A 58,002-nucleotide genomic window follows, 5' to 3' on the forward strand; every position below is an offset into this window, starting at 1 on the left:
TTTTCTTAAATAGGCTGGTGTCATACCTACCTACAAATACGAAAGAGAAGTTTGGGTGTGAGTTCTGCTGTATGAGGAGTACCAGTTGTAAAAACCAGCTCAGAGAAAAGGCGCTGGGTGCGAGGCCAGGTGGGGCGGGGGGGGGGGGGGGGGGGGCTTTGCTTTTTCTTTTTCTTCCTCTTTTGCTTTGGTCTTAAACAACCAAAACCTGGGGGCGCTGGGAGTTTATCGCTGCCCCGTGGCTCGTACTGCTAAAGCAGCGAGGTCGGGGAGCGGCGGAGGACGAGGGCCGGGGATGCTGTAGGCGGCGGCGGCGGCGGCGGCGGCGGCGGCGGCCGAGCGGGACGGGCGCGCCTCCCACCGCCCCGGGGCGCGGCCTCGCCGGCGCAGCCGCCCCGCGCAGCGCCCGCGCCCCGCGCAGCGCCCGCGCCCCGCGCAGCATGGAGCGCCGGGTCGCCCGCGAGTTCCGGCACAAGGTAAGAGAGCGGGGAAGTGGGGCCCACGGAGACCCGGCGTCGCTTCCCGGGGCGAGCGCAGGCTGTGGGTAGAGCTGCTCCCCCGCGGCCCGGAGGGAGACGCAGCGCCGGGCTGGGGTACGGCTCCTGGCGCCCCGAGGGCCTGGGGTGGTGCTGCCGGCGCTGCCCGAGGCCGAACGCTGCCTCTGGGCCAGAGTGAGCGACGGGGAAGGGAGAAGCTCGGGCAACTTGGTGCTGCCGTGCCAATGGCGCGGAAAAGCGGCTGGCAGCAGCCTCCCGTGAGAGGGTGGCTGTAAAACTTAAAACCCTTAAAAAGGGAGGAAGAGAAGAGGAAGAACATTCCTCGATGCATGAACTTTTTCAGGGCTTGATACAACTTATTTTATTTTAATATTATGTAAAAAATGTTGCATCCGGCCAGGTTCAGGGAAAGATGAAGCGCAGGTGCTGAAGTCCAGGCCCCGGCAGTCCTGGGCGCTGCCAGGCGGCGCCCAGAAGGCGTCAGTTCCACCTTAACGTTCACGAGTGCAGCTGTGCATGTGCAGTCATGTGCAAATGCACTTGATAGACGGAGCGACTCTCCCTGCCTGGCAAGTCATTGTGTCATTTACCCAGTTAAATACGTGCTCAGCAGAGTTCAAAATTGTATGAGCAAAGTGAGCTCAAAAAGCTCTCTTTAAGGAAAGGAGGGGGAAAATAGTTTATGTGTTTAAGAGATGTTTTTGCATAGCCATTTAGGACTCGATCAGACTAAAGTTTTCAGTATTGTTTTGTGGGGTTTTTGTTTTGTTTTGTTTTTGTCATTTTTTATTTTTTTTTTTGCGGGGGAGGTTGTGATTGGTTTGGGGTTTTTTTGTTTGGTTTGGGTTTTGTTGTCAGCTAGGGAATGGAATTTCTTTGAAGCAGTGTAATGTGTTTTATGGAAGTATGTCCTGGTGATAAAGCCATTAACTGAAGATTTTTTAGAATGAAGTAGAGGGACTGCAGAAAAAAGCACCTGTATAACAAACTGAAGCTCAAAAACATTAAGGACCTGGATACCCCATGGTGATAACTATAGCCATCTAGCAGGTTATTTCTGCCTTGCTATCTATTACTGTATAACTCAACAGTGGTTGTGCAACATACATATAAAGACTCTGTTTCCTAGGCAGATGGTTACTGTCTTGAACTTTAAACCTTTTCCCTTTCATTGCTGCTATAATTCATAAATCATTCTCGTTCCACCCCGATACGTAAGATTTACTGTCAATGTTTGTTGATGCAAATGAGTAAGATGTGTGTCTGAGTGAAAACTTTTCCTGAGTTACAGGACACTGGAACAGGTCTTTTAAGTTATTTTGTATCATCATGCTTCTAGTGGCCTCTGTGTCAATGTTAATGTCTTGGGTACTTACTTTTTCAGTGTCAAAGTAGTGAAAATGCTCAGCCAGAGGATCTAAGTTTCCTCAATGATTTGCCACTTTCATACTATTTTTTTTCTTAGTATTTTTAATCAGTTCTCGCTATCAACCAAGCAGCAATGCAGAATATGTAATATATGCAACTATATTGGCCAGTTCTTCCATTTCCCTCAACAGTTTTTCAAAGGCTGTGTAGCTTAATTAAAACTTTATATTATTCTTTGAAAGCTGACGGTCTGGGCTAGTGCTACAGTAGTGCATTACTGTAATCTGAACTTTTTCCACACCAAAAAAGTGCTTCCCCCACCCCCAACTTCTGTTCTATTGAATAAACTTATATGGATGAGTTATTAGATTTTGTTTCTCTTTTGTGTGTAGGTGCAGGTTTTGTGATGACTCATTAATTTCTATGAAGAGCAGTGCAATTTATATAGTGAGAAATAGAGCGTAAGCAACTCTATTTGCGTTCTAGGATTGTAAATTACGCAACTACTATGAAGATACCCTTAAATAATCACAGAAAGGTTGAGGTTGGAAGCAACCTCTGGAGGCCATCTGCTCCAACCCCTCTGCTCAAGCAGGGCCACCTAGAACAGGATGTCCAGGACTCTGTACAGATGGGTTTTTAATATTCTTCGTTTAAAAGCTGTGAAATCGTCTATCCCATATCTCTACAATTATTTTATTGAGAAATAGATACTAAAATACTTCTGTGATCCAAGCTACTCCATGTCACCACTGATGTTTTTTTCTTTAACATGCAGAAGCATTATCTTTTAGGAATTTTATTAGAGTCAGCTCTTAGAAGCTGTTGATGAGCCTAGGTAAGGTGTATATCTACAGTAAGACTTTGTCCCAAGGAATTAATGAATAAGAAAAATGGCAAGATGTGGAGGTGGCTACAATGAAGTGATAATCAGTGGACTAGAAGGCAACACAATAATGACCTAATTAGAGAGATGGCCCAGGAAGGTTAACCCAGCTGTAGTATTCTGAATATCTAAGAAGTCATTTGGATGTTTGTTTTTGTCAGAGGATGAGGGAGTTGTTGGTGCAGGGTGAGAAGTGCAAGAATCGAACAGGAAGACTGAATGTTGTGTGAGAAGAAATGGTAGAATTTAGACTAGGTGTTAGATATTAATCATCAAATTAGATATGGCCCTCCAGTTCCTGGGAGGGAGTGTGGTTGTGTCCGTCAGCTAGTGTGTCAGAAGAAAAATGTCACGTTGCTACTAGTCACTTTCCTAATCAGAAGAGGTGGTGATGGTTTTGCTCTTTGCTGTGTAGGGTTGATGTGCTAAAACAATTAATATTCTTCATGAGATGCTGTTATACAGTACTTTAGTACTAGGGATTGAGTTCTGTACACCAGAACTGAAGCTGATTTATATGTTGTATTTTTCCCAATGGGGAAGGGAAAATGGGTGTTGGGCTTAGTTTTATATGTATCACCTTGCCTTGACTCTGTGTACAGTATTGGTGAAGCAGTCAGTTTTGATTGCAACCATTTTATTTCCTTTTAAGGCAGACTTTTTCTTCTCTGTTTTGAAATTCACTGTGAATGAGTTGGTTTACCCACTAGTATTGCTGTCAAACCATCTTGTCCGGCATGTAGCTTTTTTGCCTTTAGGTGTTTTTAAAGTATCTTTTTCCAGAGGATATAAGTAATAGAACACCACCTGTATGTGGAGTCCTGCTGGCTAAAAGAGAGCTAAAAGGACAAAAGGATTATGAAGCATGTACTTAATGTAGAGTATAATGCAAACCCAGAAAGAAAGGGCCTTTCTTTAAGTATGCAAATTGGTCCTCAGACTTCATGCTACAGTAATATTAGCCTTTAGGTCAGATGTAAATTGTTTTCCTAAACATTAAGCTTGTTCAAATGTAAAACTAATGTGATGTGACCTCTCATTGCAAGTAAGATCAGTGGGGGTCTCACTGCCACTGAATATAAATTGAACTCATATTTTGGGTTTTTTTTGTTAGTTTTGGGGTTTTTTTTCTCTATTTTACTGTAATTATTCAAGAGTAGGCATAGTAATATGACACGGGTTTAAGTAAATGCGCTATTAGTGGGGGAAGAAAGAATAACTAGCAAGTTCTATCAGTTAAGAGCTGGAGCAAAGAGGAACACAAGTGTAGCAGTTTGCATAATTTTAGAAGTGAGATCCTGAAATCAGTAGTTTGGATGACAGAATATAGGTTATAATCGTTTCAGTGTAGTGGTTTTATCTGTGACAGCATGTGCTATATTAATGAATGGCCAAAAAGGTTTCTGAAAACATTTATTCAACAGTACAGTAATTATCAGGTAAGGCAAATACGATATTATTGTAGTAATATTACTGCCAAGGGGAAATTTAGCACACAGAATATATCAGTATTTACCACCTTGTCCAACTGTTGTAATATTAATTTTAGAAAGTCTTGTTATAAATTTCACATTGTGAGGTAATTGCAAAAAGTGTTTATCTTTAAAAAAAAAACACCCACACCAAAAAAGGTCTTTCCCTATTGAAATCTTTGTTCTGTGGTATAAGAATTTGTGAAAGCCTTTTATGTTTAATATTTGTGGCTATTTAGTCAAAGACTTACAATAATGTCCTTGGGTTTTCAGGTTAATCTACTAATTGACAATGAAGCTGAGAAAGATTACCTTTATGATGTGCTGCGGATGTACCACCAGTAAGATCTAGCTTTATATATGTTTGTGTAGAATTTTACTGATGCTTTTAAATGTAAAGAGTGAATATTCAAGATTTTAAGTTGTCTGTCTTTATGCTACCAGAAAAGTAGTTGAAGTAATAGTTTTTATTCTGTTTAATGAAGTCTTATACTTTTACAACATAGCCTGCAGACAAGGAGGGAGCATGTTTCTAATAACCCATAATGTTACTTTGGTTATATGACTTTGCAGTTTTCTAAAAGCCTTTAGTGGATTTGTGTTGGGGGGCGGGAAAGCACCTGGATGATAAACCTGCTCTTAGGAAACAGGAAGAGTGTGTTAACCAAATTCATTACTATTTTGAGATAGTGCTTATTTATTTGCAACAAGGGTTTTCATTGAGTTTGCTCTCAAGACTTTTGCTAACTACTCAGGTAAAGATTTGCAACTGTTTGATCTGAAAGCTGAAAATATTTAATCTGGGAATCTGTTTGGCATGTTTAACAACTCTGGATTATTATGACATAATGGGAGAAAAATGGTAAGGTGATAGTCCTATTTTCAACCCTTTTTCTGAAGTGATTTAAACCACAGTTGCTTATGACCTATATAATTTCAAATGAGATCAGTGTCTGATCCATTGTTTTTCAAGGAAGATGAGAATGTATTTTCCACTCATCGTAGACAAGTGGCTCCGATAGACTTTGTTTCCATTCATATCTTAATTAATAGCGTCTCAGCTGAGTGAAATGTAGATGTTTCCATTTGATGTTTGCACTGAGCTATACTTATGGGTGTATTCAGCTGCATATCTGATTGTTTCACTCAGGTCTGTCTAATTGCTTTTCCATTCATAAAGCCTGTTGTTTGGAAAGCCTGTTGTTTGGTTGCTCTTAATTATTTAAAATCTTCTTGCAGCTGCAAAATTAACAATGTCTGTAGTACTTTCCTTCAGTTTCCAAAATAGCAATGACTTGAACAAAATTTCCAATATCTCTGTGAATATGTTGACGATGTATCACTTTTTTTAATACATTATTAAGTATACCAGGGCAAAAATATGTGCAGTTGCTCTTGGAGTTAACATTTAATGTCTGCTTCACTGTGAATAGTGTTTCCAAAAGTATTTGACCTCTAAATCCTATGTAATATGCATTCCTGATCTGTATTTTCTGTGTATATGCCTCAGAAATATTGTATGCCAGAAAATGTAAATTATAAGAGTGGGAACAGCAAATAATATAGACTAAGTTTAACTGGATGTTGTGTAGGAAAACTCCACTGAATCTTAGGGAGCTGTTACTCCACTCTTGCAGCTGGGCAATGAAGTAGCAGAAAATGTACTAGACTTACACCTATCTCAGTGCTGACAGTATCAGGGAGACTACTTTGCATAGCTCTCATGAAATAGATGTCCACAGCAGTTTAATTTCTGTAAATTTTGTTTATTGGTTCATGTCCCTTCAATTTTGATAGGAAAAAAACCCTTAAAACTTAAACTAAGTCTTTGCTCAAGCTACTAAGTGTCATGACTTTTTTTGTGGATCGAAACAGTTTATCAGTCCCCTAAGCTCGGGAGAGGAAGGAGCTCGTAGCCTAGATTCACTTAGAAGGGTTGCTAACTAGTAAGGAGATGTAAGTCTACTAGGCAGGTATATCTGTCTGGAAAGTTATTTCCAAAAGGTTCCATAAAACTTTTGGGAACTCTGAGAATGATATTAGAGATGTCATCTATAACAGTGATGTGCATGACCCTAAAAGATAAAGGCAATATATAGGAGATTTCAGTTATTTTGAAAGAGGTAGTTGTTATTCCTCTTTGCTTACAGAAGGCTTTCTTTCTCGGAGGCTATTTTGCTTTGGTTAAACCAATAGCTACATAACTTTTTTAGTCAGTTGAAGGGACATGAATTTTCAAGCCACAGGTACAGCAAGTTATTAAATGATGCTTTGTGTTGGTGTGTTGATTACCTGTGCCTGTTTTCTCACTGTGTTTTTTTAGATCTATGAATCTCCCAGTGCTTGTGGGGGACCTAAAACTGGTGATTAATGAACCAAGCAGGTTGCCTCTCTTTGATGCTATCCGCCCACTTATCCCATTAAAACACCAGGTGGAATATGATCAGCTTACACCCAAAAGATCACGGTAAGAGAATGCAGAGCAATGCAGCTAACTTAAATACAAGCAGGAAATACTGACTGAGTTCTCAGTTACATTCCAAGTAAAATATCGGTAACCTGAATGTAGAGCTGGGCATAATTTTTTTTTTTACTTTTACTGTATTTGCTAGAAGTACAGTCTTGAGTACCTGAAATGGTTTGACAAATAGTTTAATCTAGTAAAAGCAGTGTGAGTCAAAACCAATGCTTTCCAGGTGAAACAATCTTTTCTCATTTTTCCTGAATTTTGTAATAATAAAAGTAATTTCTTATAGCTGTAATCTTCTAGAAGCAGACAGCTTTGATGATTGCAGATGTCTTTTCTTATGAAAAATACTCAATGGGTTTAGCTAACACATAGCCATCCAAACTTCAGTCAACTTGCTTTTTTTCATGCCTAAATGTTTTAAGAGAAAAATAATGTGTAACTTTCATATAAAACATTATTGCCACAGTGTGTTATGCAGCTGAACAGTCAAGTATTGCCCATTTTTGCAGAAAGCTGAAAGAAGTGAGATTGGATCGTTTGCATCCTGAAGGGCTTGGAATAAGTGTGAGAGGTGGAGTGGAATTTGGCTGTGGCCTCTTCATCTCCCAGTTAGTTAAAGGAGGACAGGCAGACAATGTTGGACTTCAGGTAAGAAAATTATATTCATGGCTGCTACGCTGCAGAAAGCCTTTTGCTATAATGTTAGGGAAGCAATCAGTAAGAATTGTTCTTTAATATTTAGAGATAGCTATTGCTAAGGTGCTTTTTGTCTCTTGTAATAAAATTCATAAAATATGTAAGTCAATGCAATAGTAAATACCATTATACCAATGGTGAATCAAGTTATTAAATTTGGTCTTTTCTTTTCACCAATTCTAATGATATATAAACCTTTTTTTAATATTTGGGATATGATAATTTTTGAAGATAAAAGGGCTTTCTGGAGTGTCTGTAGTTCATAAGCAACAGTTAAATGTAAGCAGGTAGAAAGACAGATCTCGAACTAGACTGTAGGAGAGTGTTTAAGCTGCCAAATTTTGATTAAATGTAAAACAGAGCAATTCCATCTTGCACAGGTAAAACCTGTGTAATGAAGAGTTTATTTGAACTTCATACATCAATCGTGAGGGTTTTGGTTTATGGAATGGAAGTACATAAAAGAACATATTTTTAACCATTTCCAGCAATTCTTTGTACTGCATAGAATTGCACTTTCCGTGATTAAATTTTAGATAGATGAACTGTAACAAGATTGGCAAAAATAATCACTTTTTTTTTCTATATCAGTACTTACGCAGTTTGCATTAATGAAGTTTTGGGTGTTTGGTTTTTGTGAATATATATATCTTAGTCAAGAGAGAAGTGAACAATTACTATGGCAATTGTCTGCATCTTTGTATGCTTTTGCAGCTGGTGAGGTATATTAAAGGTCTGTGTTTCTGAGTAGAAATGCTGATGTGCCTGGCCAACTTCAGTTTGTCAAGCGTGACTAGTTGCCCAAGTATTGATGTTTAAGGATTATTCTTAATACTAGTCTAAAATGTATTAGACTGGCATGATTCATGCAGTGTTTAATGTAATGTGTTTTGTAGATATGCTTCAGTGTAATCCCACAACTCTCCTAGATAAAAAAAAGAAAAGCTTTGTCAACAAGGCAGTCAAAGTTAGGCTACCATATTTGTACAATTGATGCTAAGAGCCTGCTAAAATATAAATAAGTGTTCCTCTCTGTGTTTGCATGCATGTGCCCTTTTGTTTGTGTATTCATATCTATATATCCCATTCTCTAATTCAGAATCACTATTGAATTAGTCCCATCTTCAGGCAGCCTGCTCTGGACAGGCACATGACTGGCTCCCTGGATGCTTGTAGAAGCTCCCTCTTAGAGCAGAACCACAAATTCAGGGAATACACCCCCACAAAATCTGTATTTAGTTAGAATTGAGTGCGTGGCACAGGACACCATAAACACCATGCTGGATGTGGTGGTAGCCTACTTTTAACATGGGATTTGTCAGTGGGTAACTCCAGAAAAGGACTTTGATGCACCCTCCCTGAGTTTGCACTACAAAGGCTTGTGTGCCTTGTGCACTGCATTACTCAGTGAGAACAAGAAGTGTAGATAAAAGAGTTGTTCCTGGATTGTGATCAGCTCAGTAGTGAGATTCTGGCTGCATCCCTCCTCCACTGCTAGAAAACTGAGAAAAAGACAAAGACCAGCCACTCATGGCTTTTGAAAACATCTACTGGAAGATACTGGAAGGCATTAATGTTGCTGAGCAATAAAGGATTTAATAGCTACTGTCTTAAACTGTCATGCTAGTACATTCATCTTAATGCTGTGTTGCAGCTCTGCTTCTCTGGTTGTTTCAGAATAATGTTTTGACACAATCAGTAGATAAGGAGTTATGCACAAGTGTTGTAAGGATGTCAATTTTCATTTTTTTCTCAGTATGCAAAAAGGCCCTCCTGGCTTTCTGTGGCTGAGGCCATCGTACTACGTGTTGGTGACAGCGAATGGGATTGTAAAGGATCTTTTGGGCTGGGTTGTAAGAATTGTATTGCAGCTCTGAACATGGTCAGAGTTTGGCAGTCCAAGTAGGGACAATAAGGGGGGAAATATGGTTGAGATTGACTATGAATTTGTTAGAGTTAAATTATATGTATTAACAGGGACAGATGGTGCTTTGAAGCTCATGTAACTGCCTGACTTGTGTTTTTTTGATATGTGGTGTTAAAGCTCAGCATAAAGTGCTGTCATAATAGGTAGCACTAGGCACTTTCTGAACCCCACTGAATAACAAGACCTGACAGGCAGCCCGTTGTTCTAAATTGCTGTCTCACAGTAAAGCCAACTGCTTCTGAAATTTCACCCACCTGCTTTATTTAACTAAAACCCTACACATTTTCTATTCCAGAAATACTGTCTGAGAAAGGTATAATGATCTTGTATTATACCATCAGTTTTATATCCTGTTGCTTTTTTAAAAAATTCAGATTCATTTTGCATGATTTCTCTTTGAAGTAGTTACCAAGTTACGTTAAAATGATGGAATAATCATGAAGGCTTACTGAGGCATTTGTTGTTTTGACCCTTTTTTAACTACAGTTTCTCTAAAAGGCAAGTGTTTTGTCCTTTCATGAAGAAATGTACTTTTTTTTTTTTTGGTCTGCTTTCTGATAGTTATGTCTGTGGGGATTCTGCTGAATACAAAGAGATGGAGATTGATACAAGTGATGAGAGTAGAACTAGTATACAGAATGAGAAATTTGAAACAGTGATGATGCTGTGTAAAAACCTTCAATTTCCTGGAAGCACTAAATATTATATTTCTTACGTTAAGTTACAAATAATAGGCGTTTTACTTGGGAAAAGTTAGGTTTGCAGCTTTTCTTTTGAAAGTCCATCTCCCTGTTTCGTAGGGAAGGGGAAAATGATATATAACAAAATAATAGTTACTGTTTTACTCTGTCGTGCAGACTTTTATTTCTACTGCTTCTGATTCAGAAGGTTGGTGTACAGTGATACCAGTACAAAAGTAACAAAATATAGGAAAACAACTATTAATTATTTCAGGGTATGGACACTTTTAAGCAGGAAAAGCTGTTCAAGTGTCCTAAAGAGCAGCAGTTTGTTACATGCTTATGTCACCCATAGTTCAGCCTAGACTGGGGTATTTCTGAAGGACCATCAGTTGTGCATTGCCAATCAATAACAGGAATGTCATTAGGATGAGTGAAGAGTACTAGATTGTCATTTTGTTTCATTTCTAAAGTTCAGGCAAGAGGAGTATTAAAAACATCTATATGGGAAAAGCTCGTTCCCATCTGGGAGGAAAAAAAATGTTTTTGGCTGCATTTATAATTTTGTGTGTACCTCTTAGGGAGATGATATAATACTAACAGATATGACTTGCTTAGTGAATGATGACATCCTCAGAGCAACACTAGTTGTTATGATACAGAAACTGTATGGAGACTCACAAATGGCACTGCTATTTGCAGTCCTAAAACTGGGATGCTTCTATGTATTATGGCATTGCAGTTAATAACAATAGGTTAGGTTACCCTTTTAAAAAGCTGGGTTTGTGCAAATCCCAGGCTCCACTGTCTGGTTGTAGCCCACATGATGTGGAAGATGTGAGTAAAGGAGGAATCTTCAACTAAACTGAAAACAAAGAAAAAATCCCCACCACCAACAAATATGTAAGATCAACATAAAAGTCTGGGTAGATCAAATGAGGTCAACATTGCATACTTGAAGTTAAATAGTTATACACAAATTTCTGGTATTTTTACAAGTGAATAATCCAGAGAGTGGCCAGAGATGGGAACAGTGAAAGCTTTTTGAGCACTTTACTATTGAGGAACTCAACCTTTCTTTGAAAAGTGGAGGTAATTCGCTTTCCTACCATTTCCTAGAATAGGCAGCAGAAACCCAAATAAGCTGATTGTTCTTATGTTTTGTAGAGGATATTGAGTGTTTATGCACAGTACTGCAAGTCTGACTTATCTCTGAGCCATTTTGCTTCTCGGCAATAGAGTCACATTGCCAGTGCTAACCCCAGTCCTCAAAATGCATTAATTACAATGAATTTCCTGAAGCATCAAGAGCAATGGAACAGCTGTAGACTGAAGTCTTGGTTTGGGGGTGAGGAACTAGCTTAGAGTTTATCAGGGGAAAGAGGATTGCGATGGCATGGCTGCCAGGCCTGTGAGGTGGGTGAATGGATGTGGTTTTGAACGTTCGGAAGAAGTTGCTTAAGTGAGTTCTCTTAAGTGAGAACTATTACAGGTGTGACACTAAACTGCAGACCGCATGTGTTTTTCCTTGTCTGATTCTGCATTTTTTACCACAGGTTGTATGTTCAAAAGCCTTCAGCACTGAACTATTTCTGCTCTTATTAAAGATCATATTAAAAAACTGACTTAAGTGAAAACAATCAAGTTTTTAGGTGTCCGGCAAATTGCATGCAGGCCATTGCCCTGGGTGAGATTTTTGGATGTCCAGCAGGTGGAGCAGCAGTCCCACTGGTTGGGGCTGGGGACCGCAGTCCTTTTCTGCCTCTACAAATGTATTCTCTCCAGCAGGACGGTCATCTATTGCATTTGCTTTGCTTTTGTAGTATTCTGATGCTGTGTTGGGTCAGATAGAAATCTTTAGGTTCAGTGGAGAGGAAACTGCGCTACATGAGCTATGCCGGTACAGTACACGTGTTGTTAATGTTTTGTGTGCTTTTGTAGAGCGTAAAGCACTTCCCAGAGTAGAAAAGTTTGTGAGAGAAGAGAAAAAGATAAGCGGGTGGTTTGTTGGTTTGTTGTTTATTGGTTTGGGGTTTTTTTAGCTAAACGGATCACAGTAGGAAGATTCAATGATATTACGTGTGGAAAATGGCAGGAGATGGTGGCATGCCCAATGTACTGACACCCAAGGGTAGACCTGTCAGTGTGTGTTAATGTGACAGTGTCTAAGACATAGGCCATATTGAGGAATTTCCACTTCCACTCCCTCCTCTCACATAATTGTGGTGATGCAAATTTAGGCTTTTGGTGCTGATATGTGCAGTGCCAGAGGAGAAGACTCCAGCTGTGCTCATTTTTTCCCTTTGCTTGTCAGCAAGGTACAAGGAAGCTAGTCCTCAGTAAGCTAGACTGTGCCGCCTTGGCTTTTTTTCAGGCTTTTTTCAGGCTTTTTTTGGGCACTGCTTAGGGGTTGTAGTAGGGTGACAGTACCATATTCTCAACCATAGTGTATGATGAGTTACTGCTGTGAAACACTTGAAAAACCTGTCACACGAGTAGCACCCAATTTTGCAACTAATGTATATGTTCCAAGAAGACTTAAGCTACTGCGCCTCAGAATAAGCATTCATTATGCTAGTACATGATTATTGTAATTAATCAGATGTTGCACCTGAAATGGAGGTAAATTCCATTAAACTAATGCATTCCTCTGAATCCAGAATCAGGCAGAGTAATATGACCAAGTTTAGTTTCCTACTGATCAAAACAGTTAAGAAGGTATCTTAGAGAACATACGGTAAAAGCAAACTTAAGCTGCTGAAGAATAAAGGAAGAAAATCACTCCACGATTATTTGAGTTGGAATATGGACATATGTATTGAAGGTAGTCTGTGGAGTACAAGTCTGATGTGTAGAGACTCACTTTTATGCTTTCCACTAGATACTATTTATAAAATTGTTATTTGGCCATTAATCTGCCCTTTTAATATTAAAGTCCAAACAAATACAGGTAAATCTGATCTGGGCATTACCTGAAATTAGTATTCAGGACTCAACATTATCAAACCTTTGCATCAAAATGATTGCTAGATTGCATCATTGCTTAAAAAATTTTTAACAGTTATTCAGAATTTAGTTTTTCTTCTCCCTTTCATTTTTGAGGTTGGAGATGAGATAGTTCGTATAAATGGATATTCCATTTCGTCATGCACACACGAAGAAGTCATAAACCTCATTCGTACAAAGAAAATAGTGTCCATAAAAGTAAGACGTAAGTAACATCAGAAAATCACCTGTATCACTAAAGGTTGCTGTTAATGAATAGCTGTAAATCTGTAGAAAGTGTTACTTCACGGAGTATTTTTCTTTTTCAGATATTGGCATGATACCTGTCAAAAGGTAATGGTATTTAATCTGAAAACAAATTAGATTATTCATTTTTACATAGACTCTTCAATATCCAAAGAACCTCTGTGTTTATCTGTATATTTGAAAATATGTGAATGGATGTCTCTCTAGCTGATTAAAATATCACGTCCTTTGTGATAAACAGGCAGGTGTCTTGTTTAATGAATCTGACCTTTTATGCCAGTTGCCTACTTAATTGAACCAAATTCTGTTTCCTCATTATTTGTGAATATTACCTGGAAATTTCATTATCAATGTACTTAGCTTAACAGAGAGCTCCACTGCTTCTCTATGTACATAACTTTTGCTTCAGAGCTTAGAAGTATTTCAAATTATTGTCATCTTCCAAGTTTTGTTTAAACTTTAAGTGGAATACTTGAGAAATGTTGATGACAGGAGGTGTGGCTCTGCATAGGCAGTTATAGAAGGTCTTCAAGTAGTTATGATTATTTTCAGTCTTTCTTAGTTTCCCAAAATAGTTCCACTTGAAGAGGTTTTCTCAATTTTATGTTTGACCAGCTTTACTAGCCTAAATAATTCTATGCTTCTTTGATGTTCTATTTAAATTGCTGGAAAATAAACCAGTTGTAAACGGTATCCAAAGGAACTTGTGGATGCAAAATAGGAGGCCACATTCCAAAGTAGGTTCTTGAATACATTCACATTTATTTTGTCCCCATTATTTTAAATTACTTTTTTTCTTTCCAGTTCAGCAGACGAACCCCTTAAATGGCAATATGTGGACCAGTTTGTGTCGGGCTCTGGGGTAAGCAATTGATATTTTATTAAGATGTCTTCTGGGAAATCTGTAATGGTTTTGAAACACTTTCTCTTCTGACCTTATCACAGAAGTTATTGTATGTATTTCTATGATGCAACATCTTGTTACAAGTGTTCTGGGAGAAACATCTTTTGTGATATGAAATGCTTCTAGAATCATCAGGTAAGGAAAGGGCAGGATAGAACTGAAATATCTTTTATTCATTAATTGGTACTTCATTTTGGTTGAGCTTATTAACTTATAAGGCTATAGTTCTACTATATAAATCTTTAACAGATTATTTAGCTCCTTTTAGCTATATTAGTGGAGGAATGACAGGTATGAATGCAAGTGATTTCTATGGGTTGCTGCAACGAAAAGAGAGACAACAATTACTGTTCTTTTGCTTCCGGGAAGGGAGACTTGGTTAAATAGTGAGCACTGCCATGTATTTTTCCAGCTCTTTTGTCAGGAAACATCTAAATTATTATTTTGCCATATCACTTTCCTCTAATTGTACTTCACCATTTTTTGAAGACAAAGTTTGACTATTTAAACAGTCTTCTCCAAAAGAAAGATAAGTTCAGTCTTTCACCTCAGCCCTGCAGCTCCACTGATACGATTGTTCTTCACATTCATCTCCAGCAGGACCTTGGAGGAATCTTATTTTGATGTTGGCAGGGTTTGATCCTGGCTTCATGAAGTTTTATAGTAGCCTTGATATGAGTTCAACAGAGTAACACCTGTAGCATTTTTTGATCCCCCTACAGGAAGGAAAGGGCAGTGTTGCTGGTCTTGCCTCTTCTGGAGGGAGAGACAATAAAGAAAAGAAAGTCTTCATTAGCTTGATTGGTACAAAAGGCATGGGATGCAGGTGGGTACATGTTTCTTATTTAATGTCACTGGTATGTTAAATGAAAGATCCAAGGCAGTTATTTCCATCCTTTATTGATAGGATATCAGGAAAACAGAGATCCATACTGGATCTAGAAGGTAAACTGGAACAGGAGGATATCTGTGGCACACATTATATATTATTAGACAAAGCATAAATACCTGTGTTACAAGTTCTGACTTAAAAACAAAAAAAAATTTTTAAATTTAAAAATAAGAGCAGGCTGAAAGTGACATAACGCAAGTTGTCATGGAATTGGAGCTTTTAAATGCTTTTGCATTTTAAATTACTTTTAAATGCTGCTCTGTGATGTAGCAAGTTCCAGCACTGTCCAGTGTCCGGTTCACTCCCTGAACTTAGGCTGCTTTCTGTGACCTTTTTCAGAACTGAGAAGCCATCACACAGCTATATCTAGTTCCTAAAAGTAATGTTAAATTTGCAAGATCTTTAGAAATATGAACAGATGCTTCTCAGACCCCTGCCATCGTAGCTAGTTATGGTGATTTTGGGGTAGAAGGGATATTGTAGCATTCCTTACATATTTGGGAATGTATAGCTGAAGTTACCAAGATTGAACTGCACAGAATATTTTCTAAAGCATAAGTTTTCTTTCGTGTTATTTGGAAAATCTGAAGGTTTTTAAAAAATTATTTGCAAACCTGGAGGGGTGGTTCAACATCACCTACTGGACACATTATCTACAAAAACCATTTGGGCCTGACTTAGACTGCACCTTAAAGTTTCCAGGCTAAATATTGGCCCCTGGTTGAAATATCCTTCTTGCCTCTAATAAATAATCCTGAAAAATAACATTGTATTATACCTATGTTATACTGCAGTTCAGTGAGTAAAAGGGCAAGCAATTACTAATCCTTCATTGTGTTACATGCTTGCTTTCCAATGTCATTAGTGTCCCAGTCCCTTAGACAATGTAGGCCAGTATACTATGTTAGTTTCAACATGTAAGGAAAAATCCATAATCTTGAATATTTTTCTTCTTTTTCTTAAATCACAGTTTTGTGCTGTAAAGGACAGAAAAGTAGGATGATAAATCATTGTGCTGGCAAATTTTGGTCTTTCAGAGTAGGCTAATACCACAGAAACATTCTCTAATAGGAAGCAAATTATGAGAAAATAACTAAGAGTTCGCACTGTATTACACTGTATTATTCTATAAATATCATCTTATGAATGTTTGGTTTTTGTATTACACCAGTATTTCCAGTGGCCCAACACAAAAACCAGGCATTTTTATCAGCAATGTTAAGCCAGGTTCTCTTTCAGCAGAGGTGGGCTTAGAGGTAAGTATGCGACCTTCCAAGGTAGGTATCACAAGGAAATCTTGTTTGGTGTTTACTACTTCAAGGATTCTGGACCACTGTAAAGTCACTAGCTGTGGGGTTTTTTTTCCCATGCGAAAGAAATACAGTTTCTTTACATTTCAAATGAAGTGAGTTTCCTAAATTTTAAGAACATGAGATGTGCCCTCCTGGGTCAGACCAATTGAGCTCAGTATTCTGTCTCAGACAGTGGCAACAGGAAATGCTAATATGGGAGGATGTGCAGGCCTGCCAGGCTTCTGCTCTCTTCCCCTTGTACTCTGCCAGTACCCATGATTATTGTATTAAGGATGTTAGAGAGTATATATTTTCCTGTTCTCATTTAATATATGTACTAATTTAGTATCTGTACTAAAATTTGGATTAACTTCTTTAGGTTGGTGATCAGATTGTTGAGGTAAATGGAGTGGACTTTTCTAATGTGGATCATAAAGAGGTATGATCAAGTCTTCCCAATTCCCTGAATACATCATTGTCAGCTTATTAAACATCTGTCTGATTTTCCTGGCTGCAAAAAATACATTTTCATATCAGCCTACTTAACCAGAGTTGTGGTGTAATGAACATGGGAATCTGGAGATTTCAATACCTACCACCCGGTTTAAGTCTAGTGGGTCTTCTGGAAATTCCAGCTTTGACAACCAGCATCTTTCAACCTGTTTATACAGGCCTTTTATAACTTAATTCAGACTGATTTTTGTTTTGTTTCAATTCGCAGGCTGTCAGAGTGCTCAAAAGCAGTCGTACTTTGACTATCTCTGTGGTAGCAGGCGCAGTAAGTAGTTACTAAAAGCAGAACATTTGTCAAAATTAGTATGTGGGCAAATAAATGGTAAAAATAAATAGATAAGAAGTAAAGCTGTGTTTCATTATAATGTCTATACCACTAAGCTCTGTCAAACCAGGGCAGTGTTGAATGGCTTTTAATTATTCTATTGATAACTATCCACAGTATTCTCAAATAAGAGAGTTTTATGACTGTGGGCCAGTGCAAAAATGTTCCCTTGACAAGGAATGGAAATTAACTTTCTTGCAATGGTTTCTCATATTTGAGAGCTTCTGTACAAATAGGTAGCTGCTTCTGCTGGATCATGAAAGGTGAATTGGAGTGAATTAATTTTGCCTAATGAATAGCTGATGTCTTAGTCTTATTCCAAATTAATTCCTTGTGTAGCTGTTCATCTGATCTCTTTAGTGTATCAACACATTGAAAATTGTTCAATTTTCCATTTCCACTGTTTTGTGCAACAGAACTATGTGCCTTTGGGGCCTAATCTAAATCCAGCTGAAATTAATTAAATCTTTCCACTGACTTCAGTGTGGCTTTCAATAAATGCTTTAATGTTTTTGCTGCTTTAATCCTTCATATAGTAAAAAGTATAGTTACATACAAGAGTATACTCAAGTTCCATAGACTAATCAAAGATGGTATTTTCTAATTGCCTTGCAACTGAATTAAATTGGGAAAACAAGATTTAATAAATCATTTCAGTTATTTCCTAAGGGCTCATGTATACTGTGTAGTTATATTAAGGAATTCATGGTTTAACTAAACTACTCTTACAGTAACAAAAGATGCAGTTGTCCAAAGGCATTATAGAAAATGTTTATACTCCAGACTAGCTGACTAAGCTCCAGGAACTCAACATTCTAAGGTCTTAGTTTCAACTCCCAGATATTATACCAACTGTTAGAAAAAATGGGATCTACTCCAGCATGTACCACTGGGGTTGCATCCTTAAAATGGTGAATTTTTGCTATGGAACTCTTCTGCTCCACCCTACTTCACCTTGCATGTCTCTCCTTTCCTCAGTACGCATCTTTGTGCTGAAGAAAAGATTGCAAAAGGAAACAGCCTGTCTACTGTTTTTTGGTCAGCAAAGACCATGGTGCAAAGGCATTCTTCACTGCCTTTTGTTTTTTTGTTCGAGCTTTCTACTTTGAGCCTTAGAAACATGATAAATTTTGCCTTCCTAATTAACATGGGATTTTAATTTCAGTAGTGAAAATTAGATAAATATTATCAAAGTGTTCCACAAAGAGGACTGTGGAAATATCTTCCTTGCATAGAAAATAGTGCTGGTGTCTTAACTACAAAGCAAATGAAACAAGAACAAAACCAACTGAAACACATCAGCTAATATAACCTTTGGGCAATGTAGGTTCCCTGTATTTGGGTTCCCTGAATGATGGTACATTTCCACAGCAGCCAGGCACAAGAGCATTAAAACCCATAACTCCGTAGTTGTTGTCCTCATTGGGATTCATTCAATGTGCTGTTCTCTAGCATTGTACTGCTCAGTTGGATTTCAAGAAAGCATAATGTGGAATTTTTTCTGGGTGACACACGGAGCATGTCTTTGGCATGACCTCTATACTGTTGTTGCTGACTTTAGAAGTTGCATGTCTCTTCTGAGCTGTTTAGCACATCATAACTTTGAAACTGAAAATGGAGTAGCTCTTCAGAATGAAGTGGTCAGATCGCTCAGGGTCTTTCAGAAAGCGTTCCTCAGAAAAAATAATGTGAGGAAATAACAGATGTGGTAGTATGTAATTAGTTTTGCATTGTTTCCTAGAAGAACTACATTAATGAGACTTTCACAACTGATTTGGGTGGTGGTCCTGATTGCAGGGAAAGCAGCTGTTCATGACTGAAGAAGAAAGGCAGAGAGAAGCACGTCTCCGTGAGCAAGAACGCCAGGAGTTAATGCATCAGAAGCGACTTGCGCTGGAGACTAACAAAATCATCAAAGAGCAGCAAGAGAAAGAGAGATTGTAAGGACTCTGTGTAGGGCAGTCTGAAAAATTTAGCTTGGATTTGGAAAGGGCATGGAAGACAGGAACAACTGTGAGAAGAATTCCCACTTAGATTAACTTAACTTTGCTGTTGCAGAGTCTCTGTTCATAAATCCATATCCTGTGGTGCTCTTGACGTTCTGGGTTTTCAAAGCTGAAATCATTCAAACACATCTTGAGTAGAAGGGGCACTTTGTGCCCTGACTGTGATATCTATATGATATTTGTATGATTCAGTGTGACATTAGTTATTTACTGATGCCATTCCCTCGTATTTATTTTTTTTTTAAGCAGGGCAGTTAAAATTTTATGCTCTTACAATAACAGACTGTGGAACTGTCTGAGAAGGAGGTGGTGATTTAGAGTTAAATAGATGATATGCCCTTATTTATCTAGATGGTCATGAATGTCCTCAGGGTTCTTATGAAAGGATATTGAACCCTTGGTATCTCAAAGACAACTTTTAAAAAGGGATATTTTTCTCCAATGTGTATGTATTTACTGTCTATATCTTTTACTAACTATATACTGACACACTTTGTACAAGTTCTTACTCAGAAAATATTATTTCTATCATTATGTCCTAATTCCTCTTATTATAGAAGAAAACTGGAGATTTCCCAGAAGGCTGCAGAGGAAGAAGAGAGATATCGCAGAGAAATAGAGCAGTAAGTAAAAACCCACATAGGCAATATGCTGCCTGGGAAAGGGTCCTTATAATATATTAGATTAGGCTGAAAATATTCTGCATATTCTTTTCTAATAACGTATATATTTCCGTTTAGCTAAATGTAGGGCACAATGCATAGGAGAAAATACACTACAGTTACAGAACAGGAAACTGATCTGAAAATCAGCACCTGGAAGACATGAGGGTTATGGTGATAATAAATTCAATGTGAAATTGAAGTTAGGTGCTTAGTTTACAAATGTTATAGATGTGTAGAGAAACCTAAGATTAAGGGAGTTCTGTGTCTCAGGATGTTGTCACAGAACCACTACATTTAATTTTAACAGGAAAAAAGAAATGAATACTGCAAGGAAATGGATCAGGGAAGAAACAGAGAAGAATGACTAAAGAGTTGGAAAACATGCATATACTTGAGGGCTTGATGATATATCCACTTGGCTTATATTTTAAAACAAACAAACAAACAAAAGCCAACCCCATGCATTTGTTCACGATCTGAAAGAGCGTACCCAGTGTGGAATATAATAGCTTTTTCAGTCTATCAGACAGGTCTGAAAACAAAAACTGTAGATTTAGACTAAAATAAAGACTACATGATGCTAATTTCATTGAGTAGAAATTTCAGTCATCATAAATTTTAAGTAGGCTTTTGGTTTTTCTAAAGAGAGAATTAATTAACGGCGGCACTGAAAGCTGGAATTTCTATAACCTATTTTATTCAGGAAATATGATTTTTATTATCACAGTCTATTCTTGTTTTAAAAATCTGTGATTCTAGGAACTAGACACATTCAAATTCTGTATTCTAATAAGGTCAGTACTATGCATGTAACATAAGCATTGTTTTACATTTGGAACTTTAAAATTTACCAGTATAATGTGTTGTTGTTATCACAGTAATTAATTTCTTTTCTAAATGATGTTAAGAAATTGCATGAAAGATATTGTAAAATTGCGCAATGCCTGTTTTTATGCAACCTTTTAGAGCTAAGATTGACGCCGAAGTATTCAGCTTTACACCTTTGATATCTTAAACAGTTTTTAATTCATTCATTCACTTAAGTCCCTTTTCAGGTACCTGTATTAGCTAAAGTTCTCTGATAGAAATCCCTGCACTTTTTCTGAATCTGTGAGGTGCAGAAGGGAATATATTCCTCAGCTGTCACAAGAGAAAAATCATCTGACAGTCCTGCTGTGGAGTCTAGTACAGCACATGCATGAATTCTTACACATTTTTCTTTTCTAATTCCTGGGGAAATAGATAACATTCTGTTCACAGGTGAAGAACAATTCCTTTTCTAAATCCAGATTGCCTGTCTGTTACAATGAATGTTCACTGTCTGCAGTATCCTTCTGAGTTAAGGGCATCTTTACTCACTCAGTGAGGACTTTCATGATTGGGCTGCCTTGAGGGCTGTTTGTTGTAAGGTCTAGCATGTCTTTATACTTCCTTGTGTAAATCCCAAGTGCTGCTCAGGCACTTGTTAAGTTTTCCTGTGTTACCACCCAAACTGGCTAAGTCAGTGTCAATCCCTTTGGTGTAGAGGAGGAAGGATGGTGGTACAGGAACTTCCATATTGTAAGGCTTAAATTTAATAAGCAATTGCAGACAGACAGTTTCACTAGAATATAATGCTTTCCTTTATCAAGAGTTTGTGAGGATGACCCTTCGCTCCATTTTTAAAATGCTTTCTGCCGGTATTCCTTGTATAAAATCACTGTGCCCTTTATTAATATCCTGCATATGTTTTAGGAAAAAAAAAAAAAAATTGCCTAAATGACAGAGGTCCTTAACTCTGTATTTCAAGTTACACTGTAACCTCCCCTTTTTTATAAATTAAAACGAAATATAGTAACAGAACTAAATATCCTGTCCAATGTTGCCTGTTATTTACTATTTACTATACTAGTATTTAAATACTGAATTCAGCTGCGGATTTAATGGTTATTTGACCACATGTGGATATATTTTAAATTTACCTTAGCTAATTTAGAGATGCAAAAGATAATCCAAGTATAAATAACATCATATATATCTAAGACCTGGTAAATTTTGTCACCATGTATCAGTTTAACAGTTCAAGACAAGCTATACCAGCTACAAGCTTTTAGATTATAAGGCAGTTCTCTTGTGACTTATTTGGGATCTGCTGAATTCTCCTTCAAAATGTATTTTTTGTGATCATGGTGGCTTTCTAGGTACTTTCTAGGTAATTTCCTTGTTTTATGAGCTCCTAAAGTGTGACAATACCTTTTTTCTTTTTTTTTCTTTTTTCCTCCCCCCTAGAATGCTGATTTAATGTGGTTTGTGTCTCACCAGTATTTTGTTCTTTTTGAGAAAAGTCACTTTTTAGTGTAGCCTAGGACTATATGTTTAGGAAGCAATCATCAAAATGGAGATAAGATATAGAAATAAGACACACTTTTTAGGTATAGTTCACCATTGTAACATCTGATTTAGGCATATGGTAGATGTTCTGATAATTAGTATTTTAGTTAAAACTGACTATTTATCTAATAGATACTTCCCAGTTCTAAAAATGAAAAAATACTAGGTGAGAGGTGATTTGTGGCTTCAGTTAAGGTGACAGTATTGAGGTGTATCACTCTGGGATTAATATGTGTGCAGGTGATTTCAAAACTGGCCTTAGAAGTCTCAATATTAAATAAGAATATTTTACTCAGTTATGTTATATTTTACAAATTATCTTTGTAGCTTAGTAAATGAAACTTAGATTGATGAAAGGAATTTGCTTTGGGGGACTTGGCAGTTTATTATGTATTATATTAGAGAAAAAAACCAAACATACTGAACACTAAATAATTTTAATGAATTTATATTGATGCTATTGGGTTTATGCTCAGAATTCCTAGCTGTGTTTTTTTTTCCTATAGGATAACAGCAGAGGAAGAGAAATTTAAAAAGGAGTGGGAAGAAGACTGGGGCCCTAAAGAGCCTCCCAAATCTCTAAAAACTGTAACTGCAGAAGTGCACTCTGCCCCTCATTCCAAACACAAGAGTAAGTAATTGATTTCGATCTGCTTCCTAGGGAAAGTATTTCTTTTAAAGACGTGACTGAGCTGTATGGAATATATCACCAGTTTGTGTCCAAGCCAAACTAGATATGACTTGGATATTTTCAGAAGGCTGGAAGCGTATTATAGATTAATTTAATAGCTCTCATTTAACAGATACCTAGTTCTCAAAATCTACATCCACTCAAACAATCATGGTTTTTAAAAAGCAGCAGCAGGAGGGAAAAGAAAAACATAAAGCTCATTAAGAAATTGTCTGAGTATCAATCTCTTCAACTTGGGGCTTTGGTGCATTGCTTTCCATGTTGTTTCTGTTCAGTGTTTTGCTTGTCAACCTTTTCACAGAGCAGTTCTTGCATCAGTAGACTTGTGCTGATTTCTACTCTATGTCCAAATGGAAGTAGTGCTGCGTTTTCTTATGATATGTGATGATGTTTTTATGTCCATGTGGATAAGCTGACATTCAAATGCTAAACTGTATACATAAGAGTGCTTTCATCTCAGTGAAGAAAATATTACTTATAGTAATAAGTAATGTTTTAGTTTCTATGGGCATTTTGTTACTGGATTTTGTTACTTTTGAAAATGAAGGTGTGAAGAAGCGAAGACAAGTGTTTGGTTTTGTTATTTCATGTGGAATTAGCTTTGAGCTTTCTGCATTAATCATATCAGCAAATAATTTAACATAACTTCTATATTTGAGCAGAGATCTTGGGAGGTGGAGTGTTTGAAGGTAGAAAACTAGTACTAGATTTGCAGTCTCATTTGGAGAGAAGTAACGCATTATGTACTACTCCTATTGTTACCTTTTTTCTTCTCCCTTATTCTAAATCAGTGTGGAGATTAGGGGTCTGAGTGTGTTTTGTCTGCTTACTTCTAACTAGAAAAGATAGATATGGAATCCCTGCTTTTGGCCTGGAAGAAATTAATTCAATGTTTAATTTTCAGAAGAATCTAAAGATCTTTTCCCTCATCTCTTCACCAGCATCCTGGTCCTCTCTTATTTTGGCTGTCTTTGGGGGCTGTGGGGATGTCTGGAAGCTCCTTCGATTCTCTTCTACAAAGAGGAGTAAATTACTTAATTGAGTAAACAACTTAATATATTGAATGTGATTTCAAAAAAAGCAACAGAAGCCATTGTTGCAAAACAACAATAAGACACTAGATAAAAAAAGAGAAGAATCAAAGATTCTTAAGAATTAGCATTTTTTTTAAAGTGTTTTTTCCTAGATCATTTGTCAAAACCGTTTCTTGCCAGCATGTCTTTCATATCTACTTTTTTCCTTCTCAGGCTAAAGAATTTACCACATCATTTTTCTGCATTTCACTTTCTTCCGCTCATGCTCTTTTGACAACTGTCTTGAAAATTAAATGATGATGGCATAATAACGTTTACAACCGTTGGAAAAATAATCTTGCATGCTAAGAGCTTGCATAGTGAATCGTGCAAGCGTGTACTAATTAAAAACATGGAATCAGAACTTCTGAATCAATTCCTGGTGACCTATTCATGAGAAAGCAAGGCACATTTCTAAGCATTTGCAAAGTTCGGGCATCTGTCCGTGAGGTGCTGTGTGTAGTAGCAGCTCTGTTTATATCTGCTTTATTAATAAATAGACCATGTGTCAGTGGGGGAAAAAAAAATCCTCCTTTTTGAAATATGGATTACCTGTAGACTTTAAAACACTTTTTCCTTACTTCTTGTTTCTGTTCCCCTCCTACTATCACTTTCATTACAGAATCTATCTCGTCTTCCTCCCATGTTCTTTCCTGTCTCTTTCCTCTCTTCATCCATTGCAGCAAATTCTTCACAAACAGGCGGTAGTCTGCACAGCCTAAAAATTGATTTCATATCACTGGCCAGTCCACTTCAGAATTAGTCAGGAGACTGAGGAGGTATTGTTTGTACACTGCAACTTTTCCATGAAGAATTGCCCTGAAGTGTAAGTCTGATCAAGTTGTCCAAAGGAATTTAAGATGCTTAGAGCTTAATCTGCAGTTAAGAAGCTACGCTGGGAGCTATAGATAGTATGTGGAGAGTGTACTGAAATGGTATTAGACAAAGGAAAAAGTGGAAAGTGCTTGTGGAGTAGGCATTGCATAACTTAAGGGAGACCTGGATCAGTTCCTAACCTGATTACATTATTTTTTTGTGACTTTGGGGAAGTCACTTAACTTTTCATGGATGAGAAACTGAGGTGGGGAGGTATTTCTTCTGCAACTGTCTTTTATCCATTTAGTTTTCTGATTCTTTGGGTCAGTTTTTTCTCTGTATAGAATTTACACCTGTGACAGCACAGTAGAAGGCTGATACTTCTTTTTGAAGCCAGATATCCCAGAACTGCTGATGGTTAAATTACAGGAAAAGCCACCTACCTCTGCAGGCTTCCCTTCATAGCAGAGCAGACTAACTGGCCTTCTGCAGATCCCAACTGCTCTTCAGGTTGAGGGTTGGAAATTGAATTTATTTGATTTAAGCAGGAGCTCATTTTTTTCAATTATGTGGAAAAATACCCCGTTGCTAACTTCTTTTTATTTCATGGAAACTTCTAGTCACACATTGCTGATCTCTTTTTCCTTTCATGGGAACTTCCAGTTACACTGTCATTTCTGTCTCCTCACTCCTTTCCTCCTTTGTTTCTCTAGTAGATTTAAAGGGAGTTGCACATGACCAACTTGAAACAGATGACATGGATGAAGTGATCATGAAGCAGGACAAACAGGTTGGCCGCTCAGCTGTAACTTCCTATGCTGATTCAGATTCTTCCTGTATTTCCCTTCCTCCTGACAGTCAGTCTTGACACTGAACTGATAATTTGGTTTTGCTAGGGCAATATGTGTGGTCCTTTGGTAAATAATGAAAGGTTATGACACTGTTGCTGTCATTGCTTTCTAAAGATACCTTGATGCAAATACAAAATCTGTCTATCCTACAGAAGGGTGGATTGTATTGAGAGCTATGTGCGTTATTGGTGTTTCTTAGAAAAGAATTTGTTATCAAAATTTTATATATGTTTTTACTTAGCAGTGTGTTCTTTAATATTTATGTGCTTCACTCAAAATATTTTATCTTGGAAATGAAGCTTTTCTTGTCTCCTCAAATGTCACTGTGTTCTGCCACAAGCTTGAATGAGATTGAATACCTGTTTCATTTTATGTAGGCTCATTAAAACTAGCGAAAGTAGGACTGTGACCATAGAAATCTTAGCAATGCATATGGCTCTATGGTTCTGTATGAATATTACTTGTTGTATTTGCTTTGTGTAACATACAATGTGTATCAGTAAAATAAGGGTAACTTGTGACTAAATGTACTAGCACAATTTCTCAAGTCATCGTCTAAGAACTTGTTATGTAACATCGAACCTTTGGTGTTGCACCTTCAAATAAAGTTTAATCAGTTACATGTATCAGCATGGATTGATCTGAGTCTGAACTAGTCTCTGACTTTTCATCAAAAAACAGCTTTTCCTTTACCTTTTTGTAGCTTTTGGATGGTTTTATCAGTATGAAGGAAAATTTCCCACAATCCGCAAGGTACAAAGTTTGATATATTAATTTGTTTGTGGTGCATTTTAATTTTATTTCCTCTTCTTTCTTCTTCTCTGTTATTACTAGACATTTTTTATAGTGAAATACTTCTTCTTTTAATGTGTGCACAAATTAAGATGTGTTTGGGATGCATCTGCCTAGGAGTTTGTCCTTTTGAATACTTTGTACTTTTCAAGTCCTGCCAGCTGCAGTGGAAAGTGTATGTTAATACACTGTAGAAGGTGTTCAGTACAGGTGGGCAGTGCATGTCTTCATGTTCTCCAAAAGTCCTCAGAATAATGCATTAAAAAAAAAAATACAGAGGCAAAAATTAAATGGGAACTAAGTACACAGTTCCCAGTTATACCTTTGCAAATATCCCAGTAGAGGAGTGCTGAAGGCAAAAGGCTTTTAAGCATGTGCATCATGCAGAATGAGCAAAACCAATTGAAAAATCTTTAAGCTTGATAGAATACTTTTTATATCTGTAGAGTTGCTGCTAAAGTACTGCAATTTCAAATAAGACTTTATTCCTGCTGTTTCTTTATTCTCCACTTCTTTCAATGTATATTAGCCATATTATAGGGTTTTTGTGGTTGTGTTGTGTGGTTTGGGTTTGTGTGGTTTTTTTCGTGATGGTTGATGGTAATTAACTGGGGTAGAAGTGTCAAGGAGAATTCATATGTCTATCTCATGAGAACTCAAGGTTTCTGAGGAGGTCAGGATTGTATCTGATAGGTGAAGTATTTGTGTCACCGTTTTTAGGACTGTTACTTTAACCTCCTGTGTGGACAGGAAACGCTTGTTCTCCTTAACAGAGAGTAGGAAATGATGGTACACTCTGATATGTTTTGTACTGCTGGAAACTGCAAATCACCGTGCATCTGTAACTTGTGTGAAAGCCAGTATAGTTAGGATTTCTATCTGAAAAGTATAAATACATGTTATAAAAACAGTCTCTTCACTCAAATAGGTTATCTTCTGTATTGCTGCTGACAAAGAAAGTTTAGAGAGCCTCCAAATACCTCTTCATATAGTAATGAAGATCTTACCCAGTTCCTGTCAAGCTCTACTACATAGTGTGGACTAGGAGCTTGAAAAGATGTATTTTAAATCTCTTTTTCTTTTAGAAATATTTTTAAATCTGAAAGTGTTGAATTTCCATCCTACTCAAAATTGCTTATTGCTTTTTTGTTTTGCTTTAAACCCCAAGTTTCACTCTGTACTAAAAATGTCTTTAATAGGAAGTGAACTGAATCCATGGGGAAAATGGATGGAAAGGATGACTCATTCTGTTGTATCTGAATGCAGTGAATGCAGCTAAGATTGTCTGATATATGTTCATTTTCTAGAACACTTTGGCATGTGTACTGCTTAGTGTGCCTTCAAATTCAGTAATTTTTCATGTTGATACATAGCAGGTTGACCTGCCAGATGTTACATTTAGTAGACAGTACTACATGTATCTTCTAATTTATTAGAGGATAAGATAATATCAACAATTGTTATTAAGGTACAAACTAATAAGCGTTGAATAAAACATGTCAACAGAATTATGTTTATGCTAAAGCATTAGTATGAAAAGCTATATTTTTATACTTCTTAAAATATCTGTCTCTAATCATTGGTTGGGGTGGTTTTTTTTATTTCCCCCACCCCTGAAACACCATGATCACTTAACCATGAAACAATAGACAATATCCCACTGAACACAGCAATACAGATTTCCAGTTCACTACTTGACTGGGATAATGGAGTTTTATAGCTGCCAGGGAAAATGTCTGTTTTCCAAGGCTTTATTATCAATATTGTATGTAAAAGGAGGAAGGAAGACTAATACTACTATGTAAGGTGAAGCATGTTCATGCTTCAGATTTCCAGAAGTACCACAAAAAGTCAGTAGCTGATGATAATAAGCAGAGCAAAGTGAAACCTGAAGATTTGTCACTCTGGGCACTGGCACTAATCAACAGTAAGTGGCCAGCTGCGGCTTCTGTTTAGTTTTTGATGAATAAAAGGAGAACATGGGCTTTCAAATATGAACTAGGCCCTAGCAGTACAAATGGGAGATGGTAGCAGAAATGTGACATCTTTAAAGTAGAAATAAGGAGCAGGGGGTATTTCAAAGACAACAAGAATGGAGGCTCCAAAAAGACAATGTAGTTTTCCCCTTTGGTTGCACTCCACACGTAAAATTTTAGAGTTGCTTTGTGCTGTATTAGTTCTCTTGTGTGAGTAGATTTTATCCAATGCTTGTAGGAGCTACTTGGTCTTTGTGATGCAATGTTCTTTCCTAGAAGCAATTCAGTTTCTGCACTTACCTAAACTTTTCATTTGTAATTGCTTATTTCAGTTGGATCAAGGCATGCAATGTTGGTTTTAGGACATATGCATGAAGATGTTTTATGCATAGAATATTCACATCTACTTATACATGAGCATCTGTCACCTGAAAGGAGTCTTGTATTCATATAAAAATACCAGAACAGAGAGATGGCAAATCAAGACCTAACCAAAACTGTTAGAATATTCAAAGTTTGGTAGTGGTTTTATGCCCCAATGTTGTAACTTTGCAGAGGAGAAAAAAAGTTGAACTGTCCTATCTTGTCCTACTTAAGTTAATGTGCATAGGCCCTCCAAATAAGGTATAATTTCCTGCAGAGTGCTGGGGAAATGGACTTCAGATTTTCTTTCAAAAGGCCATCCCCATCCTATCACAGACTGTAATTAAATTTTCAAGGCAGGCACTCATGTACTGAGCTTGAAGTTTGCAATGTTTTCAGCTGTTTTAAAATTTGTTAAAAAAAAAAAGAAAAACAAACCCATCAAAACTTCCCAGAAAGGGAAAGAGCAAAAGAAGTCAAAAAGTGACAGTCTGTGTGAACAGAAGAAGAATAAAAAGGAAATGGAGTTTGAGCAAAAACTTGCCAAAGAGAAAGAAGGAATGTTGGAGAAAGAAAAACAACTGAAAATAAATCGTCTTGTGCAAGAGGTATGTTGTGTTCTCCATTAAGTGCAAAATTATATTGAAAGAGAATGAGCTGAATCTTTAGTTGAAATTATCTTAGCAGGACACTTGCTTACTTCTGTCAAAGATAGTGAAGTTTAAAAAAAATTGGTGTTGCACTGCAAAACTGTTCCCAAATTGCTTGTTTCTATAGTCAGTTTTTGCCCAAATGAGGATACCTCTGCAGTTAATGAGTATCCATGTGTAGTCATGAATGTAATGAAAGACAGCAAAATAGGAAATCTTTCTCAAAAGCGTAATTAGTTTTAAAACTCATCTAAATGGCATTTCATACTTTTGAAATGTATTTGTATTGTAACTATACCTATAACCTTTTTCATGCACTGACGTTATGGTTAAGGTATCTGAGACAGAACGAGAAGACTTGGAAGAATCAGAAAAAGTGCAGCACTGGGTGGAAAGACTTTGTCAGACACGGTTAGAACAGATTTCCTCTGTGGAGAATGAGTCTCCTGAGGTAAAATTCTGGCTTCTCAATATATTGCATGATCTCTATATAACTCACTAGTTGTCTCCTAAAAGCAACAGGTTTTAGCACAGAAAAATCTTTCTTCATCTTTCCTTCTCAGCCTTCATTCTAAGGAGGGGGGGGAACACGTCAGTAATCGATGCATTACAATCTATAGTATTTGTTGTTCCTATACTTCACAGATTTATTTTTATTATTATTTTAATGAACTGGTTTTATTTTGTCATTTTAAAGTATATTATCACCACAGAATTACCAATTTTATTGGGTCGTGACCTGTTTGGGCTAGGAGGGACATGCTACCAATAATAAAACTGAGACTAGAATACCCAGACATATTTTTTTTTAGTATCCTGTGCAAATAAGAACATCATCGATGATGAGTCCTTGGATGCTCCCTTATATTGCATGGAATAAAGGTACAGGTTAAGAAAACAACAAAAAGATAAGAAACTCCCAAAGAATAGGGTTCAGTTTTGTTTTTACACAGGCTCCTTAAACGAAGGGAGTTTCATATAGTGATCATGCCTTAGAGCCTGAGGGTTCTAGATGTGGAGTGAGGCTTTCCCACCATCTTGCTGCTCTGGCTCTCTTCCAAGCACAGCTGCTTTCAAGAGGAACACTGCAATCTGCTGAACTCCCCTGGGATCCCCGAGAAATTGCAACCACAAAGGGGACCCTGAGGGAACACTCACATGAATTTCCTTCAGGTCAATGTGGAGCATCTCTGAAAAAAGCAGCTGGTCTTCTGTTCTTCCTGGCCTCAGGCTTGGATCCATATGACTCTTCAGTGCAGGTCTCCAGGACAGTGGAATGATTACACTGAATTTTCTCACACTACCTAGATTTGGCTGCCTGTGTTCTGCTAGATCTTTGTCCCCCCTGCTTTGTAAAGTAAGAGGGAACATTTCAGTTTAAAATCACTGTATTTCCAGAGCTCTACCCTGATTTAAGACAAGCACTCTGTTGTACTTCCTCCATCAATTCTTCTGTTACATTACATATAAATATTCTAATATGATTCTTCACAGAATGACCCAAGCAGTTAAACTCATTTAAAACACAAAACTGAATGCTTCTGAGGGATAAATGTAGCTGAAAAATATTACGGTACTACAGGCTTGAACTGCTACTTTGGTACAACAGCAGTCGAGATCTCTTGACCTCTGCTAAAGGCATATCTATTTCTTAGTACCAAGGGGCAAGTATGGCAGGTAAGGAGATCCCAAAGGATGTCAACAGAGATGCCCACTTAAGGGAAGTATTGTCATATTAGTCTACAATGCATGTGTCTGTAGGACAGCTGATATCTATTTCCTCAGCTGAGTCTACAAAATAACAAAATGAAGTAGTATCAACTGGATTTTCTTAAATACATCAGTTGGATCACTGATAAAAGAAATGCTAGCAACTCTTAACAGCATATCTAGAATCCTTCTTCATCCACACAAACTTTTTTTGGGTGAGCTGCTCATTATTATTCCAACTCTTGAGTTTGTTAGTCCCACAATGCATCTGGTGTTGATTAACAGAAATCAGAAGGTCCAGAATGCCTTGAGGATCTGAATTTCATAGTGCCCTACACTTTTTATTTTGATAGGTGATTAAGGTTACTTCCCCGTCTTGTATTAATGTCTGGTTATGTTTACATCAGACTTTAGCCCCTTTCCCTTTTTTAATGACATGGAATTTCATAGCTTGTCTTTGATTACTTTCCTTTTATTTTATTTATTCCTTTGCAAGGAACAATTCTTGCTTTCTCTTCATATGACCTAGAGAGGCAATGGTTGTGTTATCTGTGATTTGTCCTATGATTTTACCTTCTGAAGACTCCATGCAGGGTTGGTTGGCTGGTTTGTTTTTGTGTCATCTCCCCCTGCTGTAACAGCCAAGGCTACTGTCATAGCACTCCAGTTTTCTTCTTTTTAAACTGGAATCCCAGTGAGTGCTTTTAAAAAGGCTTTCAGAAAAAAATTTTAGATGTATTCTGTGTGGGAGAAGCCAAGAGCTTCCTGTGCAGGAGAAGTTAGGCTACGTGGTGTTCTAGCATTTGCCATAAATTTCTTTAGAGCCGTTGCAGGCAGATGACCCATTAAGGCAGATTTCTGTTCTGTTGCACACAGTTGGCAAGTGGACGGCCTTCCGCTGCTTCTGCCACGTCAGTGCGGCGTTTTGCGGGTGGCCTGCAGCTTCATACCACAGATCTTGATGATATAAACTTAGATGAAGTTGACAAGCCTAAACAATGTGTGGTGCCACCTCCTCTACCACCACCCCCTGTTACTCCAGCAGCATCAGCTCAGCCACTTCCTACATCAAAAGTTCAATTTTCAAGAGGTCCATCCCTGGCAGTAACATCAGCTTCCCAGGTGACCTTGTGATCTGTTTGAATGCATGTGCCTCTACCATTCCCTTGCCTGGCCTCCCTCCCCTGCTCAATCACCCACTATATCCACTGGACCTACCCGTATGCAATGTTAAAAGAAGGAATGAGGAGGTTCCATTGTTTCATAGTAGTGAATGCAGTCCAGAGGTAGTTTGGTGTGTTTTGGTTTGGTTTGTGTTTTTTATTTGAGAGGGTTTTGCTCTGTCCTCCCTATGTACGTTGTAACCCTACCATATGCAGGTATCTTGGGCAGAATGTATCAGTTACAAAGACAATTTGGACTTGAGCATTTAAAGATTTATAAAAAAGCCGTGGCAGTCGGCAGATTTAACTCATAGTTAATTTTTTAAAAAAATATCTGTGTAGTGAAAATGACTTGTGAAAGTGTTTTAAATAATTCATTAAATTACTTTGTTAGATGAGAAAGGTGGACAAAGAAAATTAGCTTGAAATCGGAAGCTCAAACATTTAAAACATCAACACAGTATAAATTAACAGTAAAATACTTTTAAATGAGCTAGAGTTGGTAATCAGGTCTTGTTTTGGACACACAGGAGTAAGTGATTTCTTTGAGAAAATCTTCTGACTTTCTCCTTATTGCAATCTCAGTTCACAAAAAGATCAAATATAAGAAATCTTGTGCCAGATCTCACTTTAGGAGAGAAATGGCAGCTGTTTCATCATCATTCCCTTTGCTAAGCACTATGGTGGGATTCATGTACTTGTTTTTATGGCAAAAAATTCTTACGTGTTTCAAGCAGCAGAAGGTGATCCTGCATGTTCACTTCTTTCCCACACAGTCTTCTGCATGGACTGACTGGCTGCATTGTTGGTTTTTAATTTTTCTGCATGTTTACTTGGAAATACTAGGCTTTACTTTGCATGGTCTGTTGGAGTGGGGGGGAAGGGTATGCAAATTAATCGGGGGAACTGGCAGATTATTTTTATGTAAATAATTACCCTCATGTGAGCTATGAATCTCTTCTTATAAACAGAAGTAGACCTCTGATAGTGCTTGTTCTATGTGGTTTACCCATTTAAAGTGCAAAAAATATGCTAGATCCACTGAAGTGGAGATGTCAGATAACATAGGAACTGCCACACTGGATCTGACTCCAAACCCATATATTCTGATATCTAGAATCATAGAATCATTAAGGTTGAAAAGACCTCTAGGATCATCAAGTCCAACTGTCAACCCAACACTACCCTATCTCTAAACCATGCCCTGAAGTGCCATGTCTACACGTTTTTTGAACATCTCTAGGGATGGTAACTCCACACCTCTCTGGGCAGCCTGTTCCAATGCCTGACCACTCTTTCAGTAAAGAACTTTTTCCTAATATCCAATCTAAACCTCCCCTGATGCAGCTTGAAGCTGTTTCTTTTTGTTCTATCACTAGTGACCTGGGAGAAGAGACCAACACCCTCCTCAGTACAACCTCCTTTCAGGTAGTTGTAGAGAACAATAAGGTCTCCTCTCAGCCTCCTCTTCTCCAGGCTCAACAATCCCTGTTCCCTCAGCTGCTCCTCATAAGACTTGTTCTCCAGACCCTTCACCAGCTTCACTGCCCTTCTCTGGACACGCTCCAGCAACTCGATGTCCTTCTTGTACTGAGGGGCCCAAAACCGAACACAGTATTCAAGGTGTGGCCTCACCAGTGCCAAGTACAGGGGCGTGATCGCTTCCCTGCTCCTGCTGGCCACACTATTGCTAACACAAGCCAGGTTGCTGTTGGCCTTCTTGGCCACCTGGGCACACCGCTGGCTCATGTTCAGCTGGCTGTCAACCAACACCCCCAGATCCTTCTCTGCTGGGCAGCTTTGCCGCCACTCTTTCCCAAGCCTTCAGTGTTGCATGGTTTTTTTATGACCAAAGTGCAGGACCCAGTACGTGGCCTTGTTAAACCTCATACAATTGGCCTCAGCCCATCGATCCAGCCTGGCCAGGCCCCTCTGCAGAGCCTTCCTACCCTCGAGCAGATTGACACTCCCACCCCACTTGGTGTCACCTGCAAACTTGCTAAGGGTGCACTCGATGCCCTCATCCAGATCATTGATGAAGATATTAAAGACTGGCCCCAACACTGAGCCCTGGGGAACCCAGCTCGTGACCAGCTGCCAACTGGAGTTAACTCCGTTCACCACCACCACTCTCTGGGCTCAGACATCCAGCCAGTTTTTTACCCAGCAAAGAGTACACCCCTCCAAGCCATGAGCTGCCAGCTTCTCTAGGAGGATACTGTGGGAGACACTATCAAAGGCTTTACTAAAGTCCAGGTAGACAACATCCACAGGCTTTCCCTCATCCATCAAGCAGGTCACCCTGTCATAGAAGGAGATCAGGTTGGTCAGGCAGGACCTGCCTTTCATGAAGCTGTGCTGACTGGGCCTGATCCCCTGGTTTTCCTGCATATGCTTGGTGAGCTCACTCAAGATGAACTGCTCCATAACCTTCCCTGGTACTGAGGTCAAGCTGGTTTCTGGCAGTTTTTCATTGCTAGATATGTTAGCGAAAATAGGTTAATAATTACAGAAAAATATATCAGACAGCAACAAAAAATAACTTAGCCTTCAAAAATAACCTAGTTTTCACTGAATATAATTAGTGTATATGAGGAAAGTACTAAGCTCTTTGGAGACTATTAATACTGAGCCAAAGATGCTTTGTTTATAAGTAGATAAGCCAGTATTCCTGATTTGGTTTAAGACATAGAAGAAAAATCAGAAGCTGGACAATTTATCCTTGCTGCTTTTTAAAAAGTCAGTTTTTAATACCACAGATAAGCAGAAGCTTTGCATTTATTTGACTTCAGCTGTGAAAGATCTTATGTTTAAGCCTGCTAAAACCAAAAATAAGACAACTGTTGCTGTCCCATAAGTTTACTTCTCTAATGGTACTGAAACTGAAATCTTCTGTATGTTGCTAAGTTTTTTCCCATCATTTATTTTCAAATTCACCTTGAACAAATAGCTGACAAAAGGAATGAAATCCTGTCAAATACATTCTTGACAACTATTAGAATATTGGTATGAATTTATCTGTTCCTCAAAATTATTATTAGGTATATCCTTTATATGGACCCAGTACTAAATCTGTTGCTGTTTAGGTTGTAAGAAACACCTCCCACATCGGCAAAGTATCTTCTGTGTCAAGCAGTCCGCTGGTACGTCATGTACTGTTAATAATGACTGTAGTTTTATGGACTTTTCCCATGTAATGCTAATGTTGGGGAAATGTCAAGGGTTTGACTCTGCATGGCTAAATTATTTAAAATTCAGCACTTGCATTCATGTGTATGGATCTATTGCTGTGTTACCTAAGATACCTAATACCAGGTAGTGGAAATGACTACTACTGGTCTGAGGACTTCATATTTCAACATACTTTAGTAATATATGGTACCTGTTTGTATGTTCAGTATGTCATGGAGCATATACTTTGTTCTTCTGTCCAGACAGACAAAAGGAGCTAGGACCAAACTATACTTTAAACGCAACAGGTGTTAAGAAGCAAGCTTTCTTCTCAGAAGAACCAACATTTGCTTAATAACTCTTAGCATGGATTTTGATTCAGGGTGGCTGGTGTCAGATTTCCCCATTCTGAAGCACTCTAGAAAAGTCAGTCTCTAAATTGTACAACTCCAGAAGAAATTATCCGATTCTAGTCCAGTTTTAACAAGTTGATATCTGTGAACCTGCTGATTCTTCTAAAATCAGAAAGCTGAATGATACGATATATTTTGCAGTGTGGAACAATATTAGTTGAGGGATATCCATGGGGACTTTCAAAAATCTGGTTCCAAAACTTTTTTCTTAAATTATTAAAAAAAAAAAAAAAGGAGGGGTGGGGCAGGGGACAGAGAAACAAACAAAAACCACCCCCAAAATTCCCCTCTTTTAAAAAAACAAACAAAACAAACAACCAAAAAAAACCAAAACAAAAAAAAAAAAAACAAAAAAAAAACCAAAACAAAACAAAAAACCAAACCAACAAACAAAAAACACCAAGTGGGTTAACCAATTTGCTGGCAGCAACTCAAATAATTTCAGAGGATACACCTTGTACTATATGAATGATATCTGGAATACATCACATTTCCTGTGAGAAATATTGACAAAAGTGTGCTGAGAGTTGCTGGGGTTAAGTCAGAAACTAAATCCACAGAGCTCAGTTTTGAACTCTTTTTTTGAATAAAACTATGCTTGACGTCAGTGGGAGTTTTGACTAAATGTACAATTGGGTTAGTACGTGCTGGATGATTAGGTCTCGGATGCCTCGGGGTATCTGTACTTTGTAGAGTCAAGGGTAGGAAATTAGTGTAACTAAACCTTGCTCTTAAGTCAGGGTAAGTTAACCTGAAATTCTTTATGGAAAGCTGATCACTGCTGTCCTGGTGAATTTAATCTGAAAATATCTGTTTACCCACAGATTAATTAAAATCTCATTTCAGGTTCACAATGTTCTTAAACTCAACTTTAGCATTTTTTTCCCTTTATTTTCTCATTCAGTTCACTGCCTTTATGGGATAAATGCCAAAAGCAGGGATGAGATTTTTCCATAATCTTGCTGGTAAAGTCAGAGTTTAGGGGAAAAAGCTATTATTTGGATGCAAGACAAATTATGTTTTGGCTTGTTAACTTTGTAAGTCTTAAAATAATTCTGTAAGCCTTTTGTTGCATTAGTGTTACTAAATTCATTACCATACACTATTTATATTGAGGCATCTTGATGAAATTATGGATTTGCATAAATTACGACATGAGTTGTAATTTTCTTAAATTAACCTCATAGCAACTTGCTCCAAGTCCACCTACCCAACGGCATCCAGGGGTACCAATAGTCTCTAAACCAGTCATGCTGCATCCTGACCCAAACCTTATAGTCAGGCCAACAATCAAATCAGAGGCCCTGGTAAGCCTTTTAATGTTCGTTTTGTCTGAGTGCTATAGTACTGTGGTGTTCATTGTTGACTTGTCATCAAAGAATGAATGCTTGTCATGTTTTCTGCTAACTAAAATTCATGTGGATTTTCAAATAATAACTAATGGCAAGTACAAAAGGGTATTTTTCCATTTTTTTCATGATCTGTCAGTGATAATTTTTATATTGGGATGCATAATTCCAGAGCATTGTAAAGCTTTAGACACTGTAGATCTTATTTTTCATTTATTCACATGCTTGCTTGTATTTTTATAAATTTTGAATTCCTTTGTCAGAAATGAAACAGTAAAAATTAATTACACTATTTTTTTCCTTTGTAAATAGTCATGAACATACTTGAAATGTAGATATATAACTCATAATTTCATTTCCAGAGTGTTGTATCTTAGACTCCAGTATACTGGTCATGCAGTCTATTGAAAAGTTGACTTGCAATCAGATCCTTTTATTTACTACTTTTCCCTTTCTGTTTCAAATGTAAATTAAGGAAAAAGCCTTTAGGCTAAATATTTTAGAATCAACCATGTAGCATCTTTGGGAATTGTGTGTGGTATACAAGGGAAGGTCAGCCAAGGCTATCTGAAGAAAAAGAGAAATACTGCTCTGACAGGTGATAACCCCAAAATAGCATCCCTGAAAATTCATCTAATATAGCTGATGGACCAATTAGTAGTATTTATCTTGGGGGATCATCATGACTTATGCTGTTACAGTTAGAGATGTATGTCTGTTATATGCACGTGTGTGGGCATGTGTGTATATGGACATTTATATGAGCAAGGCAGCGTATTGCAACATGTGAGCTTTCTAAGCGATGCAAAATACGTCATACCTGCATTTTGTTTATTTAATTATTTAATTACAAGCTTATGCTATATCTGACAATAAATGATGGGCACAATATTCCTAATTGTCTTTCATTACAGTGAGATGGATTTTTTTTAATTTTCTGCTTTAATTAGATACTCTTGTTCCTTTATTTTCCCAGTTACAGTTTGAACGAATTTTAGTGATACTTAGTAACCAGTTTTCCCACAGACATCATAGTCTTGAAACTTCTATATTATAAATAAATTTAAATTATAAATGAAAGCCCTTTTCATAAGTTGCTCAAGAGAAGGCAGGTACACAAACTAAAAATAAATTCATATCCCTCCAGTGTAGATATTTCCTTCAGTTGTATGCATTGGAGCTTTCATTTTGAATGTGTTCATTAATTTAGCGTCTCTAAGCAATTTGAATTGCTTAGGGGAGGAGAACAGAGTAAAATCATAATCCACAGTTAATATAATCTAGCTCTTGAAAATAAATGCCTGGTGTGCAAATATAAACTAGTTTACAAAATTGATAATACCCTTATGTGCGATCAGACAATCTTGGTAAAATTGAAAGTGCTTGTGGTTTTTTGTTACTCGCTGCTTACAATTAGTTTGAGAAATTGGCAATAAGATCTACCTCCATAGGGAAATTTCTTATGGACGCATGCACATTTTCCAAATCACAAGTCTGCTAAAATGTTTCAGATGTCAATCATCTTCATTTACAAACTGTCTTCTATTGGAAAATCACGTTTTCAGTGGGAGCAATATTCTGATAGAACTTTGAGAGAAACATCAGTCTATAAGCTGTTTTTTGTAGACCTGTTATTTCTTATTTCTTAATGCAGAAGAGTACTCATCCTGGCTGCAATGAAGTTGCAGTAGTATGTGGAGTAAGCCTTACATGGATACTGAAGTAAAGAGGGAGGCTACTTCTATTAGTTAAAAAATGAAAAGGCCAGCATATGACAAAACAGACAAGGAGGTACCTGCCTGTCTCCAGAAATGTATAAGAATTATAATTCGATTTCACATGGAAGGAATGCTTTTCGGATTTTTTCAGGAGTGAGACGGGGTGTCTTTATTTAAGTCAATGGTTCAGATACAGGCCCAGTTCATCTTCTCTTAGCAAAGGGAGTCATCACCAATGGCAAAGTATCTTTTACTATCCTATTTTCTGTCTTGCTAGATTTCACACATCTGTGGAACTCCAGTCTTTATGTCTTAATATGACATAATGCACATAATTTCTTTTACCTTGTTTTTATCTTAATTTAGCTGTACTGAGTACCCAATTCTAGAAGCCCATCTTGATGTATCTGCTTGATTCAAATCAAGTGAGCCTATACTTGAGCAATGCACTAGTAAAGATGATGAAAAGCACGAACATAAGAACAAAATAAACATGCAAGAAAGGGTAAAACATTCCTGTTATCTGGAAGATAGTTGGGCCAGATAGGAACAGTGAAGTGTCTGTTGTGACTTAACTTTTCATATTAACTAAATTCAGGTCAGAATTTCCAAGTCTTTTAACAGTTCGTGAAAATGAAATTGTTCTCAATTAGAAATAGGGAAATGATGGGTGAGGATGAAACCTTAAGCATAGCCTTAAATGCCGAGGGCTGTTCTGGGTCAAAATCAGTGTGAATTGTTTGTCTCTGCTGTACTAAAGTGAATCGCAGTACACTCATTGCAAAGCTAATTAAATTTTGGCTCAGAGAACAGGAGAGGATTGTTATGATTTAGTGGCGGGGCTTCCAGAGAAGCAAAACCAACATGAACATTAGTCTCTGCTCTCCCAACTATCACAAACATCCTGTTGTGTGAGTTAGAAGGCTTTGATGCACTTGCTACTACTAAAGATTTTTCCTCCCTCACTCCTTTGTGGTTGAATGCAGCATTTCTGAAAGGAGGAATGAATATTTAAGCTTTCCTCTAATTTGCAAGATTTGAAGCCTGATTCCACAGGTCTGCAGTCAAGGCACCTCAGACGGGTGCTTATATGTTGTGCAGTAGGACATGTGATGATTGGAAATTTCAGTTATTATTGGCCACAGCTATACCAAAATCATTTGTGCTGAAAGGAAATAAATCTCTTTTTCTAAGTGGCTAAAAAGGAGCTGAAGAGTTTTGGGAAAATCTTGCCAGACTTGCCCAAAAGTTCTTCAAGACAAAATCTCAGTCTCTGTACTAATTAAACATAGACCACAAGTCTTTCATTAACTCAGGAATAGTTATATTTTTCCAAGAAGTGGTATGATTATAGGACACTGATAGAATCAGTAGTGAAACTGATACATAGTAATTTATTTTAAAGCAAATTGAATTACGAAATGTAAATACCATAGTATAGTCTGTAGAAAGTTGTTCTTGTTTCAGAAGACTCAAATACTTTACCTAATTTGATGCAGGGTTTTGAGTGGAGGCTGGAGAGGTGTGTGGAGTGTTTTGTGTAAATTTTTTTTAGCCCATTTTATTTTTGAAAATTTTTGTAACATAAGTTTTTAAGTGGTTTCAAACTACAGTGTACCATTTTGTTAATGCACTGGAAGTCAAAGAAAAACAGAATCAATATGGGGTTAAAATAACTTAAACTCAACACAATAAAATATAATCCCACAGTGATTAATCAATATTGTGAAATTATTTGTAGATGTCCAAATTGAAGCAATACCACTCAGAAATAAGTCTCTTAAATTGAGAAGGAATATTTCATTATGAGGAATGAACCTGTACTAGTAATTTGTACTGAGAGAACCGCTTCTTTCAGGATGAGCCCAAATACACGTATCTCTTCTTTCAGCTTTTCAACTTCATGAGGAATTTAATAACAGAATTCACCTTTCAATATAGGATATACCCTGCTAGGAGATCAAATCCTAAATGTATAATATATATTTATAATGACTTTTCAATATTTTGGAAATTACTTGTCCAGCATTTTGTCCAATTCTTTTTCAATTTTTTTTTCAAAAATCTGAAGAAGAGACCCCAGCACTGTTCTGTAGAAATTAGGGATAAAAGGAGTAATGGAAAATACTTTTAAGAATCTTGTGGTATGGAAATGTGCATTATTATGTAGCTTCTTTAGGTTTCTTTCTTCTTTGTATACAGTACTATTTCACTGTGTGTATTCTTCCAATCTGAAATGGTATAGGGAACAAACACTAACAAGTGCAAGTGTGATTCAGTCCCTAGAAGAGCAGTAAAAGCAGTGAGATTATCTGTGAGTAGGTGATACTTATTTACAGCAAGAAGTTAATATCCAGTTTGGCAATTTTCTTTCTTTTGCAGCCGCAAGAGATGTTTAAAAGGATGGTGGTTTACAATTCATCATTTAGATCTAACAAAAAACAAGTAAAATAACATTTTCCGTGTTTTGTGTGGTACTTCTTGTTTTGATTGATCATAGATTTAACTTTCCTTTCTAATCCTGTTGTCAGATTCTAAAACAGACAATGCAAGACAACCCTAGTGCATGAAAACTGCTAGTCTTTGTAAACTTTCAGAGTGTGCCTGTGGCTCCTGCTAGTCTAGACAGATGAAGACAGACAGGATAGTAAATCCTTCAGGTTGAACCACCTGTGACTACTTATATGGTAATGCAATCTTTAAGATAGTTGAACAGTGATAACTGATCTGATACTGGCAAGTTTTTTTTTAATATTCCTAAGGTTTCCTTGTCTCTTTTTGTGTCCAATTGCAGTGCTTTCAGTAAAAAAAAAAATCATTCTTAGTTTCTTAGTTTAACAAACAGAGCTATTGTCATAACATAGTTATTGGCAGCAAATCAGGGGAACTGGTGGTGGAAAGCACTTATTCCTATAGCTTTTCTGTATTGTGTAGGGTTTTTCTGCTGTATTACTACTTTTATTGCTTTCCTCTGTCATAGTGATGAAGTTTTCATCTTTTTGTCTTTGGTTGACTGGTGGCTCAATAGATGGTCCCTTGAAGAAGTGAACTTCAGGCTTAACTTCTCTGCTGCTGTTAAATGTGCCAGGTTCTGTGTAAAACACCTAAGGTAGATGCATTGCCACGTTATATGAAAATGCCAGCTCACAGTGTGAGCTTTTGAGTGGTACATCATAAAGATTAATTTTTTTTCTTTTGGTCAGTTTCAATCTAGATCTAGAAGGGGAGACTGGATTTGACTGAGATAATTCAAACTTTGAGATTGTTCTGTTGCCATTGAATGTTTGTTCTGTATATATTACAGATTTGTTCTCAGTAAATATGGGCTTTTGGAAAATGTTGATACATCGTCACAGGTTTCTCTTAATTTTTTTTTGTTTGTTTGTATCAGTCAGGTCTGAATTGCTATTGACTATTGATTCTAGAAACTTTAGTGAGCAGTACCATTGGCTTAGGTGCTTGTGGTTTGGTTGGGTTTTTTCTTTTTTTAAGTAGTAACTTTACTTTTCATCTAAAAGTTCAGACAGTTGTTTCAGTGCAATAAAACGTTTCAATGTTTCAGATTCTACTTATGTTAAGTCCTATGAATGTTATTGTAAATCAAGAAAGGATTAGAATGGTCTTAACTCTTTTGCCTGAGATGTCCTGAGTAGTGGGAAGGTAAGCGTAGCACGGTCGTTTCCACTCAGTGTTGCTTGGTTCATTAGTTCCTGCTTGGATGTGGAGTCCACCCTCTGCTCTCCAAATTTGTGATGCCCATTTCTGGGAAGATCTATTACAGTTCAGTGGATGTCTTCATTGTATCATAGCTGTATTTGTACATTATTGGATCCAGATCATATCACTTCTTTGCTCGCAGGTTGTTGGGGGTTTTGTGGGGTTTTTAGGTTTGTTTGGTTTTTTTTCCCTGTTGAAAAATTATTTTCCCAGGAAAACTTTCTTCAAGGGCAACATCTGTTTTTCATGAGGGCGACCTGGGACAAAAAGAGTTCAATGACTTCCTTTAGATTGCATAATGAATTAGTGACTTGGCTGAGATTGGAGTTCTTCCCTCTAAGTTGCTTGCTCCAAGACCAGAGATGTCTAACTTAGCCATGATTCCAAATGTCAATACAAATTCAGCTATTCAAACTATGAGTTGTTTAGGTAGCTATCATTGTAAAATGTTTCTCTTACAATTTTAGTATTACTATTCATAATATTAATATACTTTGTAAATGAATTAATGGTTGGTGGTGTTTCCCCCAACGTGAAATTCTATTCTCACTGAAGTCTGTGACCAAATTCCCATTTATTTAGTTCCTCAAAGTTAGCAGTTAACATATCTAATGCAACCCGTACTAATGTAAATAAGATCTCTCATGTTCCTATTCCCAAAACGTACTTTTCACAGAATCACAGAATGGTAGGGGTTGGAAGGGACCACTGGAGATCATCTTGCCCAACCCCCATGCTTGAGCAGGCACACCCAGAGCAGGGGGCACAGGAACGCCTCCAGGTGGGTTTTGAATGTCTCCAGGGAAGGAGACTCCACAGCCTCCCTGGGCAGCCTGTGCCACTGCTCTGTCACCCACATTTCAATTTGTGCCCATTCCCTTGTTCCTGTCATTGGACACTATTGAAAAGGGTCTACTCCCATCATCCTGACACCCACCCTTTAGATATTTATAGGTATTGATGAAATCCCCCCTCAGTCTTCTCTTGTCCAGGCTGAACAAACCCAAGTCTCTCAGCCTTTCCTCATAAGGGAGATGCTCCAGCCCCCTGATTATCTTGGTAGCTCTCCGCTGGACTTGCTCAAGCAGTTCCACGTCCTTCTTAAACTGGGGGGCCCAAAAATGGACACAGTACTCAGAATGCTGTCTTACTAGGGCAGAGTAGAGGGGGAGGATAACCTCTCTTGATCTGCTGGCCATATTCCTTTTAATGCATCCCAGGATATTGTTGGCCTTCTTGGCCACAAGGGCACAGTGCTGGCTCATGGTCAGCTTGTTGTCCGCCAGCACCCCCAGGGCCTTCTCAACAGAGCCACTTTCCAGTAGGTCAGCCCCCAGCCTGTACTGGCGCATGGGGTTGTTCCTCCCCAGGTGCAGGACCTTGCACTTGCTCTTGTTGAATTTCATGAGGTTCCTCTCGGCCCAGCTCTCCAGCCTGTCCAGGTCTCACTGGATGGCAGCACAGCCTTCTGGTGTATTGGCCACTCCTCCCAGCTTGGTATTATCAGCAAACGTGCTGAGGTTACACTCTGTCCCATCATCCATTTTAATACCTACTTCCCTATGGGGAAAAAAACCAAACCAAACAACCCACTTGTGGCAGTAAGCAGAAGTTCTGCAGTTGTGCCCTGAAGATTTAGCTCTCTGGAGCCTGTGTAGACAAAGTCATGATTCAGCCCTTGCAAATGCTGCTTCCGTTTCAGAAGAAACACAGAACAAGGACGAGATTTGCTTAAGTTGGTCTTCTGATCTCAAGGAAAAGGTGAAGAGAGAGGCAGCCTGCAGGAAAGCCAGGGTTCACACTGTATGATTTGGTATGCATGTGTGTAATGACTGCCAGTCTATAAAAGAGTCACCAGCACCACTGTTGCATGGTCAGTATAAGCGTGGTTAGACAAATGGGCAGCACTGTTGTATGTCTGAGGGTCTGCTAATGCAGACCTGTGTAGTAGTGCTCACTGACCTTGTCAGAGACAGTGGTGGTAAGGATGAGATCTGAACCCAAAAGATCATTCATAGTCATGTCAAAATTATAGAGCAACTGAGAGAGATGAAGAAGTTGATAATATGAGGAAGCATTAGTGTTTTCTGCTGCAACTTTGTCATTTAACAGCCAGCTGTTAAAGATACCAGAGGAACCTTAAGCTGTGCATTTAATTTACAAGTGGAAAAAGATTTGGCTGAGTCTGAGAGTGGAATAGAATTTGTCATCAGATGGTTCCAGTAGAAAAGAGGGCAATAATGAGTATATCAAGCCTGATCATGCACTGAATCGCTGGCCTGTGTCAGATATTGGCTTGCCTGCTGTATCAAAGGATTGTGTGATGCTGTGTTGTTCCCATATCCCTAGGCTATTGCAGCTTGAAGCCCCAAGAGTGGTACAGCATTTAGGTGCCTCAAGTAAAGATTTCTATTAAGTCTTGAAGTCCTTACTTTAACATGGAGGATAAGTGCAGAGTTTTTATAAATCTCCAGATTCACCCGTACAGTCTAATCTAGTAACTCCTAATCTTCCTCAAGAAACCACCAGCCAAATACCATTGAATCCTGATTGCTGACTCAGGAACTCTCATCGTTGCAGGAAAGGTAACTCCTGTTTTTTCTCTGCAGCGTTCATCTGACAAGGGTAACACATTAGGTTTTGAAAATTTAGGAAGCTGTAGGTCCTCTCAAAGCTTAAAACTTGCTCTACCTAACTGCAATATTATCTTCCCCATTTTAGACACACCCTGCCAAAACTTTTTAATCCTCCACAGAAGCATATGAAAACAAAAATTTTTTTTGTCCTGTGTTCACTTGTGGTACGGAGCCAGCTCCCTGAAACTCCATTGAAAGGAGGAGTGAAGGGAGCTGGAAGAGGGTCCTAAAACCAAGACACTGTGGAGTAGTGTTGCTGACAGGTGAATTGGAGCCTGTCACTTCTGCCTGTGTTAGTGCTCAACAAGGTGATACTCCCAATAAAGGCTGCTCAGAAGAGTGTGGCAGAACATACCTGCCCATAATGCTTTCAAGATTTGTTTCTGTTCTGTCAGGTGTAGAGAGGAACCCCAGAGCTGACAGGGTACTCCATAGTATGACTAGCTCAAACTGTTGATCTGTCATAAGGTTTTGAAATGTCATCTGACTGTCAGGACAGACTATTTGCTACCTTTATGTGCTTTTATCTGTTTACTGTCTTCTTTCATAGCTTACAGAATTATATGCTTTCTCGCTAATAAATAAAACGGAGTTTGCGTGTTAAGTGTGTGCATGAACCTGATGTTTTTACAATTAAGTATTGTTTTATTCTCAGGGCTTCCAGAAATATTTGGAAGATTTTGATCCATATTCAATGGTAAGGATATTCAAATATGTCTCACTCTTTAATATGAAATACACAGGGAAAATCCGCATCCTTGATTTTGAGGGCTGGGAGCGGGTAGGATTGTTGCTTCTTGTTTTGCTGGGGCTTGCATATTTGTCTTTTCTAGTCATGTTGAAGGGGAGGTTTCTTACAGGAAAAGGTGATCTGGTGTTCTGATCTTCCTCTAACACTATTTGGGAGGAGGGAAAGGTCCCTTTTCTCCCATAAATTGCATAGATCAGCCTAATTGTTTTGTGTATCCAAGGTGGAAGTGACTAATCATTATATCTTTTCATAGTTTACCCCAGAGCAGATTATGGGGAAAGATGTACGGCTATTACGAATTAAAAAGGTAAATACAATATTACTTGACTGATATTTAAAGTGTTCATATATGCATTTCATGTGTAGTCCCATTTACTGGGAAGGAGGAAAGATTAAGCTCCTGCTGAAGGCAAAAATTAACAGCCTTTTCTGAACTAAAACTTTTTAACAGGAAGGATCATTAGACCTTGCAGTCGAGGGAGGAATTGATTCTCCAGTTGGAAAGATAGTTGTGTCTGCCATCTATGAGGGTGGTGCTGCAGACAAACACGGTGAGTAGCAAAGTGGAATTTGAAAGCTGCTGCAAAGTGGTTCCTTACGCTGACTGAGAGTTGTTGACTGACTTCATAGGTATGCCTGGTATAGAGAGGCACTTTTAGATTGTCCAAGGCCAGCCATGTTTTGTCTCTGCTCGAAGAGCAGCTCAGAGAGAGAAGCTTATGGTTTGAAGGGTTCTGCTTAAATTAATGATTATGTAACATTTATAAATAGCATTTAAGAACAAATGGTCACTGCTCCTGTATTTTTATCATAACAGACTTTTCAATAATGTAGCCTGAAAACGTAGAGCTGTTTTCTTAATAAAGACTCCCCTTTTTCAGTCTGATATTAAACAAAAAACACCACCAAAACAAAAGCCAAACACCACAAGCAAAAAAACAAACAAGCCAACACCTGATTCTCTGGGGTATTCTGTTAATTAAGGGAAGTAGAGTATGGTCTCCATTATTTCACAGCTTTCAAGCAATGACATTTGTAGTACTTCCATGTGCAAAGCAATTACTAGACCATGGCTACACTACACTGCTTGGTTTTGTTCTTAATGCTACTGTCAATAGTAATTTGTCTTCTAAAACACCTGGCTTTACTCCCAAAATCCCACTAAAAGCCAGAGCCTTCTGGCTAACAGCTTAGCTCCCTGGAAGGCACAAAACATGCATACCAACACATCCAGGCTTTGCCTGGTGGCCTTCTCTCATCCTTTCCTTGTGATGACCAGGTAGACAGGCAAGACAATATCTCCTTACGTTGTCTTTGCTGACCTTGTCCCAACAAGGACCTAATTCAAGTCACTCTTGCTGTGGAAACATCTCAGCCACTTGATCTTTCAAGTACTGTGTTTCTCTAACTCTTCACTGTTGTGAGGCTCTTCAATAGCAAAGGCTGTCCCCTTACCATCTGTGTTTTCCCCTTCTTTGAATCCAGTCCCAGTTAGCTGATTGTGCTTCATTCCAGATTAGAAAGTCAAAATCAATTCTAAGGACTGAACACTCCACATGCTTTTGCAGAGGAATAGCAGTCCTGCAAACCCTTGACAAATGCCACCTATACCCTCAGGTATTTAAGTAATGCTGCCATTTCTGTAGTAGTAACAGCCTACAGTCAACCACATCTTACAAGCTGAGCTGAACAGACAGATTACCCAGACGTGGAAACTGCTACCACAGAAAAATCTTATTGAACTAGTTTCTTACTAGTCACGATCAATAAGAGGTTGGTGTTGCTTTTCCATACCTAAAAATTCCTTTTGCTTTTGCCTGTAGCAAAGTTTCCTGTCTATGTCAATTTTTAGTGTAAGCCTTCACATCTAGTGAAGACACCTTTCATTATACTCAGTACTGCTTAAATACGGGACAGACAAGACTCTCAGAATTTTTTTCACTTTCTTGTATGTATACCATATTGATCTTTTCACCAGGAGGCATAGTGAAAGGGGATGAAATACTAGCTGTAAATGGCAAGATATTGATTGACAGCAAGCTGGCAGAAGCACAGGCAACTCTAGCAAAAGCTTGGAACATGGGTGGGGTAAGTAACCTTGGAATACTTTTTCATTCTACCTCCAATGCTCATACGAGTTATACTTTTCTTTCATGACATTGTCACATCAACACAAATAAGGTTGCAGGCATCAAAAATAACAGGTATGCCTTGTACTACCAAAGTGAGCTGAAATCTGCAGCAGATGTTGATATATAGCATCTCTGAAAATCATGCATGTATTTTACTGTGAAAGTTCATGGCATTTAGCCACATGTCAAGACTGGTATTTAAACACATTACATTCTGAGTGTTTATAGTACATTTATCTGTAGAATCTCTCTCTGATATTGAAAATGACTTGCAAGCTGATTGGAATTTTGTGATAATAGCTTATCTTATCTTTGATTTGTTAATGTACAAGTAACACTGCACTTCAGCTCCAGAGAGTGTTTTCTCATCAAGAACTGTATTGATTGCAAACATGACCAAATAAAGGATGATTCTTAGAATAATTATTTTTAAAAGCTTGTTGCAAGAAGAGTAGATTTTTCTTTAATTTTAGGGTACAAATCAAACAGTTCAATATTGAAATGGTCTTCCTATAGAAGTCAGAGAGATCTTTCTGCTGCTTCCTGTGGTTTCCCAGGAATAGATTGCCTTCCTGATTCTACTTGATATTCCATGGTGCTCCACTAACCATCTCTAAAACCAGTATTTAGCAGCACATATTTGCTTGTGCATTTCTTTTTCAGGACTGGATTGACTTAGTCATTGCAGCATCACCTCTGAAGGAATATGATGATGACATGTAAGTGCATAAGCTTGCTTTCTCTGGGGATTAAAAGGCTAGTAACAATAGTCTATAGACTTTGCTTTTTTTAAATCAGATGTATTTCAAGTATTTACTACTTGTGCACTGCATAACCTTCTTCATCAGGTGGTTGCTAATTTGATAGTTATAAGTAGCTATGATGCATTACAGCAGTGGTTCCCAGACTTTTCAGAATGGTGATTCTCAGAATTGGGTGTATGTGACTACACACTCATACTTTTGGTTTAAAGTTTAAGAATTTTTTGTTTGGTTTGGGGAGTTTTTTGTTTGGTGGGTGTTTGGGTTTGTATGGGGTTTGGGGTTTGTTGGTTTGTTTGGGATGTTTGGGGGATTTTTGGGAGGGTTGGATTTTTTTTCTGTTGGCTTTTTTTTTTTAAATTGCTTACTTCAGTCTGGATCATTTACTCTGGTCCCATGGATCATAATTTGGGGGAAGAAATGCCCATAAGCATTCTTCATCACAACCAGACATTTAATTCTGTTTTGTGGGGTTTTTAAATTAGATTGCAGTTGCTATCTTTGCCTAAGCCAATCTAAGTGTAAAATTTTTAAGAGTTAAGTGATTTGAGGGTTTTGACAATTTGTGACAGTCATAGAGTCCTTTTTTTAAAAAAAAAAAATAAATGATAATCAGCCTAGGTGTCAAACAAGAATCCATGACTTAAAATGTGATAGAGGTATCAAGTCCATACAACTTGTTTTACTTTGGACAAATAGTTTCAAAAGTGAAACCAATGTTTTCTAGTTTGACTGAAGGAAAAGATTTGAAGATATCCTTACTACCAAGTAAAATGGCAGAGAAAAAAATCTATAGTCACTGTTAACCTGGACTTTTGTTCTATGTAGAATACTAGAGTATTAGTTGCTGTAAATCAGTGTAGTTTTACTGGCTAATACTGACTGAAGATTGTTGTAAAATTGTGTTTAATACCTGCGCATAAACTAACAAGCAAGGAAATAACTGTCACTGTTATTTCTGTTTTCATATCCTGTGTATTTAGCCCTACTATTCCCTCATCAACAGTCAGTCCCAACATACACAGAAAGGTTTTTGAAGGCAGTGCACCTGTGTACAGACAAGGGTATCTCCTGCAGCTGTAGCCACTGCAGTGTTCCCTCATGGTGAATAGCCAGACGTGGGTTAATATGACTGCCCATCGTGAGGCTGCATTACTTTTTCAGCATGTGCCTGCCTGTGCATTGCATGCCAAATTTGCTTTTGTTCCTGGCATGCTGGAGTGTTCTTTGGGCTTTTGCCATGCCTGTCCTATTAAAATATAAGTATTTTGTCTATTTCATTATGTCCCTTAGAGGTCCTCTGCAGAACTGGTTTATCATCTGCCAGGATATAAAATTTGTTAGGCCCTGCCTAAACAAGTAGGATTAATCTAATGTTTTTCCTTATCTGTGGACCACTGCTGTGGCTTGGTGAATTCATAAGTATATAAGTAACTACAGATTACTTCCTTGTTAAGGCTTGTCCAAAGAACAAGTTTCCATTTGTATTAGATGACAATGTGCCTGTAAACAACTATTCATGACAGTTTGGTTTTCACTGAAGTTTGCCTGTCTTAATTTGCCACTGTACAATGGGTTTGTCCCTAAATTATCCTTGTGTCACAAACTCAGTTTACTGTGTATGGTTTTTCTATGCTGTAATTACTGTAAGTAGTGTCATAGATCTCTAGAAGAATCAAAGTAAGATTTCTTGTTGCATGTGGGTATTTGTGGTCTTCTCAATTATTACTTACAATACAAATCAAAATGAGTCAGCTGAGATCTAGTTATATGAAACTGTGCTTACCAAAAAGACTAAAAATTGCACTACAGCTAACAGCATCTGTTTCACTATCTCTCTTCCTTTTTTTCTGCAGGACATTTTTTTGAAGAAGGCTACGCTGGAGAAATGAAGTCTTTCCCCTGCAGAAACCTGCTGCTCTGTACATTAGTAGGAAATCAATAACTAGATGAAACGCATCTTTATTTGACAGAAATTTGAAAAATCAGACCTGTAAATTGAGACTTCAGATTCTTCAGGTAATTTGAGTAATTTAAAATCATTCCATAGACATACAGCAAGAAATTTTTGCAAGATCATCAAGAAGGACTGCCAGTGAGCATAGTTTGGTCTGTGAGAACTCAAGTCTATTTTTTGCTGTTTTGGGGGGCTAAATTTTGAGAATTGTCTTCCAGTTTTCCTGGAAATAGACACCAAAATGGCAAATGAAGACAGAACACAGACGTCTGTTCCGACATGCAACACTTGTGACTACACGTTCACAGGCCAGTTTGGGTGCGAAAAGGATTATATTTTTACTCCGTACATAGCGATTTTCCATGGGGAAATGGGAATGTATATAGGTAACTTCTCACTTACGTTCTTGTAGCTTTCTTAATGTCCATTTCTGATGCTCAGTTGTGAGGGTTTTTTTGACTATAAAAACCCTGTCAGTGAAAGAACCAGTAATACCAGGAGAGCAAGCATTATAAGGAATAATTTTGGTGACGTTTACACAGTATAAAGAATCTTCTCTACCAGCAAACTAAACATCTAGCAAGTAGTCCAGATAAAATCATTATGTGTAGTCACAGTTATACTACCAATATTTGTATTGGTGGCAAAAGTTACTCCCTCATATGGGTGGAAAATTTGGGTGTGATTCAGTCTGCAGTTCTGTACTTCATTCTCAGTGAGGCTACAGACATGAATAAACTGTAGGAAGTCACTAAGTGTAACATTTTGCTCATGGTGACTATGTGTCTTCTGTTTAGATAAATTCCTCGAGATTATAAAATCTTTACTAACCTGACTTTAAATATGTATGATTACAGTTGTAGACTTAGTAATTTCTTTATATTCTCAAGATAGCTCCTTAAAAATGTCATTGTTTTCCTTCCTTCCTTGTATCTACCAGTTTGTATTCTGTTCTTCATATTGTGTTTAGATTTTTCTTACCTGGACTAATGAGAGCTACTTTATAGTTCTTTGGCATATCAAATTCCCACTGAAGTCTTGCCTTTTCAGGGTTTGGAAACTCTCCTTTCTGTAACACAGGGAAGTAAAATTACATTCCTGAGAACTCTGTGCTTATGTGGAGATGATTAATTACATTGACTTTCTTCATTTGCAGTCTTGTTCCAGTATTCCAATTAATGTGTCTGGCAAGGGTACACATGTTAGAATGTTTACAATTTTAACTCTTACAACTAATCCAGAAATAAAATTACATTTGCCAAATGGAAGAAGTTGTTTTTTTCCTTTTTTCTCTGCATTTGTACATCATAGTAATAGTTAACCTGCTAAAGTACACAGATTCCTGAGTTGATCTTTAATAACAGACCTGTTTGCAACACAATGTAACCCTTGTGGAACTCATAAGAAATTTCACTCTGCACAGTAGGGAATTGTCACTCAGCTGAGCTGCATGATCGTTTACTGAGTTTTTATGGGCAAACCTGGCCATTTGATAACTGGCAAGCTACTGAGAGCAGCTGCTCTGGTTTACTTCATTTGCTAGGTCTTTGGGTGCATCTACCCAGAGCTGTAGACTTCCTAACCAACAGACTAATCCAAATGCATCAAGTTTAGCACCAGAGGGAAAATTGCAGCAGGATGTACTCCTGCTGCTGCTCTGGTTCCCAGTTGCCTACATACCGCAGCCATCTGGACTGTATGACAATGCAGATAGATGAGTGATGCTATCAAACATTCTGTTGAGGGATGCTCTGATGCTATGTACCAGCAAATAGAGAGCCACAGTAATGCACCAGTAATGAACTTCAGCCTGCAGTCAGTGCTTAATCGGGCTAATCACTGTCTCAGCACACGAAGAAACATAATACAGAAAATGTTAAGGTTAGATATTAGAAATATTTTTACTGGTGTTATTTTTTCCAGAGACAAAAGGAGCACAGAAGACTGAGCTGGGAAATCTGTGGGAGTACCAACAGTTGAGTTGTAGCCTTGCTTCTTACTCACAAAACTATATGTCTTTTCCCCGTCTACCCTGCTAACTTGATTTGCTTGGATACAGCTTAAAATGCATGAGAGGCCATTGAGGAAATAGTTACTGCTTGCTACTTCATGTATATAAGAGTTACTTTGTGTGTTTAACCTGTGTTAGGATGGAAAAATTGCTTCAGGCAATGTAGGGAGGTGGTGTTAGCAAAAAAGGAGGCTGACACTTCTGAAATCTTAAAATGATCTTAAGCCATTAGTGGGGTAGGGTTTTTTACTTTATTTCTGGCTTTCAGTGCCCTGGGACTGGATCACATCTTTCATTTCCCAGCTAGCTCAAGGAGTTGGAGAAAGCTACAAGAAAATACAGTTTTCAAGCAACTTCCCTCTCAGCTAATTTGGTATGTGTGAGCAGAGTGTCCCAGATGTAAATCATCAGAACAGGTGCCCATCTGAGTTGCTACTGCATTGGTTTCTGGTGGCTGTAATAGTCACTACATGTGCCCATGCCTCACCCCGGTTCAGTCAAGCCAGCTGTGAAAAGATAACAGTAGGGTAGATGGGACTTTCTCTTTTTTCAGCCAATGCTTGGTTTCCTCTGGGAGTATGGAAACTCTGACCTGGTGCACAAAGCAGGAAGAAGTCCAAGTACTTCACTGACAGTATTATGCATGCTTCAAACAGCTTTTAACATAAGATGGCTTTTTGGTTTTCATTCGCTGTAATCTCAGAGGGAATATGTCTAGTTTCTCAGAGCTGTTTGTTTGGTTAAGATTGCTAAAACCCACTGTTTCTCTCTATGGGATAATAACCCAGAGGAAGGGTTTCTCAGAACTGTTAACAATCATTCTTATTCTCTCAGGAATTTCTTGGCCGTGTTAGTCACAGTGTTGTCTTCAGCATACCCTTGGAGATGCTGAACTGGACATGGATTACATCGGGGACTTGTGACTTCACATCTGCTCTGTGAGCCTGTGCGTGCCTGTGTGCAGGCAAAAAAATGCGAAGCCTTGTGGATCAGAACCATGACATGCATTGCAAGATAGGAAATAGTGGGTTTTATTACTCATGGATATTAGCATTGGGAAGTCTTTGATCTATTTATTAGTGCCATTCCAGCACTTAAAGAACTCATAATTTAGCCATTATTTATCACATAACCATGGCATCTTTTAAAACTTTTAAGAATATTTCAAAGTTTGATTTTTAAAAAATGGTCTATTCATAAACAAATGTATATACATAAAGGAAGGGTGTATATGTGTACACACACCAATCAGATTATTTTTTTGCATTGATTTAATTTGGGTAACACATGTACAAATAATCTCAGCACTTCGCAAATGTGGGGTTTAATCTTTGAATATAAGTTGTTATAAATCCTCTTGCCTTAAAAACAGGACTGAAAACCATGGTTTCATGTCAAAAGGTGTATATCTGGTTGTAAGGAGCTTGGTACGCAATCGCAATAGCTGATACATGTTTTCTGTGTGCTTTAGCTGTATATGTTGACTTTGATAAAGCAGAATCAGACTCCGGGTAGCTGCTGTAGAATTCTTAGCCTCCTTTTACCAAAGAAATATTCCCCTGGGATCTGTGTTGATGTGAACAAAATGTCACCATCTAAGGACCAGTGTAGAGAAGCCAGTAGCTTACCTGTAAGGAGCTGACCCTCTAGTATTATAAATCAGATGAGTCTAAAATCCCTTCTTATCAATTTACAGTAAGCTAATAAGTGTTTGATCCTGATACTGAGTTCGTTCTCCAGTGTTTTTCTGCCCTTCTGCCCATTTTAGTCAGGGGTTTTCTGTTTTTTCTGACCTTCAGAAATTTCTGGAGCAGATTCTATAATTCTCTTCTTGCAGACTTGAAATCTGAAGAGGCTCCAGGTGAGCTGCTCACAAGACATGCCAACTCTTTTTATGGAGATTGACTAGAATGCTTTCTTGCCTTCTTCCGAAGGAAGGCAGCAAGAAGCTTGCCACTGCTGGAATACTGGGGTCCTCTGCAAGAATACTTTCTCCTCAATTACTAGGTCTGCATTTGCTGCATTATTGGAGGAAACAGATAATATTACAGCACTTTGGTGGGGCTCAGGGTCTGTCTATATTTACAACAAGGTAACTTGAGCTATTTTTTGATCTTCTCTGAAACCATCTAAGATGAAAGAGGAAATTGAGATAGACATAGGAAAAGCAATCGATAAGATTTCTGTTCTCTAGAAAGAAAATTTGAAATATGAAGCATGTTCAGCTTTAAGAGGATCATGGGTTACAGGTAAGTAAAAGTTCTCTGGACTATAGTGCTGGATGTGTACGATAATGTTCTATGAAGGTGCTAAACTATTAGTGTAACAACCACTTGAAGTGTTAAGGAAATAATTTTGAACAAGTATGTGGCAGACTGGCAGCTCTTGGATACTTAAGCCTGAATAGCTGGTGTTCAACTCAGATTGTATGTCTACATTGAAAAACTGTGCAGTCTGATGTACTGCAGCTAGCTGCTTCATCCAGTATCATAAAACCTGCTACATGTTTAGTAATGGATATCCCTTACACATTTGAAAGGTAATTGTGCTTGATAGATAACTTCCCACTTATAAGGTAACCATAGATTAGAACAAACAAGGCTCTGATCTAGCAAAGCACTTAAGTACGTGGTTAAATTTAAGTATATGAGCCAATCCCATTGACATAGGTTGAGTTCAGTAATACTACTCGGGGCTTAAGTACTTTGGATTGGGGCCTGAAGTCAGAATCTGAAGGCAAAGGATGTCTTAGCCCTGTAGATGCTTATTATGTAAAGTTGTTATTGTTAATGCTGGGGTTCTAGTATTCATACTGAATTTCTGTTCCTCTTCATTTTCTCAAATAATCTTTAAAGGGTATTCCTCCCACCAGCCCCCACTGCCCATTTTCTTGGCTTGTCCTCCCCTTATCTTTTCTCACCATTTCTCTTCCAGACATCAGTAGAACTCATTAGTCTTCCGTAGCTGTAACTGTTTATATGGTGCTTAAAGTTCGGGAGAGAGACTGAGACTTTCCCAACATAAACTGAATAAGATAGAAATCAGACAGCTTTTTTGAGGGCAAGGGCTTTTCTAAACAATAGGGAAGTGAAAGAGAAAGTTGCCAACAGTCATTCTTCATGTAAAGCTACCACTCACGCACACACACCCCCCACCCCCAAAAAAGTTTCAAATTACTTTTCTGAGTTTTTGTTCTCTTCCTTCTGTCCTTCACCTAAGCAGTTCTGGATGCTTTAGAAAGAGGGGGACTGAGACCCCATGTTCACAATGGCCACAGCTTGAGACTTTCGAGTGTTAATGCTACTTAACAGAGAGAGTGTAACTAAGACTAGATAGAAAATATTTTATTAGAAATACTGGGCACAAAATTAAGCTTTGATTTAAAATCTTCTGACAAGTGAAATGAGGTGAAATAGCTTTTCAGGGTTATCCTTTGAAACTGAGCAGGTTATACTTTTTCAAGTAATAATGGGTTGGTTTGTTTGGGTTTTTTGTTTTGGTTTTTTTTTCCCTGTTGTTATTGTTTTGTATCCTCCTTCTCCCTCTGAGCATAAAACTTGAAATTTTCAGAGGAGAGAGGCCCAGGAACACTTTTTGATCTGCAGCAATGGACACGGAGAAAGAGAAGGAATGATGCATGATTCCATTTTGATTATTATGGTGAATCAGATCTTTGAATCTGAAGTGTCAACCTGGTAGGACAGAAGAAATTCTGTACTGTTCCTTAGTGAAAATCAGGCAGCTCCATCTTAGTGCAAAGGAGTGACATGCATAGCAGGAATCAAAAACTGAAGAATTCTTCAAGCTGGATGAGAGAATTCCAGTTCAGAGCAATCACTTATATCAGGTATCAATGGCTCGATGCAGAGATTGTAGCTGGTTAAGAGAAAAGAGGAACTGAGGTGTGTTCATTGTGCTCCTGATTCCAGGTTGCTTTTTTTTTTCCACACAGGGGAAGGCAGCTTCCCTGTTACATGATTCTATGATTCTATATCTCATACATCTGGGCATGTGAAAATTTTCTATTTTCAAATAAATCAGCATTGTTATAAAGATGTCAGTGCATGTGGCATGCCATGGTCTACAAATAACGCAAACAAATAATGCAATTCATCAAGATACAAAGTCTAGATTGAGAGAAGGACAACAGAAACAAGTCTGTTCTCCAACCAACGTACAAATTTCTCAGCAGCGATTTCAGAGTTAGCAGGTGGGTACAACATAGTTTGTACCATTGTTTTTCTTCTTGGAGTGGAGAATTTGATTGCAACAAATGTATGTTAACGCTCAGAGGATAGATTAAGACAGTGTGGGTGAACATATTTTTTGGTTGGATTGTTCACATGGAAAAGGTATTTGAGGGTATTAATTTGCCTGGCTTACTTGTAATGACTTATCCTGGATTGTACTGCTGCAGGAAAGCTCTGTGTGGGGGGGTCTGGCTGTTTTTTTTTTTGTTGTGTGTGTTTGTTTGTTTTTTTTAACTATGTCAATATTCACATTTCTATACCTGCAGCCAGACAAACAGATGCAGAGACATTTTTTCTGTTGTGTTATTGAAGTGCTCATCAACTATGTACCTTCTCAACGATAAAAGTACCTGGTATTGCCTTTTCTAATAGTATACTTAAACCCATGTCTACATGAACAGATACGTTTAAAATACCATAGTAAATAGATGGAGAAAATCTATAAATGATACAAAGGGACAAAATGTTTACCCTTTTTTACACTAGGACAATGCAAGTGACTTCTATATGAGGCATGTCACCATTTTCCTAGAAAGCAGATTACACCTGAGGATTAAATCTCAGCTATTCTCTCTTTATTATTGATGTAATCTCTTAATCATGGGAGAATGACAAGTATAGTCAGCTGTGTTCCCAATAGCGGAAGAGAGCAGAGTTTTTGTCTAATTCTACCATGATCCATTCCTTATCTTACAGTATCTTGAGCCTTCATGGACCAAAATACAAGTAAATGGAGAAATGGCCAGTGCTCTTCTTATGATGTGGTGATAACCTGTCTGAAAGAACAGGCAGTTCAGCATTTGTTAAAGAAGCCCTGCCAGTTTCAGGATTGGGAA

At 38.0% G+C, this 58,002-nt stretch overlaps 1 protein-coding gene across 2 annotated transcripts; it reads left to right on the forward strand.

Annotated features, from left to right (window-relative positions):
* The first annotated feature begins 365 nt into the window (after window positions 1–365).
* USH1C (USH1 protein network component harmonin) lies at window positions 366–52,164 on the forward strand. Of its 2 annotated transcripts, none has more exons than XM_064452610.1 (21): window positions 366–476; window positions 4,497–4,564; window positions 6,547–6,690; window positions 7,203–7,341; window positions 13,099–13,207; window positions 13,311–13,335; window positions 14,053–14,110; window positions 14,875–14,978; window positions 16,216–16,300; window positions 16,716–16,775; window positions 17,058–17,114; window positions 18,972–19,114; window positions 19,738–19,803; window positions 22,722–22,846; window positions 25,509–25,585; window positions 45,960–46,001; window positions 46,309–46,362; window positions 46,507–46,606; window positions 48,034–48,143; window positions 48,851–48,906; window positions 50,805–52,164. In XM_064452610.1, exons 1-21 carry the CDS (start codon window positions 441–443, stop codon window positions 50,815–50,817), a joined length of 1,671 nt encoding a protein of 556 aa, XP_064308680.1. In that variant the 5' UTR covers window positions 366–440; the 3' UTR covers window positions 50,818–52,164. The 2 variants fall into 2 exon arrangements, with proteins under 2 accessions (XP_064308680.1, XP_064308682.1); XM_064452612.1 differs by having other exon boundaries at window positions 25,512–25,585.
* Window positions 52,165–58,002: the final 5,838 nt, after the last annotated feature.

The sequence above is a fragment of the Phalacrocorax carbo genome, chromosome 5, assembly GCF_963921805.1.
Source record: "Phalacrocorax carbo chromosome 5, bPhaCar2.1, whole genome shotgun sequence".
NCBI classification, from domain to species: Eukaryota; Metazoa; Chordata; class Aves; order Suliformes; family Phalacrocoracidae; genus Phalacrocorax; species Phalacrocorax carbo.

Coding starts and splice junctions, on each gene's coding strand:
- USH1C (XM_064452610.1), top strand. CDS start 441: ATGGAGCGCCGGGTCGCCCGCGAGTTCCGGCACAAG. Junction 477..4,496: donor CCCGCGAGTTCCGGCACAAG/GTAAGAGAGCGG, acceptor TTGGGTTTTCAG/GTTAATCTACTAATTGACAA. Junction 46,607..48,033: donor TGGTGCTGCAGACAAACACG/GTGAGTAGCAAA, acceptor TCTTTTCACCAG/GAGGCATAGTGAAAGGGGAT.